This window comes from Mchenga conophoros, linkage group LG3 (genome assembly GCF_057382185.1).
Source record: "Mchenga conophoros isolate Kocher_MC1m ecotype Shallow Benthic linkage group LG3, M_conophoros_male_GT1.1, whole genome shotgun sequence".
In the NCBI taxonomy this organism is placed as follows: domain Eukaryota; kingdom Metazoa; phylum Chordata; class Actinopteri; order Cichliformes; family Cichlidae; genus Mchenga; species Mchenga conophoros.
In genome coordinates this window covers 30,253,892-30,309,932 of record NC_140528.1, presented here as the reverse complement: position 1 = coordinate 30,309,932, position 56,041 = coordinate 30,253,892, and the positions used below count along the sequence as shown (strand labels likewise).

Genomic DNA, 56,041 nt, shown 5'->3' with positions numbered 1-56,041 from the left:
ACAGGTTTACCTTTTAGGTGACATGAATGAGTTGAAGGGAAGTTATGAACTGTTTCTGAGAGACAAATAACACCAGGATCCTTTTCTAAGTAGCTGACAGCTGGTAACTGTGCAGGGGCGGATCTAGCAAAGTGTTGCCAGGGGGCCAGGAAGGGCTCTATTCAAATTCCCCAGGACGATTTTTTTGTCCCAGTCCAGCCCTGTATGCAGATCATCTGCAGTCTGGTGTTACCAACATCTTCCTACTCAGAATATGTTTGAAAACATATTCAGCGATGCTTCATCTCCTGCTTTGCATTTGTGTAGGCAGCCGTGCTAGCAGTGTCCAAGCGTTTGTTTATTGGTTTTGTTTTTTCCCCCCTTTGGGAAGGTCTGGTCTAGCACAACCCCTCACTGGAATGAGACAATTCTACAACAACAGGAAAAGCAAGACGCAAGTCACCAGAGCTCTTTTTGTTACTTGTGCACGAGGGAGAGAACTCTGTGTGTCCTCCAGTGTCTCTGTCTGTCAGTCCAAACCTTCAGCAGGTCTTCAGAGGATCTTCTTCAGTGTCTCTGAGTTGTGTTGATGATGGACAGACAGCTGATGGATGGACAGTGAAGAGGACCAGAGGAGGACTCACTGAGGACTGTGGAGCAGCTGCAGGCTTTGGGAGGGTTCATGGTTCCTCCTGTGTTCTGGATCGCTCCGTCTCCTCTGGGGGAAGTTACTTCTGTGAGAACTCATCTGGACAGCAGAGCGATGAAGTGTCCATCAGTGTTTCAGGTACAGACAGTCAGCTGTTCCAGCTGTGTCTCCGTTATCATTAACTCTGTCTCTGCATCACTGTTTCAGTGTCTGTTCCTCAGATAAAGGGCTGGTCCAGGAGATCCCTGCAGTGAGGACAGGCGATGATGTGGTTCTGCCTTGCAGACGGGTGCATGGGGACATCATCACAGCTCATTTCTTCATTAATGGAAGTCATGCCGATGGACGACCTCGTCCTTAATTCTTCTTCATTCTGTCTTTTTTTTTCAGACATGACAGATGTGACCGTGTATGTATTACACAGTTTCTCTGCTTTAGTGATAAAATGGTAAAATGGTAAATGGCCTGTATTTATATAGCGCTTTACTAGTCCCTAAGGACCCCAAAGCGCTTTACATATCCAGTCATCCACCCATTCACACACACATTCACTATTAACTATTAAAGTTTCTCACCACAAACATTCCTGTCTGAGTCTTTGTCCAAATGAACTCTGCCTGCTAAGAGTTTCCATCCATAATTCCATAATTGTCTTTGTAAGTTGTAAGCTGTTCCCTGTTAATGAGTTTCATTGAGGTTTATTTGTTATTTTGGGGAAAATGATGTCTGAAATCACATTTAAAAAATTACACTTAGCACCTAGCATCAATCAATATTACAGTAGATAAGATATCTATTAACACTCACTGTATGAACCTTTCTATTTCACGCTACCCTTTCAACATCACGGCTCACACCTCCAAAAGCGCTTAATCATGGCTTGTTTTTGTTGTGTTTGGTGGTTGTAGATAATGGTTTCTATGAGCTTTTAGCTGAGATTCAGAGGTTTCTGTGGAACTTTTATTTCTGACCTGTGTTATAACTGATTAAACGTGATCTCCCCCTTTTGCCCCCGGTACCAGGGGTGTGGAGCTTAACAGGATTCAATAATTCATCCCTGAAGTTAAACTCTTACACGTCAAACACAAAGCTGATGTCACGATCGAGACAGTGAATCCGTTTAATTGTCAAGGAACTCAAAGCATTAGCACCATCTTGCATAACAATGTAAATGACCTAATTAAGCCTAATGACACAATGACATTAAATAAATGGCATCATAAGGTTATGTGAGGCAGCAAAATTTTACCCCAACCCACACAAACATATTAAAAATAGATAATAAAGGGAAACAGTGTAGCTGCACTTTGTGTTAAATCTCTTACAGAAACTCAAACGACATCTCAGCTGCTTTAAAGCATACATGACTTTAAACATCTGTCACAGCAGCAGGTTTGGTCAGTGACGCTGGAGGTGTGAACAGGGAAGTGTCAGCTGTCGCTGAAGTCCTTGTTCTGTCGCACTTCAGTCGGTCGTCATCCAGACAGCATGAAGACTGCATGTGTCTGTCTGCTCCTCGGTGAGTCCATCACACACTTCCTACTCTCAGCTCTAACCAGTGTTGGGAAGGTTACTTTTAAAATGTATTCCACTACAGATTACAGAATACATGCCCAAAAATGTATTTTGTAATGTATTCAGAAAACATTACTCAATTCAGAATACTCTGGATAACTTAATATATTATCATGCTTCCTAAAACTACATGAATGTACTATTGCTGTGTGATATATTACTATTACTGAAGGCTACTCGCCATATCAATACAAACTAGATTTTTAAATCTTAATATACATGAGTAACAGTAGGTGGACATTAGGTAAGGCTGCACTTTTTGCAGCGATCTTGTATAGAAAACTATTCAGCGGCAGGTCCGCGGCTCGAGCCGTATTAAAGGGACCTCTGGTTAATACGTCGGGTTCGTGTCAGGCTCGTAGCTGAAAACTAGCTTTACTTTGTTGTCTGGGTCAACTTTGCAAGCGAGAGACAGAGAGGTAGAGTCTTAATAGTTCAATTACAACTGGGGTCGTCAGGCACTCTTTGGTTATTATTATATTTACATGCTTCATACATGATATACCTGTAACACTCTCTCAATTGCCTCCATATAATTTTTTGAATAATAATTTTTACAAATATTTCTTCACATCATTTATGCGGGCCGCAAGTAGAGGTGACATGGACCGTGAGATTGAGACACAGACATTTGAGCCTCTTAATGCATGTTTTGTTTGAGTTTCCACCGGCGTGAAATAACCACAAATAGAGAGGGGACAGCCTAACATATGAAACAGGAAAAGAACGATGTGTAGTCCATTTATTTCAACAAAGTAACTGTATTCTGAAAACCACCTTTTTAAACGATAACTGTAACAGAATACAGTTACTCACATTTCCCAGTAACTAATTACTGATTACTTCCCCCCAAAAGTAATCCCGTTACTTTACTGATTACTTATTTTCAAAAGTAATTAATTACTTAGTTACTTAGTTACTTTTTAAAAACACGATTTACAACCTGAATAGGTGATAAAGTGATACATCTTTCAGCCCAATTCTACTTTTTCTGTATAATCCATCATACAAAATGTAATCAAATGGAAAAGTCTCTTTTTTTTAACTTGTTTTATCAGTTATATGCAACATTCTCTGCCTGGAAGAAATTTATTTAACATTTAAACCTATTTTCTGCACATTCCAGCACATAAAATAAAATAGGTTTTTGTGTTTACACTCACTCTTTCAAATACATGCAAGTGAAACACAGCAGAAAATAAATAAAAATTAAAGACTCAGCGGTCCTGTTGCTCTATTTTCACCTGTAAAGCAGGAGTGGGGTAGGCGGAGGTTTACCCTGGTGCGGCCGCGGCGGTCAGTGGAAGAATCCACGAGATTCTCTGTGAATTGGTAGCGCACTCCCGGTGCTTGCTTGGAGGTTTAGGAGGGCGGGGGGGGGGGGGTTTGCTGTAAAAAGAAGTTTTCTTCCCACGCACAACGGACACTAACGTTTTTGTCACTTTTTATGGAATCAAACTCAAAGTAAGGTCAGTACTTCCACATAGGGATGGGTATCATTTAGGTTTTATCCTATACCAGTACAAAACCGTTCCTTTTCAAATGGTGCCGGTGCTTAAACGGTACTCAAACCGGTGCTTAAAGAATGGAGAACACAAACTTTGTCCAAAAACCTCTCATGTTCAGCTGTTTTTTTTCGTAAAAAGATAACAATGTTAGCCTTTTCTGCAGCTATAGGGTATATATGGTATCACTCTTGGCTGGAAGCAGTGATTAAACAATGGAAAAAACACAAACTTTGTCCAAAAACCTCTCATGTTCAGCTGTTTTTCACTTTTTCTTTGGTCATTTTAGCCTTTTTGGCCAAGGTGAAGGGAGTATCTGCCATCATCATCTGCCATGGGTTTTTCTCTGTACCTATGAAGCGCCTTGAGGCAACTTTTGTTGTGATTTGGCGCTATATAAAAAATTAAAAGTGAATTGAATTGAAAATTGAATTTAGGCCCACAATACTTTATAGTTTTGCTTCATCTCATTGAGGTTTGCATCATTCATTCTAAGGAGCTTGGAAAGAAAAGCATCTAGACTTCTTTAAGTTTCTTGAAGAGGTTTCATCCGAGAAGCTTCTTCTGTTTTAGGGTCAAATGGTGGAGAGTCCCAGATTTAAGCCCCGAGGGAGTGTCCCCCCTCAACGGGGACAATTGATCCCTGTTGATCCTCTACCTAATCACATGAGCCAAGGTGTGAAAATGGGTGTAGGTCACAATCAGCCAAGATTTCACGTGAATTCATTGTCAAACCTGGCTCCACCCTATCATGTGATTTCCTGAGGTCAGATGGCTCAGATGGCCCAGGATGTGAGTGGGCGTTAAGGATTCTGGGAAAGGATCTCAACACTGGATTATAGATAGCAGACAGTTGCTGTGGCTTTTTTCACTCCTCTTTAAAACCATCTATCTTCTCTGTCCAAAATGTGAACTTTGGCATCCACACACAGTGACCTTTGCCCCTTAGATGCAGCTAGACCGCCGAGTCTTGTCCCATCTATGTTGTGCCATGAATCTGAATCTGCCCAAATAGCAAAATTGGTATGGCCCCGTACTGGCCCACACAATGTGCTTACACATGGCCCACATACTGCAAAGAATGACGGCCCTTCAATGGCCCAGATCTGGTTTGCCAGAGGTGGCCCACACATGGGCCAGCACAAAGCCAGTTGATTCTGGCCCCAGATGTCAGCCTAATTTGTATCTTAATCACCTTAATGTGCCAGAACATTATAATGCAAAAGAAACACGACAAAACTCTGTTCAGACAGTGAATGGACTGATTCCTATATAGCACTTTTCTACTCTCCCAGATTACTCAAAGTGCTCTATACAATAGCAGACCCCCCAAAATCACTACCTTTATAGTTCTCTGTGTCCATAAGGCACCAAAAGACTGGTGCCTGCTCTGAGGTGGAGGTGATTTTGCAACGTTAGGCGTTCAGTCTCTCTTTCCAGCAGTAATGTATCAGTTTTGCATCCAGTTTTATTTAGTAGCTTCTAACAACTTTCAGACGGTTAGTGAATGGAGCAGTTTCACTATTATACGTTTTTGATGTTAGTTCACAGTATTTGATGAGGCTATATTCTCAGGAATTATAGTAATTCCCACACAGTGACCTCTGACCTTTACTGACCTTTGTCCTCCTGTTACAGGTGTGTGTGTGCTGCTGCTGTCTGCACCGACTGTTTCTGCAGGTGAGTTGATGAAATGAAAACAATCAGTGAGACTCCAACAAGAACACAAATACATTTACTCTGTGTGTGTGTGTGTGCGCGTGTGTGCGTGTGTGTGCGTGTGTGTGTGTGTGTGTGTGTGTGTGCGCGCGCGTGTGTGTGTGTGTGTGTGTGTGTGTGTGTGTGTGTCCTCCAGTGTCTCTGTCTGTCAGTCCAAACCTTCAGCAGGTCTTCAGAGGATCTTCTTCAGTGTCTCTGAGTTGTGTTGATGATGGACAGACAGCTGATGGATGGACAGTGAAGAGGACCAGAGGAGGACCCACTGAGGACTGTAGAGCAGCTGGAGGCTTTGGGAGGGTTCATGGTTCCTCCTGTGTTCTGGATCGCTCCGTCTCCTCTGGGGGAAGTTACTTCTGTGAGAACTCATCTGGACAGCAGAGCGATGAAGTGTCCATCAGTGTTTCAGGTACAGACAGTCAGCTGTTCCAGCTGTGTCTCTGTGCAGATGTTTCCAGAGGTTGGATGTAAAATTCCTGTTTTTCCAAAGACGTTGTGTCATGCTCTGTTTGTGTTTCTGTTGGTTAGATAAACATGTGATCCTGGAGATTCCTGCACTTCCTGTGAGGACAGGAAGTAACATGACCTTGCGTTGCAGACAGAGGAATGGTGGCACAGTCAGAGCTTATTTCTTCATTAATGGAAGTCATGTTGGGTCTGAATCTAAATCGGAGCTCATCATCACAAATGTCCAGCAGTCTGATGAAGGTCTCTACTCATGTTCTACTGACACATTTGGAGAATCTCATCAGAGCTTTCTGCGGGTCAGAGGTCAGAACACTGACATCACTTTTGTTTTAATGACCTGCTGACCTGACAATGAACTGACTGAACCATCTTCATCCTCACCACAGCCTGCACCTCTCCTGTTAACTCTCCCGATACTTCTGCATGTCCGTGTACTGGCACAGCATCGCCTCCTCTCTCCTCCTCCTCCTCCTCCTCCTCCATCGTTGCCATGATAGCCGGTCTGGTTTCTGTGATTCTTCTGGTTCTAGTTCTGCTTGGAGCTCTGCTCCTCTATAGGAAATTAAAAGGTATAAAGTCTTTTAGATTTAACAGTTTGCAGTCAGATCAGTGTGGATCATATAAGAGTCTACAAGAGTGCAGCAGTGTCACATTCCTAAACCGTCCTCTGAAAGGCAGTGGGAAACCATTTTAACAGTGCTTCAGATGCTTTGCGATAATAATAATAATAACAACAACAACAACAACAACAACAACAATAATAATAATAATAATAATAATAATAATAATAACAATAATAAAAATAAAAATGATGTGAGAGCTGTTTCTCCTCTACCGTCATGATCAGTGCCCGGGCCTATAAAAGGGTTCACTCTGTTAAGTTGTTAGAGTTTAAACCAGTGCAGGACCAGAGTACTGTTTAGTTTACTTGCTCTTGTACTTTAAGAATTAAGTGATTATTTAATTAATCTTTAGCTGAGTGTTAATGTCCACTCTGGGCTCTACAATATATTTTGCATTAGAGTTTAAACAAGTAAGACCTGTGTGGTTTCATCTGCTTCTGACATACTTTATAATGTGAAAGTTTATGAGCTCTCATCTCTGTCAACAGGAAGCAGCCCATGTGTAAACTTCATATCCTGTGGTCTACATACCTTATATGTACCTGTGTCTGTGACAGGATGTGGTGTTTATGCTGCTACTCTTTGTGTTTGATGCTTGGTCAGCTCAGCATGAAAGCATTAAATTAAACATAACCTCATCCAACCAACACATTTTACAGGCATGTGTTACTGACTGACCTCCCAATAAAAAATAATCATAATAATCATTTTCATCATTATCATCATCATCATAATTAACAGGATGAAACCTTGAGCAGAACCTGGAGCCCAGATCTGCTGTATAACTGCAGTATAACTAAGGAAGGATTTGAAGTGCTCTAATAGGGTCATATGGTACTATAAGGTCACAAAGGACTTCAAACGAACAGTTTATTCACTAGAATATGTTTTTGTTTCCTGCTTCATTTATCAGGACTCATCTCCTCTTTCAGATGTCACTTATGCTGATGTCTCCTTCACACAGGACAGGTGTGTGTCACCAAAACACCAAACAACACCAACACCAAAACAACCCACCCACACACCATCCTTTATAGTTTCAGTCAACACACAATTTCTCACTGTGTGTGTGTGTGTGTGTGTGTGTGTGTGTGTGTGTGTTTGTGTGTGTGTGTGTGTGTGTGTGTGTGTCCAGACAAACATCCTGCTGATCCATTGAATGCCCACTTGGACGTAAGGTCTTACCCTTCAGGTAAACTTGAGCAAAAACTGATGATGATGGTGGTGATTCAGTGTTCACCTTCACATCTACCTGATATTATTCCCTCATATTTCTGTCCCCAGGGTGTGCTCAGGTCAGTTATAGTCAGGTGGTCTTTAAAAAAAAGAAGAAATCTGATGGGTTGACAGGTAACCTTGACAACAACTCCTGAAATAAAACGCCATCAGCAAACTCAAAATAACCACCTCAACCTGACATTACATGTTCTGTTTGAGCTTGTAGGGGGAGGTAGAGACAGCTTCTGTGCTCACTGACATTAAACACAAAATGTTAGTTCTGCTGGATCAGTTCAATTTATTTTATTTTAGCTGTGAACATTAACCATCTGAGCTTACAAGTGTAAGGGCAAGTGGAAATGTGGTCCCAAATCTTAAATTGCACAAAGTCAGTGCAAATCCAAAAAAGGAAGCAGGAAGCGAGGGCGACCCAAAAGTTGGACATCTCAAAGGATGAGGAGAGGAAGATCAGAGATGCACAGCTCCCACCGCCAATCAGGATCTCGCCTGGACAACAACATATGACAACTCCATCACCCCCAACCGGGTGGACCTGAGTCTGGTTCTGCTTAAAAGCTCTTCCTGTTAAATGGGAGTTTTTCCTTCCCACTGTCACCAAAGCCCTTGCTGATAGCGGGTCGTAAGATTCTCTGTATGTAATATTGTAGGTTCTACCTCACCTGGAGGTGACTGTTGTTGTGATTTGGTGCTGTATAAATAAAACTGAATTGAACAGGAGAGGATCAGGGTTCCTGAGTGCACAGGAACACTCAGCTGATCTGTGCGTCACGTATGTTTTACAGCACCGGCCTCCAAACGTTTGGTACCAGGCCACGAGAGTTGAGGCTCGGGTGGGAAATTTATGGTTTTCAGGGCCTTTATCGTTACATTTTTAAATGTTTTTATCATTAACTCGGTTTCCCTGGGTCCGCGTGTTATGAATAAGTCCTCTTTTTTTGTCACTGGTTTTATTTTGTTGTATTTATCCACAACACCTAGAGGCCTGTTACCTAAGGTGACCATGAGTGGTAACAGGATGCAGAGAGAGAGCAGACATTGTGGGCTGGAGAAACATGATGGAATAAAACACAAGCAGGGAAACAAGGCACCAGAACTCACACAGCTATATAAACACAGACACAAAGACAGAGGGCAACAACGCGGGGAAATCTAATAAACAAATCTAAACAGAGTAATCTAGGTTATCTAGAATTAGCTCCACACTGACAAAGTGGACCTAAAACATAAGTAATAATACAAAATGACACAAGAAAATTCAAAACACTCAAATGACCCAGGAACGTGACAGCTTCCTGTTACAACAGAAGTTACTAGTAGATGTTGAGCACAAGTCTGAATCAGTCTTAACAGCAGTTTTTCTTTTTTCTTTTAGTGAATTAATTAGAAAATTACACTTTTACTTCACATTTTCTGGTCGAGGTTTATTCATTAGTACCCTGAGATGAAGTTTATTTCTACAGCACCTTTGGAGACAAGCATCAAGTTCATCGCAATAAACTACGATTACAGAGCTCAGTGGCGGTCCTAGTCTGTTTGGTGCCCCGGGCGAACACTCCCTCTACACACACATTAACCAGGTAAAATACATATTTAGGCAGAATTTTGAAAATATCTTTTTTCATTTTTTAGCAGAATAGTGCATTTTTTCCAATTCTGTTTTAAAAGTCAGGTCAAGGCTCCAAAAGCCCAAAGGCGATATAAGGGTGGCAGCTCACAACAGTTTTTGTTTGCTGGATCATTGTAGTTCAGCTGGGTGTCTTTCCTTTTGTTATATTTCTTTAAGAGTTCAAAATGTGTTAATTACATAAATTAAATTAAATTTTCGCTGTAGCACTTCATGGATTTCATAAGCAGCACACCTTAGTTGTTCACACAAAGCATAAAAGTAAAAAAAAATAATATATAGTGTTATCTTCATTTTAGATGTCAAAAAGTATTTGCGGCTCCCAGTGTTTTCTTTTGCGTGGAAACCGGCTCCAAACGGCTCTTTCTGTGTTAAAGGTTGCAGACCCCTGTTCCACACCTTAGTTCACAGATTCACTTTGTCTTGGGTTTATTTCTGGGATTTCACACAACCCAGGATTCAGATCATGAATACATAATGGGCTTGGATTTACAGCATTATGAATAAAATGTGGTCTAATTGGAAGAAGCAGGGCCCCCCTCCCCTTTCCACGGGTTGTGTGTGAGACTTTAAATCATCAGACTGTAAATTATAAATTTTAAATTGTTATTGATCCCTTTACCCCGAGTCCTAAAGTGTATATTTATTTTCTTACTTGTGCAAATTCCCTGCTGACTCGGCCTCAGGATGTCTAGAGGGAAGAATCAAGCGCACCCAAATGAGCGCATCAGTGATCATGTGCGCATCACGCAGAAGGAGAGTGAGAGACGAAAAGCAGCAGCAGAGGATGGCAGTGGTGTCGCAGTTTGTGTGATTCCGTGTGCATTAGTGAGAATCCCCCGCCGCCCCGCCCTCTCCTCCCTGTGCCGCAAGCAGCAGGCGCACCTCGCAAACGGAGGGCGCCCTTACTCCCAGCAAATGGGCGATAGAAAACCGATCGGTGCCTGTGCCATTCCCAATATGGCTGGCTGATGTCGGGGCAGCATGAATACGAGCATTTTTTTTATTTTTCATTTTTTTGCCGAGGCCCGTGATGCCGCCCCCCACCACGATGCCGCCCCGGGCAACCGCCCGTGTCGCCCGTATCAAAAACCGCTACTGACAGAGCTTTACAAACTACAAACACTTTACATTACAATTGTGATACACAATGTAACTGTAATGTAATTTACAATGTAATTGTAAAATACAATGTAACAATTGCAAACTACGACACAGAGCGATTTAAAAAAAAGAATAATAGAGAGAATAAAAATAGAGCTTTTACTGAGCTCCTGCTGTCACTGACTGCAGCACTTTTCCCTCGGATGGAATAAGGAAGTCTCTGAATACGTCTCTATGAGCTTTGTCTTTGAAGGTTGAAACCGAAAGTAAAACTTTCTTGTACAGCTGGAAAGTTAGAGGTTTTGGGTGTCGGGTGGAGCAGAGTTGGTTTTCGTCTCTGCCAGGAGGATGAAGAGCCTCGTGTCCTTCCTGCTGCTCGTGCACGGTAAGAACTTTGAACCCGTGTATAGTTGGGCTGCCGTCAGCCACAGGGGGATGTTTTCAGTATTTACCGGTCCCTGCTTCAAATAAGTGAATAACAGAATGCTGGATGAGCCACACTCAGTCACAGCTCAGTCTGGACACCGGAAACAAAGCTCCCCACAGGAGTTTCCGCACCGGAAGTAGCATATGCTAACGTGCAAATAGTCTATAGGCAGAATGCTACCAGTATAGCTCTAAAGAATGTAGCATCATAGGCAGTGTAGTCCGTGCTGCAGGGAGAATGGACTGTCATACTCGTTATGTGTCTGTGAGCGAGGGAGGGAGAAAAAGGAAAAGTACGAGTTGTCATCGAGCAGAAACGGGAGCTGGAAGCATGTAAATATAATAACAACCACTGCAGCCAAGAAGAGTGCCTGACGAGCCCAGCTGTAAGTAAGCTATTAAGACTCGTAGGGCTGCTCAATTAATCGAATTTTAATCACGATTACGATCTGGGCTTTCAACGATCATTAAAAATGACTGAGCCAATTATTAGCCCCTCCCTCGTGCTTTACTCTCGCGCTGCTCCATGTGGCAAATCGAGCGCACCTCTCTGCATTTCGAACACGCACCACAACAATTAAGAGGACCCAAGGGAAGCTCGGAAAGCTCGGAAAGCTAAGCAGAAGTTATTTGGAGAGGAGAGTGACTGCCGTTGGTTGAAAAGAGAGGTAAAAAAAACAAACTTCAGTGGTGTGGAAACATTATGGGTTCGCGGAGTCAGACGTGGATCAAGTAGACATAGTGGTCGTGTCCAAATTCATGGGCTGCATCCTCCTGAGGCCGCATTTGTAGACCGATTACGTCACAGCGACGCGCCGAAGGCTGTCCAAATTCGTAGACTCCTCCGAATGCAGCCGACAAATGCGTCCTCCTTTTCCCCGAATTTGAAGGATGGGTCGGGTGTGTCCTTTGTGGCCTACCATATCCCAGAATTCATAGCGCGGCCCAGCCAAACTCCAGTTTCTAACAATGGCGGCCGCTACTAAGTTTTAAAATTACTCATACTAATCTTTCTGGCTCACAAAATAAACTTTTAACATATTTTCAGGCGAGGAAGTAGCTGTGTAAACATCAAATATCTGCTCGGTTTATCAAGATATCGCATATTTGCAAAAGTGCTTCGATGTTTTCAGAGACATCTGCTACCCACCAGCTCGATAGCTAGCCGGGAGCTCGAGGGTTACTGATGCGGCCGAGAGAACGGCACAACTCCCGGCACATCATTTTCAGATCACCGCGGACTTTCGCTGCTCGGGTTAAACGTAAAATATAAGTCACTTAGACAACCTAAAAATGTTATTGTTGGGCTTTTTTTCAGTGTTTTGTTTGTTCGTGAGTAAATCGGTTTGGCTGAGATTAAAGTTATTAGATTAGATAAAATAAAACTTTATTAATCCCCCGGGTGGGTTTATCGAGGAAAACATCTTATTTTACTGTCACTATATATCATTCATAAAGCACCGTCATTATTTCATCGTTACTTCATTAGTCTGTATTACTTATCTTCAGTTTATCATGTATCATTTATCGTTTATTTCAGAGCACGTAGGATAAAACCCATTCTAGATGTAATACTCTATTATGAAAAAACCACCAGTTTCGCTGTGGGTCCAGTCAGGCCGCAGTAAAAAGTCATATGAGGACACGGTGAACTTTTGTTGGCTTGGACCTACACTCACAAAACTACACAACATATCACACACTTTTTTTTCTCTAAAGTAGCAGCTGATGTCTATATAAGGAGAACTTTTGGAGTGAGGGGAACTTCCTGAGTTCTGAGAACTGACTGATACTTATCATGTGACTTGACGTCATCATTGCAATAAAAACCTTGTGAAGAGATTGTTCGAGGGAGATCAGCTCTTAAAGGCTTGTGATGCTCATCTTCCCCATATGTACATATGTATAATAAAAATCACTATTTTGACATCTACTGAGGACCATGCAGTCGTTTGTCTCCTCCTCAATAACTCGAACCTTGACAGGTTCCTCCTTGGTTTTTACACAGCTGACTAAACGTGAAACAGAAAACTGATTAAACAGAAGTGTGAGACAGTCGAGAATTTACGCCAGTGTCCTGTTATATTTTAGATAGCAAGGATCAGACGGCTGAGTTTATTAAACTCCACCAAGACAGCGGTGACGCTAATCAGAAGGCTAGACCGTCCAATTTCACGGCCGTTTACTTCCGGCCTACCCGACCTTCTGAGGACCCGGCCCACGTAGACCGCGAAGGCCGGGTCCTCAGGAGGATGCAGCCCATGAATTTGGACACGACCGCCGTGTAAACTTTGCTACGGTGTCATAGCTGCACCACAGAGCAACACTGCAAAGTTCACTAAACATAGATGTTTAGATTTTTCATTTATTTTTTATATTGCAAACATTTGCACTGTTATCAGTATTTGCACACTGTTTTATATTATTTTTTAAAGTCATTATTCAATACATTGTTATTGTTAACCCTTTAAATCCCTGTAGAACCGGAACCGTAAGCTAGCGCAATAATTTTTTTGCATATGAAACCGGAGGAGTTGTACTTACATCTTATGCCATCAGCTTGTCCTAGGTCACGGTTTCCTTCCACATAAAGCTTTGCAAAAATTGCATTAAAAGCGCTTGCAGGAACAAAAATATAATATTCCAGAAACAGGCTTTGCCGATCCGATCAGCTGTTCGTAACACTTCCCACATTGAAAAAGACGTCAAGACGAACTATCGCATGTCCGCCATTTCCTGTTCGAAACCGGAAGTGACGTCATTTTTCGCGGAAAATGTAGTTTTTTACTTGTAGGCCTTAAAAGCCTATACTGGTGTTTTTATAAGTCATTTTTGCCTTTTCTGAATAGTTTCTGGGATGCTTAGAACTCGAATTGCACTGCTGGAAATAGTTTATTTTGATGCACATGCTGTTTTCTTTGCAAATTTGCATCATAGGATTGTTTTTTGTTTTTCCTGCAGTATATAAAAATTGCTGTATCTCCAAAATAAAACTATGAAGACACTCAAAATAAATTTCCTGTGGTGGGAAACTATTTTTTGCAACTTTTTTGTATTTAAAGTTTTGAGGGATAAACCTCTTAAATTTCTCCAAGTAGAAATATATGTAAAAAAACAAAAACGATTTTTTTGTAGTTTATTGCACTTTTTGCAATTAATGTAATTACTATGGACTTAATGCATACATATTATTAAAATATGGGCTATAACAGTTGTATTGATATATAGCAACTTTATATGCTCCCAAAAATGGCAATACAGCATGTAAAAAAAATAATATAAGCTCTGGCGGATTTGGTTCTATGGTAGGTCTTAAAGGGTTAAATAAATATCGTCAAATAATCGAGATCTCAATTTCAGTGAAAATAATCGTGATTATCATTTTTGCCATAATCGAGCAGCCCTAAAGACTCGACTGTACACTGTGTTCGTGTTTTCCTCCAAAAACAATAAGCTCCATTGCAGCAGCCTTTCAACTCCTCTCCCTGTCTCTCGCTAGCAAACTTGACCCAGACAACAAAGTAAAGCTATTTTTCGGCTACGAGCCCGACACGAACCCAACGTATTAGCCAGAGGTCCCTTTACTACGGTTCTGAGCCGCGGACCTTCAGTAATAGTAATAAATCACACAGCAATAGTACATTCACGTAGTTGTAAACAGCATGATAATATATTAAGTAATCCAAAGTATTCAGAATACTCTGATTGAGTAACGTAACGGAATACGTTACAGAATACATTTCGGGGTATGTATTCTGTATTCTGTAATGGAATACATTTTAAAAGTAACCTTCCCAACACTGTTTATAGTAAATCCCAAAAAGTTGATTCTGTTCATCTGGATGTCACATTTTCAGTGGGAGAAACATTTCATTGTGTGTGCTCAGCCCGTGTGAGGTTTATGTGTGTATAGATGTGTGTATTACTTTGTGTGCCTCCGACTGAGTGTGAAAGAAACTCATCCCAACACCTTCCTACCAAGTCCAAGGTGTTCTGGTTGTGGTGTTTAGAGCTGCCTACCAGTGGGTTCAGGATCGAAGCCAAAAACTTTGATCTTTCAGTTTCAGTACTGAGTAAAAAAATGTGTGGTTTATTTTAATCAATGGGTTTGAAAAGCAAGGGCTGAAATTTCTTTGAGTTTCTCTGTAAGCACTCATTTAAATCCTGCTGTTAAAGGTATTTTACTATTTATTTGAATTTTTCTAAACATCTGCTAGGGCAAACTCACCTGCAGCTAGAGTATCATTGAGAGAGTAAAGAGCTGGTCCAGTTTCAGTGACCTAGAAGAAAACCACATTGTTCTTCCTCTATCCAAAGTACGACTAACGGATGGACTCTCCCTTCCAGCACCCTGGCACAGACTTTCCCAGGGAGGGTGAGGAGTGTGATCCTCCTATAGCTGGAACACACCCTCAGGTCCCCCTTCTTAAGCTCCTAAGACCCGAACAACAAATTACCAGATTTCTTTTTACCTGATTTTTGTTTCTAAGAAAATGAGAGCCACATATGAGGATATTTGTTTAAAATTTCAATAGAACAGTAACAGTATAATGTCCTCGTAAGTGGATATCAGGGGTATGTAGAGCAAGATTTAGTATTTTGGTCTAAATAACCCAAAATGTGATTTCCAAATATGTGGATGCCAGGTCCTAGGAGGTTAACCATCTTAAAGCCAACCAGACTCTGCTTCTTGGAGTGGAGTCCTGCTGACTCCAACTGCACACAAGGCCCATGACAGAATCCCAACAAGACAGTTTTTTTTCCATGGCTTCTCTGAACCCTTCCCACATCCTAGTTTTTCCTTCAGCTACCACCCAAGCCACGTTCTGCTTAGCCTGTTGGTACTCATCAGCTGCCTCCTAATTCCCACAGGGAAACAGAGCCCGATAGGACTCTTTCTTCTGCCTGATGTCTCAGTCAGAATGCTGTAGGTGATGGGAGTTGAAGATCTTAGAGACCAGGACTTGTGCCAGGTATTCCCAGAGAAACCTTGCTATATATTTAGGTGCGCCAGGTCTCCAATGCATACAGCGTCCAAGACATTCGGCTTCAGATTGATCATCAATCACATGCATACACATGCTTACAAGTGCACACACATACACACATAGTGCCTTGTCTTTTGTAACCATAGGGGGGTTTTACAATGGGAGGTGCTTGTGTGTACTGTAACTGTTTTCAATAAAAGGCGGTAAGTTGAGTCGAGGTCGTCTGTGGTTGGATTCAGTGCTTTCCTGAGACACCAAGCGGGCCTCCCTTGGTAGCAAGTAAAAGATGTTCGTCTTGTTTGTCGTTAATGACAATAAGTTTCTTAACCAGCGGGGCCTGTGGAAGCGCAGACCCAACATCTGTAGTGTCTGTTTGTCTATTCTGGCAAGTACATTGAAAGTAAAGCAAAAGATGGAGTACTTGTATATGTATACACATAAAGGGCCAACAAATGTGCCTGTGTGAACATTCACATTAAATAAATATTGTACCTGGAACTGCTTATATCCCTCATACACGCTCCTACAGGCTTTGGGGGTTTCCGATGATGCACTAAACAAATTTTTTTCATGCCCATATTTCACTCCCTGTATGTTCATACGCCACTAGTTCATGTCCTGAACTTTGTCTTCTCTCTGCTGCAGTTTGTTATTTGTCCTGTTTGTTATGTGTGGTCTCTCTGATCTTCTTCCTCTACCCCCTCACCACCCAAAAGATGGCTACACCTCCTTGATCCTGTTTCTATTGGAAGTATCTTCTTTTAAAATGAATGAGATTACCTGATCAGTGTGGTTCTCTCTTTGGTATTTTAGAGTTATTTTCATTGTAACGCACTCGGATATACTTTTGTCGGGATCTGACACTACATAAATCAAACTGATATGAATTAACTGCAGCACATAACTTCTGCCTGTCTGTACAACTTGTTTCTCCTTTCTTCAGTCTACGAGCTTCAGACAGTGGAGGTGACACCGGGGGTGAAGCCTGTTCTGCTTCCCTTCAAAACCACAGCTGACCTGCCTGAGGACGTCAGAGTGGAGTGGAGACGTTCAGACCTTGAAGATGTGAAGGTCCTTGTTTATGAGAACAGCCAAAAAAAGCATGAAGAGCAACACCAGGACTATCAAGGCCGCCCTGAGATGAATGAAGAGCTACTGAGAACCGGAGACCTCAGTCTGACCCTGAAAGACCTCCGACCTACTGACAGTGGAGTCTACACCTGCACCGTCTACAAAAATGATGGAGCCATCCTGAAACAGAAAGTAGTGATACTCACTATCAGAGGTCAGTAAACTCATCTGAGGTCAGTAAATGTATAACTTGTGTCTGTATTTACAGCTCATGTTGTATTTTATCAGGCTACAAGGTGGAAATAGTTGAAGTAACAAAGGGGAAGAAGTCTGTGCTGCTACCCTTTAAAACCACTCTTGATCTACCCGATGATGTCACAGTCGAGTGGAGGCGTGGTGATTCCAGAGACACAGTCCACACCTATCAGCACGGCCAAAACCTGCTAGAAGAACAGGGACAGGATTATAGAGGTCGCACAGAGATGAATGAAGAGCCACTGAGGACTGGAGACCTCAGTCTGACCCTGAAAGACCCCCAAAACACCCACAGTGGTTTCTACATGTGCACAGTCTCCCAGGGTGAAGACATCCTGACACAGAAAATTGTGATGCTTACTGTCAGAGGTCAGTGAATGTAGCTTCCTCCACCCACTGCTCTTTTAGTTGAGGAACTGCTGTGAAAACATCAAGTGTCCATTTTTGTTGAGTGTCAGATGCCAAATAGATTCACTTAATACAGTCATTCTGAAACAATATTTAAATGTTAACTATTATTTTATGGTTCGTCTTTGTCTTGAAATGAGGAAAGGTTCCCATAGTTTTCTTTGATATCACTGAGTAATGGTTGCAGTCCTGATTCCGATGTTTCAAATATTCTTGATAACTCGCACCAGAGATTGAAGACAAGTTAAATGAGACTCTGAATCAATGTTGTCTGTTTCCTCTGCAGGAAAACATGGTGCAAGCTTTACAGAGCAGTTTCAAGGCTTCAGAAATAAGAGAAAACCCATGACTGATGGACCTTCTCCCACTGTGTAAAGTCCTCTTCCTCTTCTTGTTGTTGTCTGTTGTAAAGTTGGTGTGAAATGTAAAGACTGGAGCTGGACCATTTATAATGAATCTTTAACTCAGCGCACATCCTGCAGGTTTAAATCCAATATTTGCTAAAACCTCAGCTCACATCAGAACCTGAATCATTCATCCTTCTTTCAGTCTTCTTTACTGATCAAGTTTGTTTTATTTATATTAAATATCTAAGTGTAATCATGTGACTCATTATTTGGAACTTGGTGTCAAACTGGAAATACCAATGTTACATATGTTGATCTTTCGCTTGCTTCTTCCTGGCTGACTGTTCTGTCTTCTCTGGACCAGGATTCATGAATCTATTCCACTCACTACTAAAGAAGCAAGTTAAATGGAGGAGAAGAGCTGGCAGGTAGGTCATTGTGCACAGCCGTCCTTCTCACAAATGTTTGATTCAAATTACATGCAGATCTGTGTTTGATCCAGTGTGTATCTCTGACTGACTGTTCTCTCACACCTTTGGAAAAGGACAATCTTTCGGATTACCTTTATATTGGGGCCACTTAGTTTTCCCTGTATACTCCTCTTTGGTTCCACTTTTAGAAAACATAATCTCGGATGGACACCTGCTCATTCTCTGCAGCTGGATCCTTCACTTCCTGTCTGACAGACGCCGAGTGGTCAGACTGGGCAGCATCACCTCATCCCCCATCACACTGAACACTGGTGCTCCACAGGGGTGTGTACTGAGCCCTCTCCTGTACTCACTCTACACCTACGACTGCACAGCCACTAACAACTCCAACATCATTGTGAAGTATGTGGACAACACCACAGTGGTGGGTCTTATCACCAACAGTGATGAGACGGCTTACAGGGAGGAGGTCACTGTTGCCGAGACAACCATCTTACCCTCAACATCGCAAAGACAAAGGAGTTGATAGTGGACTTCCGGAGGTGCAGAGAAGTACACACCCCCATCACCATCAACGAAGCTGCTGTGGAGAGAGTGAGCAGCTTCCGTTTCCTGGGTGTACATCTGGAAGACGATCTCACATAGTCAGTACACACAAACAAAACAGTCTCCTTCTTTCTCAGGAGACTGAAAAGATTTGGCGTAAGCCCCCATATCCTCAGGACCTTCTACCGCTGTGCCACTGAGAGCATCCTCACTGGATGCATCGCCACCTGGTATGGCAACAGCACTGCTTACAACTGCAAAGCTCATCAAAGAGTAGTGCGGTGTGCTGAACGGATAATTGGAGGTGAGCTTCCCTCCCTCCAGGACATCTACAGGTCGACATTCGTGTAATTGTCGATTTCGACACTATGCATATTCAGTAATGCACATACACTCTTATATTTTTACATGTATTTATCCATTCATATATTTTGCTTTGTTCTTATGTTTTTGTATTTTGCACACCTGTTGCTTGTGAAGCTTGCACACAAGAATTTCACTCTCATGTGCTGTTCCAGTGTACCAGTAATGGGATGTGACAATAAAAGTGATTTGATTTGATTAGAAGTTTAAAGACGGTCTGTCTTTCAAGCTTTGAGAGTTCCTAGTGCATACATCTGACACGTTGTCTTTGGATTTTCTTTATTGATTGTCTGGGTCAGCTGCTACAACTACTCAGGTTCATGAGCATGTGGATGCCGAGGGTCCGGGCTGATGCAAAAATGTTTATGTACCCCCTCTGCTGAGTTCTCCTGATACAATTTACTTTCTCTAGTAAAATTAGGTCTGAGACTTCATTAATGATAAAGTTAAAGCTCTGATAGATTGTTGCAGTAGCGACCCAAGCTCATTAAGCAGACCAACTTGTGTTATTACAGACCTAATAGCCTGTTGTCTTACTGACCATGAAAGCAACCCTGGGTAAGATATTGATCCTGAGATATTGTTTTGGTCTCAAGTGGTCTCGATGACCGACCTTGTCAGGTACCCTTCATGTCCCTTTTGGAGCTAAAAAGAGGTCAGGCTAGCTTTCCTGCTTGTCAATACAAATGAACATGTGTAGACCATCAGTGTGCTCACAGACATGCTCCAGTGTGAGGGGAGTTCATTGATCAAGTCTGCACCTGGGCCCTGTTTCAGGAAGCCGGTTTGGAAAACTCAGAGTGAAAAACGATACGCAGGGTTGAGTAACCCCGAACTGTCCAACTCGGAATATTCCGTTTCAGAAAGGCTGATAACAATTAGTTCAGTCAACGCGGAGTTGCTTTAACCCCAAGTGAAGCGCGCGGACGAGGATACATAAAGCCCTGATAAGCGGAGCACAGATTAAGCGAGTCACCATGGAGACGGAGGGAAAGAAGGCGCGGTCAATGTATCTTACAGTGCTTGAGGCCGAAATTCTGATGGCAGCATATGCCGATAACATGCAAATTCCGCGGAAAAAAGTAACACAGCCACAGCTGCAAAAGACAGGGAGCATGCATGGCAAAACATAGCCGACACAGTCAATGCGTGAGTGTTAATATAAACATTGATCTAGGGATTTCCACCCATTTAACACGTTATTTTATCAAATGTTATTTTATTTGTTATTTTATACATTTTATTTCGTGATGTGATGTGAGCGCAGGTGCAACCCAACAGGCCCCAAACGTGCCTGGCAGCAAGTAAAAATGAAATATAAAAATATAGTCCAAACAGGTAAGGTGTAATTGTATTATGAGCCATAGTGCTTGATCTGTGTGTCCCATGTAAATCAATTGCAGTTAGAGGCTACATTAATTTTCTTTCTGTAAGCACTTATTGAAATTATCTGAGCACATTACAAGTACATATTTGCTTACTCTGTATGCTCAAATGTGGCCCGTTATAGCCAACAGAAAAAAAGCGGAGGCCCGAAAAACAGGTGGGGGTCCTCCACCACCACCACTCACAGAGGCTGAGCAGTTGGCCCTCAGCCAAAACAGTGGGCGCCCTGTGGCCGAAGGCATCTCTGCGGGGACATCCTCTGAGGCAATAACCCCGCAAGACACAAGTGCCTACATAGGGGGTAAATCCAAAATAATACATGATGTGCGTACATCCTTTCTTCACAGTCACCTTCGCAGTGCTGCTCATTCATTTGATAAACTCTTTACCATAATGGATTATTTTGTAGTGAAGTTATTTTCCGACTGATTTTGCCTTCCCTCAGCCTTGGTTGTCTTTGAGAGCATAATGACAATGAAGTGTAAGGTGCTTGGTATGTTTGTTAATTGCCATTTGGTCCCTTGTAAGTTATAAGTGACCTGTATAAACCTCATATTCTATCAGTTGATGGTGATGGTGTACTGCATCTGGTGCAGCCTCCTGTTGAGCCAGACCAACATGCAGTTGTGAGTAATACTCCACAGATTATATGAGTTTACAGTAGAACAGCAATGTTGTTTATTTCTTTACTACAGGAAAATAATGAAGAAACATTGACAGCTGTTACAGAGGAGGAAGCAACAGAGACACTTTATGAGGTTTACATCTTTTAATACTTTGTGTACAGGAAATACAGGCGACCAATAAAGCCAGTTGAACAAAAAATCAGTTTATTCTTCTTTCAACATGTTGAGGTGATGGGTCAAAAGAAATGATTGTGACATATGGTGTCTCTGACTGCGCTTCCATCTTGTATGTCCGTGGGAGGGTCAGGATGTTCATGGTTTGGATCACTGCTGATGTTTGGTTCAGAAGGACAGTGTTCTCCTCTAATTGTGGCAATGTTGTGAAGAATCACACATGCCACAATAATGTCACATGCCCTTTCTGGGGTGACCCTGAGTCTTTGCAGGCACTGGAACCGGGCCTTAAGCATTCCGATAGTCATTTCAATTCTGGCTCTTGTCCTGCAATTAGCCAGATTATATCGCTGCTGTGGGCCCGGTTCAGGGTCAGGGTAAGGGGTAAGCAAATAGGGTAAACATGGATACCCCCTATCACCAAGCAAGTAGCCAGTGAACTCTCCTAAGACAGAAGGATACACTTCAGTTCAAATGTCCCTGAAGCAATTGGTCTTTATATATTTTAAGGTATTCTCAACTCACCATGTCCAAATTTTGTGCTCAGTGTACATTCACGGAATATTTGTGAGTCATGGACAGAGCCTGGCCACTTGGCTTCCACATTTGTGATAATGTTGGCAGCATCACATATGATCTTCACAGTGCAGAGAACACAAATTAGCATCCATTACTATAATGAAATAATTTGTTAGTTTGACATGCTACAGGGAACTATGTACCTGCACATTAATGCTGTGGAAAGACTTCCTGTTCACATAGTCTCCTTCATTTACTGGAGGAGCAATGACTGGAATGTGAGTGCCATCTGTACAGCCAATCACGCCTGGGAACCCTGAAAATAAATGTAAAATTTAAGTAGTAGTCCAAGTATCACCACATCATGAATTAAGTTTTGTTCATCCTGATACCTGCAATTTTGTGGAATCCCTCTTTGATGAATCTTGTGGGTCTGTGACCGGGGAACACCACAGACGAGTACAGGAGATGTTTCAGTGCAACTGTAACATTCCTGACTGCCCGACAGACGGTAGCCTTGGAAACGTGCTCAGCGTCACCAATATTATACAGAAAGCTCCCGTTTGCAAAAAACCGAAGTGCAATACAAATAATATGTAATGAACTGAGAGCATGTCCGCGATGTGTCACATGCGTAATATATGGCCTGAGGATGTTATCCAAATAACTTATAGATTGTGCTGAAAAACGGTAACGTTCGCACAGGAAATCATCAGGAAATGATAAAATGTCCAAACGCGCTCTGATCACTCTCTCCCGGCGGAGAGCTCTGCGGAGAATTTGGGCTTCACGATCTACTGGCTCTTCAAGGAAGGGACACGCCATGTCTGACACTTCCTACAGTCAGGTTTCCGACAAAGGGGCGGAGACAGTCAGGGTTAGTTGTAGTAAACCTGCTAGGGGGCAGGTTAGCTTCACGGAGTGTGTCGTCATAGTGACTCACTGAGGCTTCATCTGAACTCGCTTTGTGAAACCGAAAACCCAGAGTTTTCGTTAACTCAGGGTATACTTACTCAGTTTTTCCACTAAACCGGCTTCCTGAAACAGGGCCCTGGAGGAAAAGTGTCTCCTCTTTATTACACTGTGACTTGTAAGAGACATTTTTACATTCTTATACCTGTTGTTGTCTCCATCCATCCATCCATTCGCTTCCGCTTATCCTTTTCAGGGTCGCGGGGGGCGCTGGAGCCTATCCCAGCTGTCATAAGGCGAGAGGCGGGGTACACCCTGGACAGGTCGCCAGTCTGTCGCAGGGCTAACACACAAGGACAGACAACCATTCACACTCACATTCATTCACGCATTCACACCTAGTGGCAATTTGGATTATCCAATTAACCTATCCCCACAAGCTGCATGTCTTTGGACGGTGGGAGGAAGCCGGAGTACCCGGAGGGAACCCACGCAAACACGGGGAGAACATGCAAACTCCACACAGAAAGACCCCGGCCTGATGTTGGAATTGAACTCAGGACCTTCTTGCTGTGCGGCAACAGTGCTAACCACCGTGCCACCGTGCTGCCCTCTGTTGTTGTCTGTGAAGTAAATATACAAAGCAGTTCACGATGCAGTTTAAAGTAACCTGTGTAAAAGTGACTTTGTTGTCTGGCTTCTGAAGATGGTCCAGTTTATACAATACAGATACGTTAGATTAGCTCTCTTTGTATTTAATGTTTTAATTTATTTTCATGAATTTATTTAATTAAAAAGGAGAGACTTTAGAGAAATCCCCCCCCCCGTCAAAAGTTGGCTATCAATCCAGTCCATATGCTCTGGCACAGGCCCTGCCCACTGATCACCCGGCAGTGCATGAACTTGACTTTTATTTTCATCTTTCTGCACATTCACAGTTCCAGCTCATGTTTGTACTGCAGGTTATCAGAAATGACCATTAATGCTGAAGCAATGAAGATGTGACAATAACCGATAGTGAAACTGAGACACTGACCAGAGAAGTTCAGGATTCTGGTCAGACCAGAGACACAAAAACACAAAAATAAAAACAAATAGTGGATTTGTATGATCTCTGTAACTAGTTTTATGGATTATCCTTATGGCCCTTTTTTGTAATATCAAGATTGATGATAGCGAACATTTGTAAGTATTGCCCCAAACCTCTGCACAGTAATTCAAATACGGTGCAGTCAGGGAACAATAGAGAATGTGGAGTGATTTGTGGTCCAGAATGTGTTTTACTTTACTCAAGATTGAGACACTTCTTGAAATTTTGTTATGTATATGATTTATATGAGACTTCCAGTTTAATTTATCATCTATAATCACACCAAGAAACTTATGTTCAAGTACTCTTTCAATTTCCACACCATCTAAATGAATATGCACTTGTGCATTTCTAAGGGAATTCCCAAATAAGATAATTTTAGTTTTACTTAGATTTAGCGATAGTTTGTTCCTGTTAAACCATTTTTTAATTTTGCACATTTCTGAAGTAATTGTATCCAGCAGCTCCTTTAGATTCCCCCCAGAACAAAAAACATTTGTGTGATTTGCAAATAATACTAATTTTAATATATCAGATGCCTTACAAATATCATTTATATAAATAAAAAATAATTTTGGACCCAGTACAGAGCCTTGTGGAACACCACAAGCAATGTCCAAGCATGATGAGGAATGGACACCCAGCTTCACAAATTGTTTCCTGTCACTGAAATAATTTTTCACCCATTGCAGTACAACCCCCCTGATCCCATACCGTTCCAGTTTATTAATTAATATGTCATGATTGATTGTGTCGAATGCTTTCTTGAGATCCAGAAATACTCCAGCTGCATACTGTTTCTGATCTATAGCATTTGTAATCTCCTCAATTGATTCGATTAATGCCAGAGATGTTGATCTTTTTGATCTGTATCCATATTGACTGTCAGAGAGTAATTTATATTTATCTAAGAATTTGTCTAATCGTTTATTAAACAGGTTTTCTAGGATTTTGGAGAATTGTGGTAGTAAAGAAACAGGCCTGTAATTTGTGAAGTGGCGTCTATCCCCGGTTTTATACAGCGGCACAACTTTAGCTATTTTCATTTTGTTTGGCACTTTTCCCGTCTGAAATGATAAGTTGCAAATATATGTTAGAGGTCCTACAATTCCTTCAATGACCTTCTTGACGATTTTCATGTCAATATCATGACAATCAGTAGATGTTTTATATTTACACATGTGTACAATGTCAATTATTTCTTTTTCCTCCACTGGTGTGAGGAACATTGAGTTAGGGTTCCTATCAATCAGGTTTTCACTTGTATCGGTTACAGTCCACTGATGACAGTGACTCAGGAATTTGTTCTGCCAGTTTTGGTCCAATATTTACAAAATAATGATTAAAGCTGTTGACCTTATCAGCAGTGTTTTCCATAATATTTCCATTGTCGATAAAGTATTGTGGATAACTTTGTTGTCCAGAATTATTTTTAATGATACCGTTTAAAACATCCCATATTCCCTTCATATTATGTTTATTGTTGTTCAATATTTTACTATAATACTCCTTTCTACATACACGTATAATATTGGTCAACTTATTTTTGTATTTTTTATATTTATTTTCAGCATCTTTTGTTCTTTGTTTTAGGTATTCCCTATAGAGTGTATTTTTCTTTTTACATGCATTTTGTAAACCCTTAGTGATCCATGGTCTATCTGAATATTTGTGCTTTCTGTTGTATTTTATTGTTGGACAGTTTTTATCATACAATTCTTAAAAATATGCCATATGCAATATCAGTATCAGTTTCTTTGTACACATTGTCCCAGTCCTGATTTAATAGATCGTTCTTAAATGCATTCATAGTTTCTTCTGTCCTTACACGTCTGTATCTCAGTTGTTCTTCATGCTGATTTCTCTTATAATTGGTGTCATAAACTGCAAAAACTGGTAGGTGATCACTGATGTCATTAATTAATATTCCGCTCACAATGTTGTTTTCCATATTGTTAGTGAAAATTTTGTCAAGTAAGGTGGCACAATGTGGTGTAATTCTGCTAGGCCTGGTTATTTTAGGAATACAGCTAAATACAGCTAATTATTACATTTTTCTCTTTTTCCTTATAAATTTCAATTGTTATACATTGTAATAAATTATCAATTACAGTTGTCATACTTTCTACCACCTTGTAATTTAGGTTTTTATCCACATACACAGCTACTCCCCCTCCACTCTTGTTCCTTCTATTTACAAAATTCACTTCTATCCCTCCAGTCCAAAGTCCAGTCCTTTCTCCGCATTGATCCATGTTTCAGAAATGGCACACATGAATCAATGCTTGCCATTAATATATATGCTTGCAGAAGGAAGGTCATGACATTTCATACATTGGAATAAATGTCTTCATTTTGATATTTTATAATGTAAAAGAGCACATGTCACATATCATTGTGTGACATTTATCATTATCATCGTTTATTTATAAATAAGAGCTTAATAAAGACACGGCACGCTTAATTTCTTAGGCATGAAGATAGAGCGACCTTTATCCAGAAGTGACAATTATGCTTGTGGCTAAACCATTCTAAACAGACTTCCAAAATCTTAGAGTGCATGATGCTTTGTCAGTAAAGGGTGACTTATTACACAGAGTTTATTACACAGGTGTGCCCTTGTTTAATGAACCATCTGTTGGGGTTCATGGATTTGACACCTTAGCATTGTGAAAGCGGGTGTACATGCTTCTGGCTGAGCACAAGATTTCTGCTTTAAACTTCAAATTTCACTTCTAAATGAAATTCAAAATGTTTTTGTAAATATGTCTAATTTGACTTCTAAGGCGCACACACACACACACACACACACACACACACACACACACACACACACACACACACAGAGAGAGAAAAAGAGGATAGTTTACTACACATCATAAAACACAATCATTAATCTTTAATGCTCCTACGCTATCTTTCTGTTCTGACTTTAGAGATTTCACTAGCTCTGCTAACAGTCAGCACGCAGAGTGCACCCAGGGGGTTACGTTAACCGGTTTGTTTACATATTCCACTCTCCGTGTTCCACATGTTGGATTCACAGATTCTCATTTTCACCGAACGATCGTCTCTTTCCGCCTGGTCTTGTGTCTCTGTGCTTCTGCAACATAAAGAACGAGCTGACATTTTTCTCACGAAACCAGCGATCAGCTCAACAGACCCTCAGTTTACCTGCATGCATCCTCCAACTCATCTGTCAGCTGTTTAACACCTGCTGCTAATTCAAGAAACACGCCCACGTTACCTGGTGATAGTCACAGTTTAACTGGGCAGCCGGTGCTTGATATAAAGCAATGTCAGCGCATTTTTCTGCACAAGATAAGTAAATATAGTGTTTTCCCAGAGCGCAGAGCTGCTGCAGCTTGTTTCCTTACAGAGCACTTTATAGGCGAACCAGCTTCATCAGCTGCTGATGTCCAATCACCGGCACACAGCTTTGAACCTCAGCTGAGTTTTAGCTCTCAGTGGTTAAACGCTGGACTTCATTCACTCAGGTTCTGTCTGTCGGGTCACGTTTACTTCGCTGTTTTATTTACAACTGAGCAAATCGGTTTGGCTGAGGTTAAAGTTATGTGAAACCGGGAAGGAAAAAGGAAATGAGAAAACAAAAAAAAATTCAAAGTGGAATCCCAGACTAAAACACAAACATATGAGACCAACTAACCCAACCCTGGGGGACAAGCAAAAAGTCCAATATTCAAAGTTTCAGGAGGCAGACCCAGATGACAGCAGTACAAGAGTTCACACGGTTCAGGTGGCCGACCAGGAGGCCAACGGTTCAGTAGTCCATAGTTCAAGGGTTCAGGGGGCCAGCCACGAGTCCAACGGTGGCGATGGAGCAGATCAGGAGGCCAACAACGTGGAAAATGGCAGTGGCGAAGCAGGCATGGCTGACCACACCTGGAGAGCCTGGCTGGCTGCCGGCGGCGACTTGGGTATGTACGAAGACGGTCAGGGGGCTTGGCTGGCGGCTGGCGGCGGCGTGGGCACGTACAAAGACCGTCGGGCGGCTTGGCTGGCGGCCGGCGGCGATGTGGGCGCGTACGAAGACCGTCGGGCGGCTTGGCTGGCGGCCGGCTTGGCTGGCGGGCGGCAGCGACGTGGGCGCGTACGAAGACCGTCGGGCGGCTTGGCTGGCGGCCGGCGGCGTGAACAAGAATTGGCTGGTGGTCGATGGCGTGGACGATAATCCTTGGATGGTTTGGTTGGTTTCCGTCGACAGGCTGTCCTGACAGGCTCCAGAAACAGCCGTGCTGGACCTGGACGTGGCTTGGCAGGTGGAAGGAGACCAGGCTGAGGCGTGGCAGGCACAGGCGAGGCGTTGTCCTCCGGCTGGGTCGCGTCGAGACCAGACGAGGCGTCGTCCTCCGGCTGAGGCGTGGCAGGGCCAGAAGCCGAGGCTGGACCAGGCATGGCAGAAGCAGTGGCATGGGCTGGACCAGACGAGGATGAAGACTCAGATGAAGCTGGACCAGGCAACGGCGTGGGCGGAGACACGGAGGCCGCAGCTGGCGTGGATGAAGACACGGCTGCTGCAAACGTGGATGAGGCTGCTGGTGGAGCAGCTGGTGGCTGAACGGGCCCCTCGGACCCTCCAGCGGAGACAGGAGGCTGAACGGGCCCCTCGGACCCTCCAGCGGAGACAGGAGGCTGAACGGGCTCGCCAGAACCCCCAGCGGATGAGGCATGAGGCTGGACGGGCTCCTCGGGCCCTCCAGCTGACGTGGCATGAGGCTGGACGGGCTCCTCAGGCCCTCCAGTTGACGAGGCATGAGGCTGGTGCGGTTCTCCTGAACCCCCAGCTGACGAGGAAGGTTGCTGGATGGGCTCCTTGGGCCCTCCAGCTGACGTGGCATGGGGCTGGATGGGCTCCTCGGGCCCTCCAGCTGACGTGGCATGGGGCTGGACGGGCTCCTCGGGCCCTCCAGCGGACACTGGAAAAGGCTGCACAAACTGCAACTCAGCCCCTGGCTCCAACCTGGCCTGGATTACAGTCCCACAGCGGCTTAGCTGAGCCTGATGGCTAGCATTTCCAGTGCAAACAGTCTTATAATTTTGGCTTCTTGGAAGCATAGTTCGTGGCATGATCATCGTACAGAGAAGCTAGATAATTTTGCAAAGGGATAAGATGGTCCGTGGAAGACTTGGCCGAAACATTCTCAGTCTTAGTAACTTCAAAATCATAAACAGTCTTTTTATAGCCGGGCCCATGAACTGGTAAGGCAGTGTTACTTTTAATATTCACCTTAGAAAAAACATGAGGAGCCAAAATATAGTCACTCACTTCAAACCTTTGTGAGGTACATTGACGACGTGAACGCCGCTTTTTTCTAGAAGCAGTTGTGACTGAAGCAGGGCTAATTGTGGGGTCTGGCTCCTCATCCTCTGACCACAACCTCGCCAGAAATGAGGCTGGAGATATGAAGTCTGAATGAGACTGTGAGGGTGAGTGACTAATCCGTGATGGCGAAGAGGAAACTGGCGAGCTGGGGGGCAGTGCCGGCACCGAAGGGAGGGACACTGTGGCAAACCTCAGCGAGCCGACACGGACACACTCAGGTTCTAGAGGCAGTGGTGGAGACGACTGGTTGTGGGGTTGCTGTGACTGGTAGGCGCTGGAAGCCATTACATGACTCGACAGATCCTGGGCCTGCAGCATCTCCTTTATCCTTGTAAAAGCATCAACTATGGCAGGTGAGTCTGGGAGCTGGAGGAGGCGGGGATCCCTCTTCATAATAGCCTCAGCGACGTTTACCATTACAAGCTTGCTCTTCAAATCGGGTGCTGTGAGGACGCGGTTGAGGATTGCTTGGATCCGAGCCATCTCCTCCAGACACTCAGTGAGAGCTGAGTCTGCTGGGTCCATGACTGGTCAGATCGTTCTGTCACAATCAGCAGGGCTGACTGTGTGTAGAGTGAAGGGTGGACCCAAATGCAGACGGAAACAAAATGTGAAACATGACTTGAATAACAGAAAACGAGCCATTTATTGAGGCTGGCAAAATAGCTGTAAAGAAAAGGCAAAATGCAAGGCTAACAATAAACTAAACTGGGTGAGCTAAATTAACTTAAAAACCTACAACAGGAATATGGACTTGACATGAGGAAACTTGACGCAACTTCTTGGCTTGCAAACAAAGCAGACAATCTGACAATGACATACTGAAAACACAGGACTTAATACACAGGAGGTGATTAGTAGGGGTGCAACGATAAACAAAATTCACGGTTCGATTCGGTTCGATACTTTGGTGTCACGGTTCGATATTTTTTCGATACAAAAAAAATGTTCATGCCTTTTTAATTTGTCATTTATTAAAATTATAAATATATATTTTAACTCAAAAGTACAGTTTTTAAATTTAACCCTAACCCTTGTGCGTGTTTTTTATTTTGACAGCGAATGCGCACCTGCGGACCACTTATGTGCACCCCTGGTTATTTAGCTCATCATATTGCAGCCACAGAAATTCTTTTGTCCATGAAACCATAAAGCTGCACTTTCTTTTTGCCTTATAGTCTCATTTGTCATAACTTCTCCGTTTTGCGGTAAGCTTTTCTTTGGCTGTCACTTCTTCACCCTGACCTGTCTTATTTGGCTCAGCAGAACTGAAATATATATCTGTCTGTGAAGGTTCTCAGTCATCCAGGTCATCGTAGTCAAATATATATCCTGCTGCTTTTACACACGCACTCACATAACGCTCAGCGATTCTCTGCGCGATCAACCTCTCATATGTTTAAGCTTGCTGCGGGAGATTTCACTTGTCATGTTTGCATAGTAAGCTAACGATTAATAAGACGATGTCAGAGGAATTGGTGCGCAAATTATCATCACTCACAGATCAGTGCTGTCGCTCTCTATACACAGTTCGCACGATTGCAAAGTGAAAGCAAAAAAACAAGCGCAAATTCAAACGCGATTTCAATATGTCACATATTGACAGTGGCTCACCGATGCCAATGACATAATTACCCAGCTACATTTCTGAAAGAATGCAAAAGCATTGACATATATTTTTCCTTCCTACAATAGCCCGACGGGCAGGGAAGAGATAGATTTTGGTAGCCCGACTGAAAAAATCGCTAACCCCGGGACGTCGGGCTATATTCTCAGCAGCATATTAAACAGCTGTCTAAATGACTCGGCTAAAGTTAGTAGCATGCTTGCTTGTTTGTGTCTGCTTCCACTTGTCTTTGCACTAGGATGATGTCGGCGTAAATGTGCAGTCATATTCATTGTGTTCCCACTAGTGCTTTCAGGTTAATCTCGTTGAAATGACCTTAACGCCACAACACGGCAAATCTCCGTTAACCAGCTACCGCCAATCGCCCCGTGCATGGGGCTAGACAGCCAACACGTTAACGAGCTAACTGCGCTAACACACTAGTTCCCACCCATGTAATTGAGCATTGCGTGGCACATCCAACATACTGTTTTACTTTAGTCCATGACTCGCTTACCTTCAGGGTCATACGTCACATGAAAACCAAAATAATTCCAAACGCCAGATCTGAATGAGGGTGGGGGAGGTCCATGTTGCAAGGAGAGCTTAACTTCTGTCTCGCTAGCTTGCCCTGCTCTCTTCCTTCTGACGATGCTGTCTGTGTTGAGCGCTCAGTGGATCTGCGCTCGACAGTGCAGTCTAGGCGGAGTAGTCGAACGCAGATTCACTGAGCGCTCAACACAGACAGCATCGTCAGAAGGAAAGTTGATAAAATAAATTACAAATTTTGTATTGTTCGATACATATGCGTACCGAACCGAAAGCATTGTATCGAACGGTTCAATATCGATACGAATATCGTTGCACCCCTAGTGATTAGGGGAAGTGGGAACACATGGAGGAACAGCTGACTGACATGAACCTAATGACAGGACAGGGGAAGTGAAACTAAATACAATGAACAAAGAACACACGACTCCTTCAAAATAAAACAGAAAACACTGAAACTAGACATGACAACACAAGCTTAACAGACCTAACACGTGATGAATGATACAAGAACTCAAACATAGAAACCAAGGAAACAATAAATAATAACTGCCTTTCCTTAACTAAAGCTAAATAGGAATGACACAAACTAATCACATATCTAAAATGAGACAAATACAAAATGAACTCAGAGCACTGGGTCAGAGACCCAGCCTGTGACATTATGTTTCATAACTGCATAGTTTTACAGACGTTTAATGGTTCACTGGCACATGTGTTAGACTGAACTATTCATTTTTCTTTATCTGGTGTGTTTTGGATTTAACAGTGAATTTTGAGATTAAACTGACTTTTAAAATGTTTTATACAAAGAGGAAAGAGAAGGCGCATTTCCACCGAGAGGAGCAGTTTGCAACAGCATGTTCATCATGAAGTCTGCAACGTGCACAGAAATATTATATCGTCTGTTTTTTTTAATAGTTATTCAACTGTATTCTAAGCACCAGCTGTCTGTTAGAATGTGATTTTTTTCTCTCTCTCTTTTTTTTTTTGCTTTTTCGGTCATGTTATGTTTACCTGTCAAAGGCTTGTTACAAACTATGAAACACATCGTGCAGACTTCTGGATGTTAGAAGAAAACTAATACTGCTCATGAAGGAGACTAAAGGCAGGAAGGTGTCCTTTAAAACTAAACATGTTAATAGGACCTCCCTATTTATATCATAGTTTATGATATAGCACGTGTATTTCAGTAATAGCCTGCTGATTTCAGTGTAGTGGTGAACAGTCGCACAGCTCACATAGGCGTTATCTGTGATACTCCTTAACTATAATTTATCCAAGTTAACTTCAGTTAACCATTCAGACGGTTCTTTTGCAATGAAAAACATAAACACCCATGCTGCCGGTAGGTTTCCTCAGTGCCAGCTGTTAACATTATAGCTGATTATGCGGTAACCATGGTAACCACGGACTCTGAGCGGCTGGATCGACGGAAGTCAGACAACAATTTTACATGTATGATCTTAAAACAGGACACAGCCACTATACGTGCTGGCCTCATATCAAATGTGAAGGCAGACTGAGTCTATGTTTGACGTTTTTTATATCTAATCTTCCTCTCAAACATTTAAACAGCAGCGAGTCTGCAGCTGAGGGAACACAAACTCAGGTTTGCTCGTTTCTTGGATTCATTTGGTGATTTATTAAATGTATAACTGTTATTCTAATCTGCTGCTGGGTCTCTTACACTTTTCTTTATGCTGTATATTTTCACGTCTCTGGAATAGTTGGCAGTTAGATAGTCAGCTGGGAAACTTTGTGTTAACTCATGGAGCTGAGGATATCGTGGATATGCTGACCTCGCTCCGTGGTGTACAGGGCCGTTTACTCTCATGATTAATATTCACAATAAAAATATTAGCCGAACATCATGAAGTCTATATGTTTTTCATAGTGTCGAACAACCTTTGTACAGTTAAAGCCAGCAGTTACTACATGACAGAAACACCAACGTTATCTCTTTTATGCGTTTATACACAGGTCACGCTGATTACTGAACAAAAACCCAAAAATCAGATGTTAAACAGATTTATTTGCTCTCTGTCCTCCTTAAACATGTTTTTAATGTTAGTTATAATTCAGAATTGGTGACTGAAACACGTAGGACACATAAGAACATCAGGAAATAAAACACCGATAAATATAACCTCAGTAAAAGAAGTCAGCGGGGGTTACTACAGCTGTGTACCGGGGCCTGCGCTTTGTCAGGGGTAATAACAGCTCGATTGCTTGCGAGGCGAGCGGGTCTATCCACGCTTTGCCGTGAGACTGGGCAGACATCTCCGAAATCATCAAAGCACTTTTGCAAAGAGGCTGTATCTTGACAAACCGACCAGGCACATGAAGATTAAACCGCTACATGCTCGGCTAAAAAAACATTAAAACGGTATTTGGTGACACACAAACAGGGTTTTTCAAAGTTCAGTTCTGTTAGCTTCCACATGCCGGTTGTTGTGTGCTAGAAACAATGGCCACCAGGCCAAAGCAATGGTTTTGACTCGATCAGCGTTAACCCCACCCCCTGAGTTTGATGGGTGAGGCTGACAGATAAAATTAATCCAAGATGAGAGCCAGGCGCCAGGACTGCCAAAATGAAATAAATAAATATATCATTAAATAATTAATTAAATGTGTCAATAATTAATTAAATGTGAAATACATGAATAATTAATTAAATGTGTCAATAATTAATTACATGTGTCATAACTATCTATTTAATTAATTAATTCCAATTTTAATTAATTATTGCCACATTTGATTAAATATTTAATGGTGTATTTAATTAATTCATTATGGCGTGCTTAGGGCGTCGGGGGGTTCCCCGGAGGCATCTTCCTTGGGGGGCTCAACCCGGGGTAGCGGTCATGTCCGGTTGGGGGCTCTTTTCTGACTGTTTCCTCGTGGCTGCGTGCAGCGGGGCTAGGGGAGGGTCTGTGCTGACGGACGTGGGTTACTGACCTGGTAGCCTGGCTGCAGCTGGGTGGGTCCGGGATGGGCATGAGGTTCTGGGGGCGCTCCGTCTCTGGGCTGGGGCCCTGGTCGGGCCTCGGGGCCTTGGGTCCTGGTTTGTGTGTTGCCGGGGTTGTGGGCGGGTGGGTGCATGGGGGCCCATCCCTGGCGCATGGTGCCGCCGGTGTGTCGAGCCACCTGGGGGGCTCTTCAACTGGTGGGGGAGATTGTCACACCTTGCAGGAGCTTTCCTCTCCTCAGGAACTCTCTGCTGGAGGGGGAGATACAGGAGAGGTGGAGGAAGATCTCAGCCTGGGCGTCTATTGTCTCATGTAATCTGGAAGATGAGTGGATGGGGGGGTGGGTGCAGTTTTCTCTGTGGTGGGGTTGGGTGAACTGTCCCGGGCTCTGTGGGGCCGGGAGGCGCTGCTGCACTGGGCCCCGGTCTGGATGGGCCTGGGCCCCCTTTCCCTGGCGGGTCACGGAGTATGGGAGTGCCTACTGGGGTCAGCGGGGGAGCTGGCCCCAGGGAGGGGTCACCTGCCCCTCCCTTCCTTCCCTCCCCATCTCCAGCTGCCTCCCTCTTCCCGCTCCACCACAACCACCCACACATGCAGGGCCTTGGAGTAGGGGTATGTCACCAGGGTGCAGAGGAAGCTACCCCCCCCGTCCCGTTCTGGCTGCCTCTGCCTCAATTTTATCTCACAACTTAGACATTCACATTACTCACACTCTCATTACACATACATATAGGATCTTGGGGGTGGGCACGATACACGGAATCCAAATTACCATCAGGGTGTACACCTCACCCCTGGCGTCGTTGCCCACCTCTCAATTTTAAATACACGTAGACATTGAGGGCTAGCAGGAGGGACTATGCGCTTACCTGCTGCTCTCTGGCAGGTAGCTCCATGCCCTCCTGGGTTTTAAATGCACCTTAGAACACACATGCATCAACACTACAATGAGCGGGTGGAGGGAGGTTTGGAGTCTTCTCTCACCACCGTTCTCTGCGGCCTGCTGGAGCGGGGGGGCTAGGAGGAGTTGGCCGTCCGACTGCGGTCTGGGGTGTGGGGCCTCCCTGCTGCTACGGAGTCGGGGTGGTCTGTCTCTCCCCACCGCAGGGAAAAGGGTAACACCACCTGGGTCTGGGTGCAGTTCCCCCCTCCAGGGGCAAGGGTACCTAGACCCGGTTCGTAGAGTACGCTTGGGGAGTGTGATCGTGTATACAGCGTCTTTTTATGTCTGTCTCCACATCGGTTGAGTGTGGAGTAAGTGCATATGGGAGCATGAGGGTGGGAATGGATGTTTGTATCTGTGTGTGCCTGTATGTCTGTGTCTATATGTCAGGTTGGGTATCAGACGCCACCTCTCTGGGGACATCTCAGGCCCTCCAAGGTTTAATAATAATAATAATAATAATGGATTGGATTTATATAGCACTTTTTAAGGCACCCAAAGCGCTTTACAATACCACTATTCATTCACTCTCACATTCATACACTGGTGGAGGCAGCTACAGTTGTAGCCACAGCTGCCCTGGGGCAGACTGACAGAAGCGAGGCTGCCATATCGCGCCATCGGCCCCTCTGGCCAACACCAGTAGGCGGTAGGTGAAGTGTCTTGCCCAGGGACACAACGACCAGGACAGAGAGCCCAGGGATCGAACCAGCGACCTTCCGGTTACAGATGCGATTCCCAACCCCCTGAGCCACGGTCGCCCACGTTTGGAGGCCTATCTCCACCCACCACCACTTCCCCTGCCAGTGACGGACTCCCTCAGGTGTCGGTGCGTTGGTGGTTCTTTGTATCTGGGGGTGGGCGTCCGGGTACACACCGGCTCACTCCTTGGCGGCCGCTTATTGGGGCTCACTCGGGCCACTTCGGAGGTGGGGTGCTCCCGGCCTGGGGCTCGGTCACTCGGGCACAGCTGGCTGCCGGCGGAGCTCACGGGCGCGTCACTGCAACTCCCCCTGGCTTCTGCTCCGCGGCTGCTGAATGAGCCCTCATCTGGGACTCTCCTCAGCTCTTACTGGGACAGTGGCGCGGCTGCCCCTCTGTTGGTCTTCCTTGGTCTCTTGTGTTCTGGGGGCCTCTGGATGTCTGGAGTTTTGATCTCCTCCATACCTGCTTGATACCATAGAGGACAGGGCTGTGGCCCCCCACACTCCCTAGCAGATCATTACATGGAGAAACCTTTGGAATGCAAGCATGCTGATCCACACAGGTATGCACACAGGTGTACACATGGGTATTCACAGACGCGGGCTACAGCTTTCTTGGCTGCTGCCTCAAAGCACACTGTGCGCTGTCTATCTTGCGTGCTGCACAATATCGTTTATTATTTAGTAACTATTGATATCTACTGCTAGCTAGTTTATTGTGATGGTGCTGTATTTATTATGTTGCTCTTTGTTGTTTGCTTTCTCTTCTGTTTTTTTTTCTCCATACAGGTGACCCAGGTGTTTTTTTTTTTGTTTGTTTGTTTTTTTCTCTCTTCCCCCCCTTCTCACCGTCTCTTCTCCCCTTTGGTTTTCTTTCTCTCCCTCTCTTTCTTTCATTCTTTCCCCCTGTCCTATCCCACAGTCATGTCTGTCCCGTTTGCAACTGAAAATAAAATAAATTCATAATTATAATAAAGGTCAATCAAATGGACCAATATGGCAAGGCCATGATGATCCACTTGGTAAAATAAATCCGCTTGGCATCTTTCTTGGCCTTAAGACAACAATTCTGATGGCTATAGATCCAAACGGGACAAAAAAAAAAAAAAAAATTTATTCATTATGGCAGTCCTGGCGTTCCATAGTCTGAGAGATAGGCGGTAAACCAGGTAAGTGGGCTATGACTAATACCAATGGAAGCTAACCTGTTCAGGAGAATATTGTGAGAAATGGTATCAAACGCCACACTAAGATCAAGAAGGATAAGAATGGATAGGAGACCAGAATCACCTGCCATCAGAGGGCCATTAGTAATTCTTAACAGAGCAGTTTCTGTGTTATGATTGGGGCGGAAACCAGATTGAAATTGTTCATAGAGATTATGGTCATTGAGATGTAAATGAAGCTGGGCGGCGACAACTTTTTCAAGAATTTTTGAAATAAAGGGGAGATTTGATATAGGGCGAAGATTATCAAAGTTATTGGGGTCTGCACCTGTCATGAACTGGCTGTGTGGAGGCAGATGAGGACCCAAACGCAAAACTCACGGAGACAAAAATCTGAACTCAAAATCACTGCTTTATTGCAGGCTTCACAAAGAAACAGAACTAAACTGGGAATGCTAATTGAGGACCGAGGGAACACAGAAAAGCACACAGGTTCGGGAAGGAGACATAGACGACGCGACCCTGAACTGAGGGAGACATGCACATAAATACACAGAGGGTGACACAGATAATCATAATGCCTCCGGTGAATTATCGCGAGACCTCCGCCCCTCCCCGAGATGCGAGGTTGACAAGTGTAAACAAACTCAGATGGAGTGGAGTAGTTGAGAGAAACAAAGTCATTAGGCTTGTTTCAGTCAAACAAAGAAAGTCCAACTTGCGATCACAGAGGAGATGTCCCTTACCAGTGAGAGAGCGGATGTTTAATAGACCGAAGTTGATGCTGGAGTTACCATGCCTGACAGTCATAGGGCGAGATGCAGGGTACACCTCAGACAGGTCGCCAGTCTGTCGCAGGGCTAACACAAAGGTTAATTTAAAAATCGAAATTGCCCATAGGTGTGAATGCGGGAGTGAATGTGAGTCTGTTCCTATCCCCACAGGTCTTATATTCTAAGGTAAAGACTGTACAATAATACAGTGACTCATAATTAAATGCAGAGTGTATAAGCACATGGTGAGTGAAAAAGAAACACCCAGTGGATAATAGTAATTTCTTAGCAGTCAACATCTATTGCAGCATAACTAAGGGAGGATTCAGGGTCACCTGGTCCAGCCCTAACTATATGCTTTAGCAAAAAGGAAAGTTTTAAGCCTAATCTTAAAAGTAGAGATAGTGTCTGTCTCCTGAATCCTAACAGGAAGCCAATGGAAATAAAATAAAATAAATTCATAATTATAATAAAGGTCAATCAAATGGACCAATATGGCAAGGCCATGATGATCCACTTGGTAAAATAAATCCGCTTGGCATCTTTCTTGGCCTTAAGACAACAATTCTGATGGCTATAGATCCAAACGGGACACAAAAAAAAATGTTGCTTAAGACAACAATTCTGAAATAATAAAAAATAAAGGGGGTAGAAAACTGGGCGACACTTGATGGTTTAAACATGCGAGAAGCAGTAGGAGGACACAAGTAGTGATGTTACAGGGAAAAGAAGTTTCAAACAATACAGGCAAATGATCAGGAAAGACGACATCATAAATTTGAAGATTATAAACAGGTAAACCATGAGACAAAACCAGAGTGTGTCCATGTTTATGAGTGGGACCAGTGACAGACTGCAACACATTAAAAGCATCAAGTAGGTTTAAAAAGTCCTTTGCCAGTGGTTTAGTAGGACAACACACATGAATATCACCCAGGATTAAACTTTGTCCTACTTTGTCATTATTTCAGCCAAGAAGTCAGAGAAGTCATGAACAAAGTTGCTGTTATATTTAGGTGGACGGTAGATCAGCGCACAGAGAACAGGATGACCAGGCTCAAACATATTCAGGTCAAAACTGGAGAAAGTGACAGGTGACAGTTGGCGAAAAGTATTTCTGTAAACTGTGGCCACTCCTCCACCTCGGCCCGTAGTCCTCGGTGAGTTAAAATACGAACAGTTTGGCGGTGACAGTTCTGAGAAAGCGCTTAACTCACCGTCACTTAGCCAGGTTTCTGTCACACAGAGGAAATCAACATGAACGTTTTATTTGCTAACGACCGAGCGTTAACAAGGGCGATCCTGGTAGGGTCCATCAGACCGGTGACAGCCATCCAGGGAACCGGTTTCAGTGGCCACAGATTCTGCGGATTCACTGCAGCGAAGACGAGGTGAGAGAAGGCGGGGACGCTGGATCTCCTCAGCCGAGCCGACCACAGGTGCCGATAGATTCTTACTTAAATTAAATTTAAATTATATCAAATTGTTTAGTATGAAGCAATTGTGAGAGTTTTTACTGAGACCATAAAACTACATCTCCCTGATGATGACGACCATGATGATAATGACAACCAGGAGGATGATGATGATGACGATGGTGATGATGGCGAGTGCTTCACCAGATCTCAAACTGCGTGTGCTCCTTGAAGGCTGCTCTGATGATGATGATGACGACCATGATGATAATGATGACCAGGAGGATGATGATAATGACGATGGTGATGATGGCGAGCGCTTCACCAGATCTCAAACTGCGTGTGCTCCTTGAAGGCTGCTCTGTGCACGATGTTGTTGCTGAAGAGTCTAGAAAGAGACCAAAGCAGAGAGCAGACGTCACTCACACAGAACAACATGAATCCACGTGAGCTCAGGCTGTGAATGATTCCTCTCAGAGTCTGAGAAGAAACTCCTTCATGTTGGCTCACCGCACACAGTGGATGGAGGGGTTGATGGAGAGCAGCTGCAGTAACACATCGGTCGAAGCATCAGTGATCTGATTGTGACTCAGACTGTAACACAAACACAACATGTGGCTCTAACTGATCGCTGCACATTATATTACTGTAGTGTGTGTGAACAGGCTGATGGTTGTTGGTGCCTCCCACAGGAGGATCAGTGTGTGACACTCACTCTAGGACTTGGACTTTGTGCAGATGTGTGATGAGAGGGAGCAGCAGCTGGTCAGTGAGCTGACAGTGACTGAGGTCCAGCTCTGTCAGCCCTTCACACGAGTCCAGCATCTGGACCAAAGCCCCGCAGACCCTCTGATCCAGCGTGCTGTGACTGAGATCCAGCTCTCCACCCAGGGCTGTACACAGGGACACCGCCCGCCTCACTGCGTCCCTCTCACTGTTCACAGGAACCAGAGACAGCAGCTGGAGGAGGACAGTGTTACTGACTCTAAACAGGACAAACAGAGAAACTGTCAGGATGCATCAACACCAGCGTGAACAAGGTTCTCTCTGGTTCAGACTCTTCGGTGGTCTTTCCCACCTGAGGCGGACCCTGTGGAGGACAGGAAACAGCAGGTCCAGCACGCTGTCCTCCACCTCACAGTCTCGCAGGTCCAGCTGTGTGTCCCGGCTGCCCTGTGTCAGGATGGTGGAGACGGCCCTGCTGTCATCAGCAGTCAGACTCAGAGGCTCAGTCTGATCCTCCTCCGGTAGCTCCACACAGGAGGAGCAGGACAGATCCAAGCTGTGCTGCAGAGTCCTCAGCAGGCCTGACGCTGCCTCCTGCTGGACGTCACAGGCAGCACAGCAGTGGATGAACCTCAGCAGCTGGTTCCTGTCAACACTGGAAAGAAACGCATGGAGACAGAAAATCTCAAATGATAGATGCTGCAAACAAACTGCTGGCTTCAATAAAATGTGTTGATCTTTAAAACTAAAGGATTTTAAGAACAGCATCTATGAACTAGCAGCAGACACATTATTGTAATTAGATGTTGGATTTATGCACAGCACTCATGTTATTAAGACAAAGTCACACTGAGCCCAGTTTCCCTGCTTGGGCTGATTGTGCAGGTGGATGTTAACAGATAACAGCTTTAAATGAATAAGGACTCTGTTCATCTGGTAACTCGTTGTTCATAATTTACTGCATTTATCAGATTAAAAGCATCATTTGTCAGCAGTGATGAAGAGTAAATGTCTCCTTTGTGTCCAGGAAGCCACAGAAACACAGCATGTAGCAGATTATTTTAATGGGTCCAGTTCAAATGTGTCTGCAGACAAACTTGTGATTTCCAGCCTTCAGCTTGTTGTTCGAGCAGCTGATAAAAGTAGCCCAGGAGGTGTAATGACAACACTTGATAATAACTATAATTAATACAATTAAATTGTTAATTCGACCAATTTTAATTCACTAAGATTAAAATGACAATAACGCTGATGATACCATTTGGTAAAACCACAAATGAGACACACAAATCAGAAGCAACAAGTCAGAGGCTGCAGTTTGGGAAACACTGAAGATCACCAGAAATGTTTGGGCCTCATTTGTAAACTTCACCAAAATTATTTCCAATAATATATTTTTAAAGGTGAAGGGAGCCACCAGGCTGAAGAAGGAGTCCTATCGGGCTTGGTTAGCCTGTGGGACTCCGGAGGCAGCCGACAGGTATCGACAGGCCAAGTGGAATGCGGCTCGGGCAGTGGCTGAAGCAAAAACTCGGGTGTGGGAGGAGTTCGGAGAGGCCATGGAAAAAGACTTTCGGACTGCCTTGAAGAGATTCTGGCAAACCGTCAGGCGTCTCAGGGGGGGAAAGCGGTGCTCTACCTGCACTGTGTATAGTGCTGGCGGAGCGCTGCTGACGTCGACTGAGAAAATTGTCAGGCGGCGGAAGGAATACTTCGAGGACCTCCTTAATCCCACTGACACGTCTTCCAAGGAGGAAGCAGAGTCTGGGGATGAGGGGAATGACCCGCCAATTTCCGGGGGCGAGGTCACTGAGGCAGTTAAACAACTCCTTGGTGGCAGAGCCCCTGGTGTTGATGAGGTCCGCCCCGAGTTCCTGAAGGCTCTGGACGTTGTAGGGCTGTCCTGGTTGACACGCCTCTGCAATGTTGCGTGGAGATCAGGGGCAGTACCTGTGGACTGGCAGACCGGGGTGGTGGTCCCCATCTTTAAGAAGGGGGACCGGAGGGTGTGTTCCAACTACAGGGGGATCACACTCCTCAGCCTCCCTGGGAAAGTCTATGCCAGGGTGCTGGAAAGGAGAGTTCGTCCGCTAGTCGAACCTCGGATACAGGAGGAACAATGCGGTTTTCGTCCTGGTCGCGGAACACTGGACCAGCTCTTTATCCTCTCGAGGATACTTGAGGGTGCATGGGAGTTTGCCCAACCAGTCTGCATGTGTTTTGTGGACTTGGAGAAGGCATTCGACCGTGTCCCTCGGGGTGTCCTGTGGGAGGTGTTGCGGGAGTATGGGGTGTCTGGCCCATTGCTACGGGCCATTTGATCCCTATACAACCGTTGCAAGAGCTTGGTTCGCATTGCCGGCAATAACTCGGACTCGTTCCCGGTGGGTGATGGGCTCCGCCAGGGCTGCCGTTTGTCTCCGGTTCTGTTCATAATTTTTATGGACAGGATTTCTAGGCGCAGCCAAGTGGCGGAGGGCTTTCGCTTTGGTGGCCTCAGAATCTCATCTCTGATTTTTGCGGATGATGTGGTTCTGTTGGCTTCATCGGGTGAGGGCCTCCAGCTCGCACTGGAACGGTTCGCAGCCGAGTGTGAAGCAGCGGGAATGAGGATCAGCACCTCCAAATCTGAGGCCATGGTTCTCAGCCGGAAATGGGTGGAGTGCCCACTCCGGGTCGGGGATGAGTTCCTGCCCCAAGTGGAGGAGTTCAAGTATCTCGGGGTTTTGTTCGCGAGTGATGGGAGAAGGGAGCCGGAGATCGACAGACGGATTGGGGCTGCAGCTGCAGTAATGCGGACGCTGCACCGGTCCGTCGTGGGGAAGAGGGAGCTGAGTGTAAAAGCGAAGCTCTCAATTTACCGGTCGATCTACGTCCCTACCCTCACCTATGGCCACGAGCTGTGGGTAGTGACCGAAAGAACGAGATCGCGGATACAAGCGGCAGAAATGAGCTTCCTCCGAAGGGTGGCTGGCCTCTCCCTTAGAGATAGGGTGAGAAGTTCGGCCATCCGGGAGGGGCTCAGAGTAGAGCCGCTGCTGCTCCACATCGAAAGGAGCCAGCTGAGGTGGTTCGGGCATCCGACAAGGATGCCCCCTGGGCGCCTCCTGGGTGAGGTGTTCCAGGCATGTCCCACCGGGAGGAGGCCCCGGGGCAGACCCAGGACACGCTGGAGAGATTATATCTCTCGGCTGGCCTGGGAACGCCTTGGTATTCCCCCGGATAAGCTGGAGGAGGTGGCTGGGGAGAGGGAAGTCTGGGCCTCTTTGCTTAGGCTGCTGCCCCCGCGACCCGGCCTCGGATAAAGCGGATGAAGATGGATGGATGGATGGATGGATATATTTTTAAACAATTATCTGTATAATTAATGAGAAATTGCAAAGCTGACATTTGTAAACTTTGTAAATAATTCATGAATATTGTGTGACATCTAAAAACAGGACGGCTAATGCTAAGCTGCAGTGTGTTCAGCGATAAGTCGGCCCTTGGGTGTAAATAAAAAAAACAAAAAAACTTTTGATTAGTCTGAATTTCTTTGTTGTTTAGTAAAGTTTGTGTTGGATTAAAATACAACAAACGGCTCTCACTGTTGCCATGACAGCGGGCTAATGCTAAAGAAAAGCGTGTGTGAATCTCTGAGACTAAACAACAGTCGGGGGCGGGGCATCTGTGATGAAACCCTCGATGATAAGCAGTGAAATAAACATCTGGTCATCATTAAAGAACACATACCATAGTGAGAACATGTTGTTTGTGTCATCAGAGTGTAATTATCGTCTCTTTCCAACTATGATATATAAGATATGAAGCTTCACCACATTGTTGTTCGTACATGTCGCCACTATGAGCACCACTATCAGCGGCTCTGGAATTCTTTTCCAGGAAAACTGAACTCAAAGCCGTCTTCAAACCAGCTTACTGTCTGTAAACATCAACATGAACCAGTTACTGTTTGATCCTGTTTACTGTTCCGTGTTTGCTACGGTGACCCTGGGTTGTTAGACAGGCGCCCACTAATAAAATGTGTTGTTATTATTGTTGCTGTTGTTGTTATTATTACTGCTCTACCTTTAAATGATGTTCACTCTGCCTGCTGTTTGAAACTTTCCTTGTAGTTTCTTGTTCAACTGTTCATGTAATCTGTTCCACACTAACAGTAAAATGTTAGCTTGTTTTTGAAGCAATGTCATTATGTTACAATAAAGTGTGTTGTTCAGCAATCACACAGTGCAGCACAGAGAAACGAGCTCTAATATCGGACCTGAGACGAGAAACGCTGTCCAGCATGAGGAGGATGGACTCTACTCCCCCTGCTGGTATGGAGGTCCACAGCAGGTTCAGTCTGACTCCGTCTCCGTGTCTGAGGATGAAGATCAGAGCAGCACAGTCCACTGAGTCCAGCTGTCTGCAGCTCAGGCTGATCACATGACCGAGTGACCTCAGCAAACTGGGAACAGCGTGACTGTCGTGAGCTCTGTAGAGCTCTCTGATGGAGCTCATCACAAAGCTGGGACTGGGCCTGAAAACAAAGAGTTTATTTCCAACTTTGTTTAAAGGATCCATGAAGTGCTGATTAAAGATGAGACAGCATTTCAAATCCTCCTGATTAATCAGCAGAAACTGTGTAAAAGATCAAACCACATTCAGCACCTTTTAAACACAATCCTGTCCAGAAAGGGAAGCAGACGTGTGGTCTCCTCCTGTAAGAACAGGCTCTTCCTCAGGTCCACAGTGATGGTCGGAGCCGACGGCTGCTGCAGCAGATAGTGAAGCAGCTCCCAGCTCAGGCAGCAGGAGGTCAGGTCTCCACCAACCTTACTCAAGAAGGACAACGTCAAGTCCTTGTCCTGGGTTTCATGGAGGAGAGACAGAAGCTGCTGGAAGCTCTCTTCACTCAGTCTGCAGAGATCATCAATATAAAATAAGCTTTGAAGTAAAAATCGACATTTTATTTGTCCTGTGATGTTCAGAAAGACATTTACTTGACTGTCAGAGGACCATGATGGAGCAGCAGTGCAATGAGACCCTGAGCAGGGATGCAGGTCTCAGTCAGGTCTAACCGTCCGACTGTCCAGTATCTCAGCAGGGAAGCCAAACTACTGACAGCCCTCAACAATACTCTGTGTGATGGTCGGGCTTTCTTAGGCACAAGAGAAAGCTCTTCAACAGCCAGCCGACGGGCCGCTCTGCCTCTTCTTACCCACTGAGACAGCAGCAAGGACATGTCGATGGAAAGCCTGAAGAACGAAGAGACGAAAGAGCAGAAATGATGAACACCAAGAACTAAAGATTCACATAGAAATGATGTTAGAAGAGCAGGAGAGAGTCATGGTTTCACTTCCTGCCTCAGACTGTGTAGTTGTGTTGTGTGTCTGAAGAGCAGAGCGCCTCCTCTGGCAGACATCTTGCTGGGTGTGAGGATGAGATCCACTTTAGAGCCGCACAGTTTGAGAACTCTCCCCACAGACCAGCAGCTTTTCCTGTGTAACGCTCCTGTTAGCAGCAGCTGGAAGCCCAGCAGCTGCAGCAGAGACTCCAGCTGCTGGGCCTCCTCTCTGGATCTTACAGACATGGATGTGCACACACTCTGGAAGAACTCTGGATCACAGCTGGAACACAGCGAAGATGGGATCAGAGAACATGCTGGAAACGTTCTGCAAATGAAATCATCACGACTTATTTACCTGAGCTGTGAGATAAAAGGCAGACACTGCAGCAAACGCCTCACTTCACTCTCTTCATGTGAGCAGTCTCTCAGCTCCACTTGTTTCTTCTCTGGTTGGAGTTTCAGCAGCTCCAGGAGGATGGAGGTCTTTCTCTCTGAGAGCTTCATGATCCAGACTGCAGGAGCTGACTGGAAAACTGGCTGTAATGATGGAAGGACACTCAGACCTGTTTCAGTCTCACAGTCCTTCACATGGGAGCACAGATCCAACAGGAAGTCACTCTGATACTGCTTCAGATCATCATCATCATCCTCCATGTGTCTCTCATGAAGAGGGAATGTCTGATATGTGCACACTGATGCTAACAGCTCCAGGATCTTCTCTCCTGTCTGCTGCTCTCTCTCTGCTGCTGCACAGAACAGACTCACAAAGATCCTGACTGCTTCATCAGGATCTGAACACCCATCATATGCAACACTGGAACAATAAGAAGGAAACATTTAGAGATGATTTGATGTGAGCTGCATAAAAACAGCCACACACTGCTGATGGACTCCATCTGGTCCATGTTTCCTGTACATAATGACGCTCCATGTTAAATATAACATAAACGAGGGAAACATATCATCTCAGTTGCAGCACATAACTAATTTATTAATCCTCATAAAAACAAGAAAACACAAATATTTTAGAAATTTGTCAAAATTCCACTTTTAGAAGCTTCTTTAAATCAAGAAGAGACGGTAAAAACTTTACTTTAAGATTAAATGAATAGAAAAGTTGTTTTCTGCTTTCTTTGTAAAGTAACTATATACTATGTGTATACTGCATGTGGTGAACGCATGTTCTCCATCAAAACTCTTCACTAAGCTTCTGAATACAATCTGACTTACCTGAGCTGTGAGATAAAAGGCAGACACTGCAGGAAACTCCTCACTTCACTCTCTTCATGTGAGCAGCCTGTCAGCTCCACTTGTTTCTTCTCTGGTTGGAGTTTCAGCAGCTCCAGGAGGATGGAGGTCTTTCTCTCTGAGAGGTTTATGGACCAGACTGCAGGAGCTGACTGGAAAACTGACTGTAATGATGGAAGGACACTCACACCTGTTTTAGTCTCACAGTCCTTCACATGGGAGTACAGATCCAACAGGAAGTTAATCTGATAATCATCATCATCCATGTGTCTCTCATGAAGAGGGAATGTTTGATATGTGCACACTGATGCTAACAGCTCCAGGATCTTCTCTCCTGTCTGCTGCTCTCTCTCTGCTGCTGCACAGAACAGACTCACAAAGATCCTGACTGCTTCATGATGAAGTGACCTCAAAGGAAGAACACTGTAACTGTCACGGTCCTGGGTCTCCTGACCCAGCGTTTTTAGTTCTTTGTGATTTTTGTATTATTGTACTTGTGTGTGATTTATTCTATGGCTTCTAGTTTTGATCCCTTGCCCTTCATGCCTCTCTGTGTCCCCTCTGTTCTGTGTAATTGTGTGTCTTTGCATGTTTGAGTTTCTTGTTTTCTGTCACCCTGCATTGTGCATTATGTTCTCATGGTTGGTTTTTTGTTACTCTCTCTAGTCTAGTCTCTTGTGTTCCCAGCTGAGTATTTCCCTGTGTATTTTGGTTCTTAGACCTCTGCCTTATGGTTTATGTCTCTGTATTTCTTAGTTGCTGTCTCCACTGTGTCAAGTTCGCGTCTCTGTGTGATACTTCCTGTTTTACTTTGATGGTCCGTGTCTTATGTGAATGCGTCCTGCTTTGCTTGTCTCGTCAGTCCTGATTTCTCCCAGCTGTGCCCTCCTTCTGTGTCTCATTCCCCTCGTTACTTCCCAGTGTATTTAAACCCTGTATTTCTCTGAGTCAGTGTCGCGTCGTCCCTCATGCTGTGTGGATCTCCCTGTGTGTCTCTCTGTGAGTTTTCTAAGTTCCCAGTTTAGATTAGTTTGTATGTTTTTTCCCTGCCAGCAAATAAAGCTGAGTTTTGAGTTCACCTCCCTGAGTCTGTGAGTCCTGCACTTTGGGTCCAACTCCTGCCTGCCGCACAGCGATTCATGACAGTAACAATAAGAAGGAAACATTCAGAGATGATTTGATGTGAGCTGCATAAAAACAGCCACACACTGCTGATGGACTCCATCTTGTATATAATGAAAGTCCATTTAAAGCCATCTTCCATCAGAGCAGCTGAACAGTGTTCTTAGACAGTTACTGACTCACAACACAAACACTCAGCCTGTGTGTGAAATCACTGCGTTCTGAACTGTAACTGTTATTTTGTTCGCTGTCTGACTTTAGAGAGTCAAACACTAAACATCAACAATACAGAAACACACAGAGGGGAACAACAACATCTACAACAGCAGCTTCACCTGCTGCTCACATCACACACCTCTCTGCTGTCTGACATCTTCATCTGCTCACTATAGAGCTGCTACCACCATCATCATCATCATGCTCAGTAAAACAAAGTCAGAGATAAAGTCCAGCTTCATGTAACTCATTCATTTACTGAGTTACGTCACTGAAGGACTCGTTGAGTTTGCTTTCATGCTGTTTCCATGGCGATGATGGATTCAGGTGTAAAGGATGTTTCTGGCATGTGTGCACTCCAACACTCTGCAGCAGGAGCTCAGTCACATGATCCTATCAAATATAAATCTAACCTTTCTGATGAGAACTGTCAGGTTTTGTATTGTTGATTGTCATTTATGCTTAGAAATATCTACTTATATATGATTAGAGTTTTGTAATTAGTTGTAGATTGGTAGAAGTTTGATCCTTAATAGTCTGCAAACTTTGTGTGCACACCTACATCCTGGGAGTATGGGAGAGGTCGTACATTTTCTTATTGTTTTATGGCAGGATAAACGTGGCTGTGTCTGTTTTAGGCTAAGTGCCTTTGGTTTAGATGAACTGCAGGACCAGCAGGTTTAGGGAAGTCATTTATGGAGTCACACTCTGACCCCACACACACACACACACACACGCACACGCACACGTTACTCTTTGTTTGTATGTAGACGTCGTATGTTAATGAACCTATGCATATTCATGTGACCTCAATAAAAGAGCAGTGTTACGGGGGAACGGTCGAGAGCAACTGGGGTCAAGCGAAGGAACGCCGTTTGTCCGGTTCTCTCCCGTGCACGAGGAACATGAAGAACTTTGCCTACTTCGTGTCTTGCTTGCTGTGTAATTATATTGTCCTCAACGTTCCAGCGAATAGGTTCAAGCTACAAACCTATCAAGAACGTCTTTATTCTAGATCCTGATAAGCATTAAAAGTCGTCTGATATTTATAGAAAATATGAAACTTCATAGCAACAAACAGCTGAACACGTCAGTGAAACACAGGGATGGACTGAGAACGTTTCCCTCTGAAATATGACAGAGTCTGAATACATTTATAACATGATCCATGTAGATGAGGTCAAACATATGATGCTGATGACAAACAGGCAGCACAAGACAAAATCATCACTTTACAATTCATGGAGCTTCAAATATTTCCATCAGTTATTTTCACAGCAAATCTTCTCTTACAGATATTTGACTCATGTGAAGAGCATGTTATTTACCTGAGCTGTGAGATAAAAGGCAGACACTGCAGCAAACTCCTCACTTCACTCTCTTCATGTGAGCAGCCTGTCAGCTCCACTTGTTTCTTCTCTGGTTGGAGTTTCAGCAGCTCCAGGAGGATGGAGGTCTTTCTCTCTGAGAGGTCTATGGACCAGACTGCAGGAGCTGACTGGAAAACTGGCTGTAATGATGGAAGGACACTCAGACCTGTTTTAGTCTCACAGTCCTTCACATGGGAGCACAGATCCAACAGGAAGTCACTCTGATATTTGTCATTGTAATGAGAATGAAGAGGGAATGTCTGATAAGAGCAGACTGATGATAGCATGTTGAGGATCTTCTCTCCTGTCCTCTGTTCTCTCTCTGCTGCTACAATGAAGAGATTCACCAACAACTCAGTTTGATCTGAGAGATTTCCTGATGACTGACAGAAACTGGAAGAAAGAAAAGGAAACACGATGTGATGATTTGATCTGAGCACAACAAACAGAAACAAGCAGCACTGATACCGTCCTAGATATGTCTCAGATAAATATCTCCAGCATTAAAAGTACATTAAAGACATAAGGTCAGTACTACAGTTGGTTCAATTATTTCTATAAAGTAACTCAACTGGATTTTAAACCACAATTGAAGATCACATGAAAACATTGAGTGTTTAATAAGTAAAACCAAAGAGCATACCTGAGTGAGTGGATGTGGGGTAAATGGTGTAAGAGGAACGAGCTCGCACTTTGACAGACTCTGTGATCACAGTGAAGGCAGACTTTCACCTTCCTCTTCCTCTTCTGCAGGACTCTCACAGCTCCGTCATACAGTTGTGTTTCACTGTTGACTGGGAGGTGCAGCTGATTCTCAGTGAAGTCAAGTAAACTCACGTAATCCACGTCCCCATCAGTCAGAAGAGAAATGGTCCACAGCTGGCGTGACAAGGAGTCACTCCTACAGTTGGAAGGTTGGTAGAGAACTTCATTAGTTCACATGTAATCAGCTGCTGAGAACAAAGTCTATTTGTGTAGATTCATGGTGAAACTGAAGAACCTTGTTCGCCTTTTTTCATGCAAAACTCCTAATTTGTGCAAAGCTGCCAGAGGCTTAAGAGGATTGACTCTGCATACGATATAAACCAGAGACGGGTGAGCTGATGTGAGTTTGCAGCCTTCAAGGTTTAGAAAGTAAATCTTAAACAAGTGTAAAATGTACATTCAAAATACGAACAGATATAGTCAGCAGAGTCACCGCAGTTTGAACAGGATGTAAGAATCATTCTGTCTACAGAAATAACACCATATAAGACACATGTGGAGCTTCGAATGTTAGAGATCCTGCAGCTGGCTTTTGGGGCTGTGCAGGGCTCTCTCTTCTGGAAGATGATTGAATAAAAAGAAATATAAAATGTTTTGACCACTATGAGTCAGATTTTCTCTGTTCTATCATGGGGACAAAAGAATCGGGGTTTAATACCAATTTACCTCTTGTAGCAGTTTTTATCTCTGGTTATAAGGACAACTTTACCCTCCTAGGATGTGGCGTCCACATATGGGGACATCACATTTTGGTTGCCTAGTAGGGCTGCCACGATTAGTCGACTAGTCACGATTACGTCGACTATCAAAATCATCGACGACTGATTTAATAGTCGACACGTCGTTTGAAGGTTTGTAAGATCGCAAAAGACACAGGAATAAGTAGTAGGATTTAAGAGTGTAATAACGGACTGAAACAGAAGAGGGCAGCACTGCATGTACAAGGATGCCAGCTGCCGTTAAACCCCGAAGAAGAAGAAGCTGTGTCCCAGAATTCATAGCACGGCCCAGCTCAGTTTCCAACAATGGCGGCAGCCACTTAGTTTTAATATTACTCTTATTATTCTTTCTGGGTCACAAAATAAATGTTTAACATATTTTCAGGCGAGAATGTAGCTGTGTAAACCTCAAATATCTGCTCAGTTTATCAAGACACCACATATTTTCAAAAGCGCTCCGACGTTTTCGGAGACGTCTGTTACCCACCAGCTCGATAGCTAGCCGGGGGCTAGGCTCACTAGAGCCGTGAGAACACCGGACTCCCAGCAAATCGTTTTCAAACCCACCGCCTACTCAGGTTAAACATGATATATAAGTCACTTAGATAATTTAAAAATGTTATTGTTTGGCATTTTTTTAGTATCTTATTTGTTCCTGAGTAAATCGGTTTGGCTGAGATTAAAGTTATAGTTTTTACACAGCTGAATAAAGGTCAAGCAGACAGCTGATCATCAGAAGTGTGAGATGCTCGAGAATTTACTCCGGTGTCCTGTTATAGTTTAGATAGCAAGGAGTTTATTAAACTTCACCGAAACAATCTGCAAACTTCATTGAAATTTAACAAACTATCATCTTGTCTTTATTTTTAGTTTGCACAGACCTTAAACACTTAAAGCTGTAAGCTAATGATAGTTATATAAGAGCAGATGCTGCTGGTGCAATAAGCTGTACGTTTTACGTCCAGTGGATGATGATCTGATTAGTCAACTATCAAAATAATCGTTTGTGGCAGCCCTATTGCCTAGACAACAATACTAAGTTTTGCTCTTTCAAATGAACCACGTCGCTCAAAGGGGCACAATTGTTGTTTCTCATTTTGTTTTTGTACTCAGGAAAAATGCTGCTGTGTTCAGACACCAAATAAAGAGTTTTGTACATCATTACTCAATTGTGACTGTATAGTGTTCTACTATAAAGTCACAAGAGCAAAAAGAAATGTAAAATGCATGAAAGAGTTCAGGTGTTAGGAGGTTAATGGACTGATCATTGCTGACGTGTTAGGGTCTTGCTGTTTGGTTAGAAACTAAAAAACAAAGATACTTCTCTTAAATCTTAAAGGTTTTGACTCACTGTCAGCTTGTTTGTTGTGTTCAGGAGATGAGCTAATATTTACACTGAACAAAAATATAAACGCAACACCTTTGTTACTGCTCCCATTCCCCATGGGATGGACGTAGAGACCTAAAATTCATTCCAGATACACAATATAACCATCCCTCCCAAACAGTGGTCACAAATCAGTCCAAATGTGTGGTAGTGGGCACATCTGCCATATTGAGATAATCCATCCCACCTCACAGGTGTGCCACATCAGGATGCTGATCTGACATCATGAGTAGTGCACAGGTGTACCTCAGACTGCCCACAACAAAAGGCCACCCTGGAATGTGCAGTTTTTTGCGCTATTGGGGGTCTGGGGACCCAGAACCGGTCAGTATCTGGTGTGACCACCATTTGCCTCATGCAGTGCAACACATCGTCGCATGGAGTCTATCAGATTGTCAATTGTGGCCTGTGGAATGTTGGTCCACTCCACTTCAATGGCTGTGCGAGGTTGTTGGATATTCGTGGGAACTGGTACACGCTGTCGTATACGCCGGTCAAGCACATCCCGAACATGCTCAATGGGTGACATGTCCGGTGATTATGCTGGCCATGCAAGAACTGGGACATTCTCAGCTGCCATCTGCCCTGAACAATGTGAACCATGATTCATCCGTGAAGCGCACACCTCTCCAACGTGCCAGACGCCATCGAATGTGAGCATTTGCCCACAAAAGTCTGTTACGGCGACGAGCTGGAGTCAGGTCAAGACCCCGATGAGGATGACGGGCATGCAGTTGAGCGTCCCCGAGACGGTTTCTGACAGTTTGTGCAGAAATTGTTTGGTTGTGCAAACCAATTGTTCCAGCAGCTGTCTGGGTGGCTGGTCTCAGACGATCTTGGAGGTGAACCTGCTGGATGTGGAGGTCCTGGGCTGGTGTGGTTACACGAGGTCTGCGGTTGTGAGGCCGGTTGGATGTGCTGCCATATTCTCTGAAACGCCTGTGGAGACGGCTTATGGTTGAGAAATGAACATTCAATGCACGGGCGACAGATCTGGTTGACATTCCTGCTGTCAGCATGCCAGTTGCACGCTCCCTCATTGCTTGTGGCATCTGTGGCATTTTGCTGTGAGACAAAACTGCACATTCCAGGGTGGCCTTTTGTTGTGGGCAGTCTGAGGTACACCTGTGCACTACTCATGATGTCAGATCAGCATCCTGATGTGGCACACCTGTGAGGTGGGATGGATTATCTCAATATGGCAGATGTGCCCACTACCACACATTTGGACTGATTTGTGACCACTGTTTGGGAGGGATGGTTATATTGTGTATCTGGAATGAATTTTAGGTCTCTACGTCCATCCCATGGGGAATGGGAGCAGTAACAAAGGTGTTGCGTTTATATTTTTGTTCAGTGTATAATTGATTGTACTTTAATGAGAAAACTGTATTGAACTAGCAGACTAACAACATCAAAATTTATCTAAACACATTTTTGTAGAGGAAATCCTTATATTTATGTTTATATGTGAACTAGAGGGTGAGGCATTTTGACTTTGTGGATTTTAACTGAACACAAGGTAACAAAGGCAGTATGTTTCTCATTGGAGAATAAAAGCTATACGTGTCTGCCTGATAACTCAGGAGTAACAGCTACAAATGAACACAGCATTAATCTGGGAGATAGGTCTGTTACTCTAACCTTACTTTGGGTTGTCTTTAGCACTGCTCATGGCCTCTGATCGTGAAATTAACTTCACAATAATTATGAGACCATGGGTCAGTGTGATGCAGTGGTGCTAGTTTACAAGTTAAATGTGCTTCAGCTGAGACTGAAAATGTCTTAAATAAGTAATAAAATCTCTCATTCAAATGACAAACGTCCAGGTAAAAGTTAGTTAGCTTTCTGGGATCCCCTCACCTGGATTATTGTATATGCATCAAGACTAAAGAATAATGTTACCAAATACCTAAAGACTACGTACAAACTTTCTGCTGTCTACAACTCACTGGAAACATGATGAAACAAAGCTGAAACAAATCCTTCTCACTACTATGTTTTCATTTTTCACTTTAAGAAAAACACATACTGCTCTAAATCACTGAATGCTTTACATTTAAAATATTAAAAACAGATGTACAGAACCCTTTAACTTCAGATCTAAATGTTCTCACTTACCTTTGAAGTTTGCTGAGGCATCCCAGCAAAGGCCTCATTCCCTGTTTTGATACTGTTGTATCCTCCAGGTTCAGCTCTATTTTCCTCTCCTGACTCTGGCTGATTACATAGGCCAGAACACAACACTGCTGAGGATCAAGAGTCTCTCCACTCGCATCAATACAGTAGTCCAGTTTATCCAGGAGGCAGAGGCAGGCATCAGGTGACTGAGACTCATAGAGGCATTGACATAAGAACATTAAGTCCACTTCACAGTCTTCACTGTCACTGCAACCTACAAAGGTGGTCACCAAGTGTTTGAAGAACCAGTCAGACGTGTCTCTGAGCTGCTGAGGAGGAAGGAGAACTTCTAACAAATCAGTGTTCTTCTCATTCAACAGTCCACACAGGAAAGGGACCAAGTGTTTCATGTGTTTGCTGCCCTGAACCAGACACTTCTGTAGAACACATCTGGTCTTCTCTGGATCCTTTAAGACCCACAGAGCTGCAAAAAACTCCTGAACCGTGTAGTGGAGAAAGGCACACAAGGGTTTCTTTACAGTTGGGCTGATTTGAATTACATTCCTGCTCAAAATGGCCAAATTAGCACAGCTGTCTAGCTTGGGCAGTGATGTTAGGCTCACATTTTTTCCTTCTGTTGCACAAAAAGCTGCCTGAGATAAAGACAGTATTGCATCCCATTTAGTACTTTCATTTTCAGGTGTCTTGGAAACATTCCTCTGATTGCAGAAATGGAGGATATTGAGGTATATTTCAGTAACTGTGCAGGGATGCGGAGAGAAATCTGAGCCCTCAAAGCTAAAGCAGGCGACCACCATCAGGGCGTACATGGGGACGTGGCACCACTCTCTTGGTGGCGCTGTCACTTGGTGTTCGCTCGCTCTGCGTTAGAGTATCACTTCCTGTTCCTGCTGAACCACAGTGGTGTTTCTGAGTAGCTTAATTGCTTAGCAATTTAATTAACAACTTTTAAATACATTCTTCTTTCATAGTATAATCTTCACGTGCTTCATCCGAAGCACACTTTCTGTGTACTCACTACCTGATTTATAGCCAAAGTATTCACTCACTGTGTATTTACTGTTTCGCTAGCTTAGCTTAGCTCTCTGTCTCTCTTCCACAGCATGTCTTTATCCTGTCTTCCTTCTCTTACCCCAACCAATCACAGCAGATGGCCCCGCCCCTCTTTGGGCTCTCACACTCTGAGGGCCCTCTGGATGTCTGCCTGGATCTCCTCCATGCCTGCTTCATGCCCTCATTGGAGGGGCTATCACTCCCCACACCCTCTAGCATGTGGTTAAATGGAGAAATGTCTTAAAGCATTCTCAATCATCCAGGAAAGTAAATCTCCAAAAGTTGATTCTGTTCATCTGGACGTAGCGTTTTGTGGGAGAAACGTTTCATCATCATCCAGGTGACTTCTTCAGTCTCAGTTGACTGCAGGCTTCAATCTTATAAACAAGACATTTGCATAATGACTGAAACCAGCCCACTGAAGGAACAATGGGCTGGGAGATCAGTTTCTGCATCATTAATATGCAA

General features: G+C 44.0%; 3 protein-coding genes across 3 annotated transcripts; 1 reads left to right on the top strand and 2 right to left on the bottom strand.

Annotated features, from left to right (window-relative positions):
* The first annotated feature begins 2,110 nt into the window (after nucleotides 1-2,110).
* Nucleotides 2,111-17,189, top strand: LOC146578100 (uncharacterized). Its single transcript, XM_085267757.1, has 6 exons — nucleotides 2,111-2,147; nucleotides 5,347-5,388; nucleotides 5,564-5,833; nucleotides 5,953-6,195; nucleotides 6,279-6,461; nucleotides 16,840-17,189. The coding sequence occupies exons 1-6, from the start codon at nucleotides 2,117-2,119 to the stop codon at nucleotides 17,187-17,189; spliced, it is 1,119 nt and encodes a 372-aa protein (XP_085123883.1). The 5' UTR covers nucleotides 2,111-2,116.
* Nucleotides 17,190-39,503: 22,314 nt separating this feature from the next.
* On the bottom strand, nucleotides 39,504-46,024 carry LOC146578099 (uncharacterized). Its single transcript, XM_085257240.1, has 9 exons — nucleotides 45,907-46,024; nucleotides 45,568-45,831; nucleotides 45,205-45,459; nucleotides 44,873-45,121; nucleotides 44,484-44,741; nucleotides 40,575-40,877; nucleotides 40,212-40,481; nucleotides 40,007-40,090; nucleotides 39,504-39,884 (listed from the first exon to the last, which is right to left on the bottom strand). Exons 2-9 carry the CDS (start codon nucleotides 45,792-45,794, stop codon nucleotides 39,818-39,820), a joined length of 1,713 nt encoding a protein of 570 aa, XP_085113366.1. The 5' UTR covers nucleotides 45,795-45,831; nucleotides 45,907-46,024; the 3' UTR covers nucleotides 39,504-39,817.
* LOC146578098 (uncharacterized) lies at nucleotides 45,903-55,739 on the bottom strand. The gene is made up of 6 exons (XM_085267756.1): nucleotides 55,699-55,739; nucleotides 54,500-55,381; nucleotides 50,151-50,408; nucleotides 49,466-49,900; nucleotides 46,782-47,222; nucleotides 45,903-46,365 (listed from the first exon to the last, which is right to left on the bottom strand). The coding sequence occupies exons 1-6, from the start codon at nucleotides 55,737-55,739 to the stop codon at nucleotides 45,903-45,905; spliced, it is 2,520 nt and encodes an 839-aa protein (XP_085123882.1).
* Nucleotides 55,740-56,041: the final 302 nt, after the last annotated feature.

Bases quoted from the DNA above. Each gene is read 5' to 3' on its own strand.
- LOC146578100 (XM_085267757.1), top strand. From the start codon at position 2,117: ATGAAGACTGCATGTGTCTGTCTGCTCCTCG. The intron at 2,148-5,346 runs GTGAGTCCATCA...CTCCTGTTACAG, and splicing joins ATGTGTCTGTCTGCTCCTCG to GTGTGTGTGTGCTGCTGCTG. The intron at 5,834-5,952 runs GTACAGACAGTC...TCTGTTGGTTAG, and splicing joins AGTGTCCATCAGTGTTTCAG to ATAAACATGTGATCCTGGAG.
- LOC146578098 (XM_085267756.1), bottom strand. From the start codon at position 55,739: ATGGAGGAGATCCAGGCAGACATCCAGAGGGCCCTCAGAGT. The intron at 49,901-50,150 runs GTATGCTCTTTG...TCTTTCTTCCAG, and splicing joins CCCCACATCCACTCACTCAG to TTTCTGTCAGTCATCAGGAA. The intron at 47,223-49,465 runs GTAAATAACATG...TGACAGTTACAG, and splicing joins CCTTTTATCTCACAGCTCAG to TGTTCTTCCTTTGAGGTCAC.
- LOC146578099 (XM_085257240.1), bottom strand. From the start codon at position 45,794: ATGTCTGTAAGATCCAGAGAGGAGGCCCAGCAGCTGGAGTCTCTGCTG. The intron at 40,091-40,211 runs GTGAGTGTCACA...TTTGTGTTACAG, and splicing joins CACAAAGTCCAAGTCCTAGA to TCTGAGTCACAATCAGATCA. The intron at 39,885-40,006 runs GTGAGCCAACAT...GTCTCTTTCTAG, and splicing joins CCCTCCATCCACTGTGTGCG to ACTCTTCAGCAACAACATCG.